Genomic DNA, 72,089 nt, shown 5'->3' on the forward strand with positions numbered 1-72,089 from the left:
ACCTCAGTGAAATGCTGCCCAGGATCCTGCAGCTCTCCCTCAAGGGGTTGAGTCCCACTTACAGCTCCAGAAGCAGACATGAAAAAATTCCATTTCATCTATGTGTCTTAAGGTCTTCAGTATTTCTGACTCCCACATCATGTTAAACATTGTTGTGTGGTTACTATTCCCTCGGAATACTTCCTATTTTACTTCCTATGCAATTTCTAGGTTGTTTACAAATACTAAATCAAGATCAGCATTATTCCTGGGATTTCTGTATCAAGGCATAGTCATACACTAAGTTTATCAACTCTGGTTCTAAACAGTGAGAGTTTTGCAATTGTTAGTTTGTTAATTAAAGACTCCCTTTAAAAAAGCATTGATGTTCTTCTCATGTACTTTTCACAGAGTTCTTTATGTATAATTCCAATGCTGACCTATTGGTCAATAGCTTACAATAGTTGGAAACTAACTATCAAACCATTTTGCAGCACTGTGCCCGCTTTGCTGAAGATTCGGCAGATATTCTGTAATCCAGGTTATTTCAACAGTTTTTCCAGATTTCTTTACCATGACAGAACCCTGACTGTCATTGTAAATTCTGAAGCCAAATGGAATTATAAATATCCAACCCACTACTTAGAAATGTGGGAAAACTGAATGCAAATTCATTGAAAAACATGCGGCTCACAGGATATTGAATCATGTGAGAGAGAAATGAACCCGTGTTTTGGATTGAAAAAAACAAGGGAAGAAACCCACAGGGCCCAGTCATGGGAAACTGCGTGGTGAACTGACAAGATCACTCCAGTCATTATCAGGGAGCTCAGATTGGTCTATCCTGAACATACGTTGAGCTTGATAAGACAAAAATGATGTGATTCTACATGAGAACAATGAATTTGTTCTTAAGCCTGTGTTCATACATCCAAGTTCAGGGGAACTGGCAAAGATCCTATTTCAGAAATGCATTCTCAAGTTGCTTTGCAATCAAAGAACAAATATGGAAGCGTAATCATTGTAGGAAACAGGGTGGTCACTGTGAATCCAGCAGGGTCCGTTAGAAGCAATGAAATAGGCAGTGCAGAAAGAATGTCAATTATCTTTGTGACTTATGTGATAATTAAGGGATAAATATTTGCCGGAATGCCAGGGAAAAGTATTCCTCTTTCAAAGTATCATGGGTCCTTTAAATCCACCTAAAACAATTATCAATTATCACATTTCATTAAAAAGGTGATTCCTCTGGCAGTTTTGGTGGAGTGATATTCACCAAAAGGAAGAGCAGGCTTTCTCAATATACCTTAACAAACTCGTTGCAATAATTTGTGTTTTAGCCTTCACGGTGAGAATCGCATCTGAATTTTGCAACATCTGACTACTTTCTGGAAGAACTTGCCATTCCGTGGAGATCCTCCCCAAGACCAGCATTCCTTGTGGCAGTGTCATCTTCCAAAGACCACTGAAGACCTGCAGGAGCACTGCCATCTGAAAGCTACTCTACACCGACAGAGTAGCTATATTTCTTTGCTTGCTCTAGAGGTTTGCTATGCCTGGTATAAAAAAGCAAGGTCTGCAAGATAAAGCTGCTGTGATCCCATATTACTTCCTTTCACATTCTGGTGGACATGGTGCTGGTATGTATTAAATAATAATTTTGACCACTGCCTGGTTTTCTATTCTGTTAACAGTGAAAAAATCAGAACTATCCACAGATTGGACAATTTTCAGGCATCTTAGACTTGTTGGGCGAAGGGTCTGTTTCCACACTGCAGAGAATCTAATTCTAATTTTACCGCCAGCCAGAAGACTACAAAAGGTCAGGTTTTGCAAAAATCAGCCCTCCTGTATAATGTTTAACTTCTGGTTCTCTGCCATCGGTCAGGGACACAGCTCATGCCTCTGCACCAGCAGCTACACTCCTTTTGGCATTTCTTGAGTTCATTGTAAAACTCTGAAATTTGTGGAGTTGTACTGGGAGTGCATTTGTGACTTGCACACCAACACTGGGTGAGACTGATTACATGTGCAGTTCATCTCAGAAGCATTATGCTGATCTCACCAATGGGGCAAAATGGGCTCTTAGTGAATTGGGTTTTCTGACTTCTTCTATGATTTTCTGTTTAAGTCAATTAATGGTGAAAGTGAGGACTACTGATGCTGAAGATTAGATTCGGGAATGTGGTGCTGGAAAAGCAGAGCAAGTCATAGAGTCATAGATAGAGTCGTAGAGATGTACAGCATGGAAACAGACCCTTTAGACCAACCCATCCATGCCGACCAGATATCCCAACCCAATCTAGTCCCACCTGCCAGCACTTGGCCCATATCCCTCCAAACCCTTCCTATTCATATATCCATCCAAATGCCTCTTAAATGTTGCAAATGTACCAACCTCCACCACTTCCTCTGGCAGCTCATTCCATACATGTACCACCCTCTGCGTGAAAAAGTTGCCCCGTAGATCTCTTTTATATCTTTCCCCTTTCACCCAAACCTATGCCCTCTAGTTCTGGACTCCCCAATCCCAGGGAAAAGACTTTGCCTATTTATCCTATCCATGTCCCCCATAATTTTGTAAACCTCTATAAGGTCACCACTCAGCCTCCAACTTTCCAGGGAAAACAGTCCCAGCCTGTTCAGCCTCTTTCTATAACTCAAATCCTCCAACCCTGGCAATATCCTTGTAAATCTTTTCTGAAGCCTTTCAAGTTTCACAACATCTTTCCGATAGGAAGGAGACCAGAATTGCACGCAATATTCCAACAGTGGCCTAACCAATGTCCTGTACAGCCGCAACATGACCTCCCAACTCCTATACTCAATGCTCTGACCAATAAAGGGAAGCATACCAAAAGCCTTCTTCACTTCCTATCTACCTGCGACTCCACTTTCAATGAGCTATGAACCTGCACTCCAAAGTCTCTTTGTTCAGCAACACTCCCTAGAACCTTACCATAAGTCCTGCTAAGATTTGCTTTCCCAAAATGCAGCACCTCCCGTTTATCTGATTTAAGCTCCATCTGCCACTTCTCAGCCCATTGGCCCATCTGGTCCAGATCCTGTTGTAATCTGAGGTAACCCTCTTCGCTGTCCACTATACCTCCAATTTTGGTGTCATCTGCAAACTTACTAACTGTACCTCTTATGCTCACATCCAAATCATTTATGTAAATGACAAAAAGTAGAGGACCCAGCACCCACCCTTGTGGCACTCCGCTGGTCACAGGCCTCCAGTCTGAAAAACAACCCTTCACCATCACCCACTGTCTTCTACCTTTGAGCCAGTTCTGTATCCAAATGGCTAGTTCTCCCTGCATTCCGTGAGATCAAACATTGCTAATCAGTCTCCCATGGGGAACCTTGTCGAACGCCTTTCTGACAAAAGCCCTTCATCAGCAATACTTTATTCCTGATGAAGGGTTTTTGCCCAAAATGTCAATTTTCCTGCTCCTTGGTTGCTGCCTGACCTGCTGTGCTTTTCCAGCACCACACTCCCGACAATTTATGGTGAAGGTTAATCTCACCCTTCAGCTGTATGGGACTCATCAAAAGGAATATTAACTTAATTGAAGTGTCAACAACTTGAAACATTAATTCTGTTTTTCTCTTTACAGATTTAGCTTAAACTGCTGAGTATTTCCAGCATTTCATTTCAGAATTCCAACCTCGGCAGTATTTTAGAAAATAGGCTGTAGTAGTTTTATTGCATGAAGATAGTTATAAAGCCAAATGTGTAGCATAACAATTTGGTTATACAACAGAATAATAGCAAATTGTATAACACATTTAACATAACAAAGCCCCAATATTGTTACGTATTTGTAATGTACTTCAAAGAAATCCTGTTGAGAAGCAATATCTTCGAGGAGAAAGTGAGGTCTGCAGCTGCTGGAGATCAGAGCTGAAAATGTGTTGCTGGAAAAGCGCAGCAGGTCAGGCAGCATCCAAGGAACAGGAAATTCGACGTTTCTGGCATAAGCCCTTCTTCAGGAATGAATCCTTGTAGGGGGAGGAAGAGAGCTTCTTCAAAGAAGGCATCCTTGCAAGAGGATTCGCAATAGGTTAAAATCTTCGAAGAGAAAGTGAGGTCTGCAGATGCTGGAGATCAGAGCTGAAAATGTGTTGCTGGAAAAGCGCAGCAGGTCAGGCAGCATCCAAGGAACAATCCAAGAAATTCCTGAAGAGAATAAGGAGAATTCCTTATGCCCGAAATGTCGAATTTCCTGTTCCTTGGATGCTGCCTGACCTGCTGCGCTTTTTCAGCAACACATCTTCAGCAGAGAAGCAATATCTCTCAAGGTAAGGTTTGACCAAGAATAGTCAGCACATATTGTTGGAGAGAGTCGCTGTCTCACTAATTTAACTGAGTTTTACAAAAGCATGTTGGCTAAATGGTTAGCACTGCTGCCTCATAGTGCTGGGGACGTGGGTTCAATTCCAGCCTTGTGTAGAGTTTGTACATTCTCCCATGTTTGTGTGAGTTTCCTCTGGGTGCTCTGGTTTTGTCCCTCAGTCTAAAGATGTGCAGGTTAGGTGAATTGGCCATGCTAAATTGCCCATAGTGTTCAAGGATGTATAGGTTAGGTGCATTAGTTAGGGGTAAATGTAGGGGAATGGGTCTGGGTGAGTTGCTCTTTGCAGGGTTAGTGTGGACTTGTTGGGCCAAATGGCCTATTTCCACACTGTCGGGATTCTATTCTATGATATCTCAAGTGTGTTTCATTTGCAACGTGTTCTGGACAGGCATTTTGGCTGAATGCTAATAAAACCATTTTATTTGTTATCCCGTATGACATAATGTCAACTTCTATATCAATTTTTATTGGAAAATATTAAATTCAGATCAAAAATGTGACTGAATGAAATAGTAGATTAAGCGCAATTGATTTTTATAATTACAACAGGAATATCAAAATATTCAATGACAGTTTCAGAGTTCAGTGACACTAATTGTCGGGCAGGCAAGGTAAGGGAAAACAAAAATTGGTTAACATCAGCAAATCTTCTACTTGCTGCCAAAACTGACCATATAAGCCACAGGAAACTACACTTATCAATGATGCATCATAAACTTCCTTATGCTCACTCTAGTCCATCATTCCTAATTTCCCTGGGAACATAGAGCAATACTGACCTTGAGCTAATACCTCCATTTGATGTGGTGGAATCGTCATAGATTTCTTAAGCCCGAGTCCAAATCCAGAGGGCATAGATTTAAGGTGAAAGATTTTCAAAAGTACCTGAGGGGTAACGTTTTCAGGCAGATGGTGGTGTGTATATGAAATGAGCTGCAGAAGAAGTGGGGGAGGCTGGTACAATTGCAACACTTAAGAGGCACCTGGGTGGGTATATGAATAGAAGGGGATTAGAGGGATATGGACCACTCACTGGCAAATGGGACTGAGTGAGGTTGGGATCTGGTCGGTGTGGCTGAGTTGGACTGAAGGGTCTGATTCCGTGCTGCATAACTCAGTGACCACATGGCTCTGTGGCATGATTTGACACAGTGAAAGATGCTACATAAATGCAAGTCTTTCCTCTTAATTAAAAAGAAAACAATTCGAAATAGAATGTCTGTGAACAGTGTCTAGCATTTTTTGGCTGGCCCCCTTCATCGGGGAGATGAATTGGATCTCAGTGAGATCAAGTTGCCTCTGAGTAACCTAGTGGTAATGGAAAATTGGAAGCCAGCCAAACACTCTGCAGCAATCGTGGTAATGTGATATCTGAACCTTGCAATGTTCCGTAGTCCAGGTCATTGTCCATGTTGAACAGCCAGCCTTGCTCAGTTTTCGAAGATGGACTGGCATGAGATTCTCACTCAGTTCCAAATAATCCTCAAGGACATTGTCATTAGAGTTAGATATTTGGCCACATAGCAGGAAATTGGCCTGGACCCTAAGCTGGTAGATTATATACTTCTTGTTCTTAAGCCTTTGTCCTTGCCAAATAGCTACTTAAAGGTTGAGTATGAAGATGGGATGTGCCACTGTGGAGAGAATGCACACTTGATTACTTGGCTGTTATGTAGTTCATTTTCACAAGAATATTTTGAGAAATAATATTGGATCTTAAAGGAGTTATACTGTACATATAATATCAGTGGGACGCGTTTGTGTCTAGTATTATTATACTCTGGAAGTGCTTCAGCATTTTGTCAAAGGCTGCCTCCTGTCATATCTCTCCCTATCTCTACGATGTCCTCCAGTATAAAACCTCTGAAGATCCCGAGTGCTTCTAATTGTGGCCTTTCCTTTATCTCAGATTTCCTTCTGCCCATCTTTGATCCAGCATGCATGCAGCTGTTTAGGTCCAAGGCTTTGAAATTCACTTGTTAAACTTCTTTACCTCTCTTAAGATGCTTCTTTAAATTACCTCTTAGGCCATGTTTTTAATATTTCTTCATTTGGCTTTATGTCAAATTTTGTTTGATAACGCCGGTTCGAACACTTCCGACGTTCCCTGAGATATTTAAAGAAAAAGAGAGCAAAGTGTTACGATATCTGTGTATCAAGGAACCACAGAGCAGTGTGACACTTTAAACTTCTAAACTTGAGTAACTGTTCTTGGATTGAAAAAAATCAGCAATAGCTCTTTGTAAAATAAACTGTTTCCTGAGATAAAAGGACAAGGTCAAACTGCTCTAAAATAATCAAAAGAATTAAGTATCCTTGGGAAAATGGAATCAAAGCAACATTAACAAACTGTTTTAATATTTGCTTGATAACTGGCAGCCTTCTGACAAATGGGCAATTAAGATTTCCTGCAGAAGAATTCAAGGGGTAATGGAAGGGTTGTGTTTCCTACATTCAGCTAATACCAAATGTAAAGGGACAGAGAAGCTACACCTGATAAGAAAGCAAGAAAATGACTTCAGAAGTGTCATAAATAATGACATACCATGAGTTTAACAAGACAGAAAATCCAAAAGAATCCAATTTCAGGATTCTTCAGCAATAGAAATTCAGAGTTCAACACTGTACAATAATCAAATCTTTTGAAGAAGCAACAAAGAGGCTTGATAAGGGCAGAGAGGTAGACATAATCAATATGGACTTCAGTAAGGCATTCAACAAGGTTCCCCATGGGGACTGGTTAGCAAGGTCAGATCTCATGGAATACAGGGAGAACTAGCCATTTGGATACAGAACTGCCTCAAAGCTAGAAGACAGAGAGTAGTGATGGAGGGTTATTTTTCATATAAATGATTTGGATGTGAGCATAAGAGGTATAGTTAGTAAGTTTGAAGATGACACCAAAATTGGAGGTGTAGTGGACAGCAAAGAAGGTTACCTCAGATTATAATGGGATCTTGATCAGAGGGGCCAATGGGCAGAGGAGTGGCAGATGGCGTTTAATTTAGATAAATGCAAGGTGTTGCATTTTAGGAAAGCAAATCTTAGCAGGACTTATACACTTAATAGTAAGATCCTAGGAAGCTTTGCTGAACAAAGCGACCTTGGAGTGCAGGTTCATAGCTCTTTGAAAGTAGAGTCACAGGTTTACAGGTAGAAGAAGGCATTTGGTATGCTTTCCTTTATTGGTCAGAGCATTGAGTATAGGAGTTGGGAGGTCATGTTGCAGCTGTACAGGACATTGGTTCAGCCACTTTTGAAATGTTCTGTGCAATTCTGGTGCATTGAAATAGAGAAATACTTAGATAAGTGGTCAGAAAATGTGGAATTACAGTCAGAAAATCCAGAGCTAAAAGAGACCTTGAAGCCCTGAAGGTTTCCAGTTCAGGAAAGGGCAGGCTTCCAATAGAAAACACGGAATTAAAGGGAAAGGTTAAATCCCTAGAGTTTGCCAGTCAGAAGAAGATAATCTACCTCTCAAATACAATCACAGACTCATAGAGATGTACAGCACAGAAACAGACCCTTTGGTCCAAATCGTCCATGCTGACCAGATATCCCAACCTAATCTAGTCCTATTTGCCAGTGCTAGGCTCATATCCCTCCAAGCCCTTCCTATTCAGATACCCATACATGCAACACCCTCTGTGTGAAACAGCTGCCCCTTAGCTTCCTTTTAAATGTTTCCCCTCTTACACTAAACCTCTGCCCTCTAGTTCTGGACTCCCTCACCTCAGGGAAAAGGCCTTGTCTATTTATCCTATCCATGCCCCTCATGATGTTATAACCTCTAAGAGGTCACCCCTCAGCCTCCAACACTCCAGGGAAATCAGCCCCAGTTTATTCAGTGTCTCCCCATAGCTCAAATCCTCCAGCCCTGGCAACATCCTGGCAAATCTTTTCTGAACCCTTTCAAATTTCACAACATCATTCCAACAGAAGGGAGACCAGAATTGCACACAATATTATAAAAGTGGCCTAACCAAAATCCTGTAGAGCCACATCACGACCTCCCAACTCCTGTACTCAATACTCTGACCAATAAAGGAAAGCATACCAAATGCCTTCTTCACAATCCTATCTACCTGCAACTCTACTTTCAACGAATTATGAACTTGCACTCCAAGGTCTCTTTGTTCAGCAACACTCCCACGACTTTACTATTAAGTATAAGTATAAGTCCTGCCCTGATTTGCCTTTGTAAAATGCAGCACCTCACATTTATCTGAATTAAACTCCATCTGCCACTCCTCAGCCCATTAGTCTATTTGATCAAGATCTCATTGTACTCTGAGGTAACTTTCTTCACTGTCCACTACACCTCCAATTTTGGTGTCATCTGTAAACTTACTAACTATACCTTGTATGCTTACATCCAAATCATTTATATAAATGACGAAAAGTAGAGGACCCAGCACCAATCCTTGTGGTACACCACTGCTCACAGGCCTCCAGTCTGAAAAGCAACCCTCCACCACCACCCTCTACCTTCTACTTTCAAGTCAGTTCTGTATCTAAATGGTTAGTTCTCCCTGTATTCCATGAAATCTAACCTTGCTAATCAGTCTCCCATGAGGAACATTGTCAAACTCCTTACTTGAAGTCAGATAGGTCACGTCCACCACTCTGCCCTCATCAATCCAAGTGACTTGCACAGAACTTCCAATCACACCACCGCTGACATTGAAAGTGCCTGAAAACCCTATCAAGTGTCCTATAGGAAACAAAGGACCCAGAGGAAGGATAGTTATATGAAGCATGTTAAGTACTGTATGAAAAAGACAGCATCGTGGCTCAGTGGCTGGTGCTGCTGCCTCACAGCACCACGGTCCCAGGTTTGATTCTAGCCTCAGGCGACTGTCTGTGTGGAATTTGTACTTTCACCCTGTGTCTGCGTGGGTTTCCTCTGGTTGCTCTGGTTTCCTCCCACAGTCCAAAGATGTGCAGGTCATGTGGATTGGCCATGGAAAATTTCCCAAAGTGTCCAGGGAAGTGCAGGCTGGATGGATTAGCCATGGAAAAAGCAGGGTTACAGGGATAGGGTAGGTGGGTGAGATGCTCTTCAGAGGATCTGTGTGGACTCAATGGGCTGAATGGCCTGCTTCCACACTGTAGGGATTGTCTGAAATATTCCTCATCTTCAACAAAGGGGAGCCCAGCACACCAGTGCAAAAACTAGGACCATTCTACAACTCTATGCAGTGCTGAGTGGATGATATATCTGAGCTTCTTTCTGAGGTCCCCAGCATCATTGATGCTATTCTCCAGCCAATTCAATTCCTTCCACATGAGATTGAGAATCTGGAAGGCACTGGACACTGCAAAGACTTCGGGCACTAACAAAATTCCAGCCATAGTAATTATTCCAGAACCAGCTGGGCCCCTAACCAAGCTATTCTTGTACAACTGCAATGTTGGCTTCTACCAAGTAATGTGGAACATTGCCCAGATATATCCTGTCTACAAAAAGGCTGAACAAATCCACTCCAGCCAGTTGTTATCCTATTAGTCTACTCTTGATTATCTGAAACATGATGGAAGAGGTCATTACCAGCACTATAAAGTGTGTCATGGCCAAGGAATATAACCAAGGATTATTAATGAACACACTTAATTTTAAATCCAGCATACTTTTTAAAGGGGGTACTGATGCCACCAAGAAAAAAAGCTGTGGGTGTAAATCCAGCAGGTGTGTGGAGGAAGAGGCCTTGGAATGTTATCCTGATGAGGAACCAAAGAAGCTTTGAAGGCTTAAAAAGGAAAAATGCAGCACAAACTGAACTGTAATCTCCTGGGAGTCACCTCAGATGATGGTTATGATGGGAGAAGAGACAACAGCCTGGGTGAGAGACTTTATGGCTGCATGGTGGCTCAGTGGTTGGCACTGCTATCTCAGAGCACCAGGGACCCAAGTTCAATTCCCACCCTTGAGTGACTGTGAAGTTTGCACACGCTTGCTCTGTTTGCGTGGGTTTGCTCTGGTTGCCTCCTGTAGTACAAAGATGTGCAGGTTAGGTGGATTGGCCATGCAAAATTATCAACAGTGTCCAGGAATATATAGGTTGGGTGGATTGGCCATGGGAATTGTGGGGTTACAGGGATGGGGTAGGTCTGGGTGGCATGCTCTTCAGAGGGTTGCTGAGGACTCAATGGGTTAAATGGCCTGCTTCAAGGCTGTAGGAATGTTTTGAGTTTCCTTTATCAAAAATACCAAAAATTGGGGGTTAAAAAGCCAAGAGAGGTACTTGTGCGTGTGTGAGATACCCTGGGTGTGAACACAAGTGTCTTGTGAAGGTCATAGTTAAAGTAGAATTCACTTGCCATTCCTGTAATGTAAGAATTCAGTTGCCTTTCCTCCAAGCGCTAGAAAGTAGCAGCACCAGCAAGCTTGTCAAAAGGGCTCAGGACAAAAGGAAGAATCTCTTGCTCTGAGTGCTACCAACAAGCCAACAGCAAAAGGGCAAAAGGGCACAGGACAAAAATTAATCTGCAAAGCCAATCACAAAATGATCTATCCAACAATCAAAACTCCATTATTCACCCCAGCCCGGACGGAATTTCACATTGGCCCCAAGGTCCCGTACTTCCTGCGGGAGCCTGTGCCCCACAACCTGAGCCGCCTCCAAAATTTTAATTTTGTCCCATTTAAGGACGTTAAAAGGCGTGCCCTGTATCGACTGCTGCTGCACACCGTCCACCTCTTCTCCCTCATCCATCGCCCGGACACGCCCTGGCGTGCCCATTTGCCACTGGGCGGTGGGGATCCCCAGTGGAGGGCCCTCTACGCAGGAGTCCTCCCCTTTTCTCTCGGGGATCTGGGGTGGAGGGTGCTGCACGCAGCAGTCCCCTGCAACTGCAGATTGCGGTGGTTCACGGACTCCCAGCCCAACTGCTTGTTCTGTGGCGCTGTGGAGTCTGTGGACCATGTGTATATTGGGTGTGGGCGTTTGCACTCCCTTTTTGATTTCCTCAAAAACCTTCTCCTCTGTTTTTGGTTGCACTTCAGTCCCACGCTCCTGATCTTCAGGCACCCGGTGCGGAGGAGGGAGGGCAGGTCTGAAGACCTCCTCGTGGGTCTGCTCCTGGGCCTGGCCAAACTGGCCATAAACAGGTCCAGGCAGCGGGCCGTGGAGGGGGTCGTTAGGGCCGACTGCCTGCCCCTCTTCCGCGGTTACGTTAGGGCCCGGGTGTCCTTGGAGAAGGAGCACGCGGTGTCCACCAATACCCTGGAGTTGTTCAGGGAGAGGTGGGCGCCGCAGGGAGTGGAGTGCATCATTTCCCCCTCCAACGCTATTTTGATTTAGTCCCTGCCCTCCCCTTCACTGTTTGATCACACAGCATTGCCCTTTGTGAGGGGCACTGCTTGTCACTGGCCACTCGGGTGTTTTCCTATCTTCCTGGTGGTGGAAATTGAATAAAGATTTGTGCACTTTGTGTCTGTCACTGTGTCTCACACCTGCACACACACACTATGGGTGCTGGGAAAAAAAAATAATAAGCACTACTGCAGTTAGGCGGTAGTGTGGGGGAAGAAAAAATCAAAAGAGGAATGCTGCCTGCCCCTCTTCCACGGTTACATCAGAGCCCGGGTGTCTCTGGAGAAGGAGCACGCGGTGTCCACCAAAACCTTGGGGTTGTTTAGGGAGTGGAGGGAGTGGAGTGCATTATTTCCCCCTCCAACTCTATTTTTATTTAATCCCTGCCCTCCCTTCACTGTAAAGAAAAAAAAATCAAAACTCCATTATCTACTCTGCACAAATGACCCATAAAGACTGAATCATATATCTTTCAACTTCTATCCTTTTTTGACTGACTTCTCATTTGTAATCTGTGTGTGTGTGTGTGTGTGTGTGTGTGTGTGGGGGGGGGTGGGGGTGGACATGTGTGTGTGTGTGGCGTGTGTGGGTGTGAGAGTGTGTGTATGTGTGTGTGAGTGTGTGTGTGAGTGTGTGTGTGTGTCTGTGTGTGTGTGGGTGTGCGTGTGCATGTGGGTGTGTGTGTGTGCGTGTGGATGTGGGTGTGTGTGAGTGTTTGTGTGTGTGTGTGTGTGGGTGTGTGTGGCTGTGTGTTTGTGTGTGTGTGTGTGGGTGTGTGTGTGTGTGTGTGTGTGGGTGTGTGTGTGGGGGTGTGCTGATTTTCCTGCTCCTCTGATGCTGCCTGACCTGCTGTGCTTTTCCAGCACCACTCTAATTGTGACTCTAATCTCCAGCATCTGCAGTACCCACTTTCACCAAGGTGAGGAGAGTGACTGCCCTTGACATCAAGGCAGCATTTGATTGAGTTTGGCATCAAGGAGACTCACCAAAGTTAAAGTCAATGAGAACCAAGGGGAAAACTCCACTAGTTGGAGTCAAAGAAGATGGCTGAGGTTGTTGAATGTCAATTATTGTCATCCAATGACCTCCTTGGAGTTCTTCAGGGTAGTGTTTCAAGCCAAACCACCTTCAGATGCATCATCAATGACCTTCCCTCTGTCATTAAGTCTAAGTAAGGATGTTTACTGATGATTGCACAATGTTCAGTACCATTTGTGACACTTAAATACAGAAAAAGTTCACGTCCAAACGCAGGACTCAAATAATCACGCTTTGACGTTCAATGGATGTTCACCCATCACTGATATCCCCACTATCATCACCCTGCGGGCTGTCATTGACCAGAAACTGAGCTGGACCAGCCGTATAAATACAGCGACTGCAACAACAGGTCAGCTACGAAGAATTCTGTGGCAAGTAACTTGCCCCTTGCCTCCTCTAGTGCCTCTCCAGAAATTATGAGGCACAAGTAAAGAGTGTGATGAAATAATCTTGACCTACCTGGATGGGTACAGCTCCATCAATTATCAAAAAGCATGATACTATCCAGATGAAGCAGCCTAGCTAATTGGCATCCCATCCTTCACTGACATACAGCGGCAGCACGGTGTACCATCTACAAAATGTACTGTGGATACTCACCAAAGTTTCACAGACAGTGCTTTCCAAACCCATGACCTCTATCAGTTAGAAGGGCAAAGGCCGCAGATAGATTGGAACACTACCATCTGAAAGCCCCTCCAAGCCACACACATCATCCTGACTTGAAAATATATTGTAGTTTCTTCATTGTAGCTGCATCAAAATCCTCGAAGCCCCCCAGCAACATTGTGGATGTATTCCAATAAATAAATTTGCCACAGATCAAGAAGGTGGTTTTCCACCATCTTCTGAAGTGCAACAATGGTTTCACTAGCATCGCTCACATTGCATGAACAAATTTTTAAAAAGTACTATTTATCTCAGCTGGTCTGTTCCATCCTTGAAACCCATGCATGCACCCTTCAAGCAGGGATTACTGAATAAACATCAAGAGGAGACAAAGCCATTGCCAATACTTTCTTTCACTTTTCAGGACTGGTAAAGTTGGCATCAACTATAGGTCCTGCTGTCACGCTGCACCTTGTAATGGCTCAGTCAATTAGTTTGGTCCTACCATTCGAAGCTATGGGGGAGAAAGCTAAATATAAGGGAGAAAGAAATGGAATGTATATGGATAGAATTAGATAAAGGAGGGTCACAGACATCAGTTCTGAGGAAAGGTCACTGGACCCAAAGCGTTAACTCTGATTTCTCTCCACAGATGTTGAGCTTTTCCAGCAATTTCTGTTTTTGTTTCTCATTTCCAGCAGTTTAGCCACATGGCCGGTTTCAGTCCCTCATTATTTTACAAACAATTACCTCTTCTGTAACAGTCTCTGTTTAAAGTGCTGATGCAATGTTTTGTCATTTTGAACCAGCTGTTTCTCCTGAACATGATAAGAAGAGAAGATTTATATGACTGGCCAACACATCTTGGACACGAAGGAATCGACTCAGCCTGAGAAGTTGCTTAAAAGAATTTGCAGAAAGAAAACAGAGTCTGATTCTTACACAAACCATGTCAAAATGAAAAGCTCCAGCTGACTCACTACAGCACAAAAAGCAATGTCAAAAATCTCCCGTCAGATGGCAACAACAGCTTCCAATATTTCATAGCAAGTCTATCACTACAAAAAACAGGTTATTGAAATCTCAGGATATTCAAAATTGATTCCGTTTAGTGCAGTTTCATCAATGAGGATAAGCTTTATGAAGAACCTCAGCTGCTACATTTCTTCTTCCAGACACAAGCACAGCAATGGAACTCTATACTAGGCTAAATTTTCCCCAAGATGGGTTTACAGTCAGAATTGAAATGTCACTTGCCCCTCCTATCATGTTGTGATCCCACCCATTTCATTTGCTGACTGTATTTAAATAAACAAGGGAGTCGCAGAGGTTTGGAAGTATGGGAAAATCTCTGCCGGATGTGGTTTGGAGATGCAGGAGAATTGCTGCCAGGTGTCTCTATGATTCCCTTGCTAGGTTCAGCAACCCCCCCCCATCAACCCACCCTCCAATCCTAGCACCTTCCCTTGCCACCACAAGAGGTGGAAAACTTTCGCCCACAACTTCCCCCCTCACCTCCATCCAAGGCCCCAACGGATCCTTCCACATCCGGCAGAGACTTTCCTGCATCTCCAAGTTCCTTATCTACTGTGTCCGTTGCTCGCAATGTGGTCTCCTCAACATTGGGGAGACAGGACAGCAACTTGCGGAACATTTTGGAGAACATCTCCAGGACAGGTGCACCAATCAACTCTACCGTCCTGTGGCCGAACACTTCAACTCCCTCCCACTCTGCCAAGGACATGCAAGTACTGGGCCTCCCCCACCAACAAATTCTAGCCACCTAACACCTGAAGGAAGAACACCTCATCTTTCGCCTTGTGACCTTCCAACCACATGGGATCAACATGGGATTTCACTACTTTCCTGATCTCCCCTCTCCCAACTTTATTCCCAGATCCAACCCTCCAACTTGGCACCGCCTTCTTGAACTGTCCTACCTGTCCATCTTCCTTCCCACCTATCCACTCCACCCTCCACTCAGCCCCATCACCATCACCCCCCACCTTCATCTACCTATTGTATTCCCAGCTACCTTTCCCTCAGCCCAACCTCCTCTCATTTATCTCTGAGCCTCCTTGGCCACGCCCCCCCTCCACATTCCTGATAAAGGGCTTACACTCAAAATGTTAACTCTCCTGCCCCTCAGATGCTATCTGACCGGCTGTGCTTTTCCAGCACCACACATTTTGAGTCTGGGTCTACTTCACCCCCTCCAAAATCAGAACATCCAGCCTTCAATGATAGCACATACAGTTCTGATTGAGAAGGTTACGGTTTCATGTCTCCTTCCAAATATATGTTCCATGGTATCACTCCAGTAATGGAGTATTGCACTTTTAGCAATGCTGACTTTTGGATGGCATGCTTACTCAAAGCTTTAGTATCTCCTTTTAAGAGAATGTAAATGATATCATGGTACATAGAACAGAGGGAGAGTTTTCTCTGTGTCTGGGTTTAGATACAACTCAACTAAAATTCAAAAAAAGACATTCACATTGTTGATTGTGGGAGTATAAATACCAAAAATGGCAGCTGTATCTCCTACACTAAAACAGCGAGTGCCCTCTGAACAGGCTTAATTAGTTGTAAATCAATTTTGTGAGGTCATGAAAAACCCTATATAAATGTAAATAAATAATTTCAAGGATTTTCTGCATCATGACTGCAAGGTAATTGATATAAACCCATCAGTTATACCTTCAGTTCTTCAGAATTCTCAGCTGAACCATATGATCTTATTTTTAGCTTTGGAACAGATTATCATCAGTTCCTTATGCCAATTCTGGTGAGTTCCCTGGTTTGGCAGGGTCTGCTATGACTGACAGTAACAGTGTACAGGCCTCTGCAGTTGAAGCATGTGAATCAGAATGTTGAAATAGATAGTTGGAACATTTTACTGAATAGGCAGAAACAGCAGAGATTCTGGAAGGAAGGTGACTGGGAGGAGGGGGCCGACAGCTGACAGACTTGCCCTATAGTTATAAAGAACCGTATCATGGAAACATAGACTCCCTACAGTGTCGGGGGTGAGGGGTGGGGCAATCTATTAGCTTATCGAGTCCACACTGAATCTCCAAAGAGCATCCCACCCAGACCCATTTCACTACCCTATCCATGTAACCCTGCAGTTCCCATGACTAATCCACCTAACCTGCACATCCCTAGATATTATGGAGAATTTAGCATGGCCAATCCATTTAACCTGCACACCTTTGGAGTGTGAAAGGAAACCAGAGCATCAGGAGACAACCCATGCAGTCATGGCGAGAATGTGCAAACTCCACACAGGCAGTTTGCTTGGTGTTGGAATCGAACCCAGTTCCTTGATGCTGTGAGGCAGAAGTGCTAACTAGACAGCCACCATGCCACTCCCTCTTGGTTCAGACCCTCGCCTAACTTGTGTCCACATCTGACCATTTTCCAGAAGGTAGGGTGGGATGGTGGTCACAAAATGGTGACGGAAATCATGTCAGCCAAATGTTAGCCTAAGGATGCTGATTCTATTTGTGGAGAATTTGGTTATGTTTCAGGTAGGCTGGACTGCTTCTGAGTTCGTTCTGGTCAAGTTACTTGTGTTGGTGGCCCTCTTTCATGGATGGATTGAGATATGATGAAAGGCAACATAAGCCACGTGCAGGTGGTATTCCCAAAAAAGTTTATCTTTCCACATGACTTTGTGTCACCACCAGCAAATTGGATGCATTGCGCTAATTCCTCACATCTAAGAAATGAATGAGGATTATAAATAGCTGAAGGCCAATGACAACACATTTAAGGATGAGTTTGCAGAGTGCTCGAAAGTGCACAGCAAATTAATGGTATGTCAGCATGGTTTTGTCAAGGGAAGATCATACAAATCTGTTAGAATTCTTTGAGGAGATAAACATAGTTAGACAAAGGACGGAGAATGGAAGTGATGTATGTGGATTTCCAGAAGGCCATTGAGAAGGTATTGCACAGGGGTCTGCTAACTATGATGAGAATCCATGGTGTTAGGGACAAGATACGGACATGGATAGAGAATTGGCTGACAGGCAGAAGGAAGAGAGAGTGGCAATAAAGGGGTCCTTTTCAGGATGGCAATGGTAACTAGTTGAATTCCAAAGCAGTCAATGTTGAGGCCACAACTGTTCACGTTATATATTAATGATCTGTATGAAGGGACAGGGGTCATTGTGGCTAAGTCTGCAGATGACATGCCAGGTAATGTAGAGGAGGCGGAGAGGCTGCAAAAAGACCTCAACAGGTACTAAACCATGATTAATACTAAATAGGTAGATTCAATTGATGAGCCTTGTGTCCAATTTGGATGGAGGAGGCCAGTTTTCACTACACATCACACCATCAGTTCAATACTCTTTCCACAACTAATGTGCAGTGCTCCTGTTGTGTTAAGGTATGGCTTCTAATGTTTACTAAGATTTCAGAATTATTTGGTCTGATATTATATTATCATTTCCCCTTTAAAACTCACAATTCATACTGGGATGAGCTCAGTGCCCATCAGAAATCTCAGATCTCTGCAGCTATTAATTTGAGTGGTAACCTGGAATGATATATTCTGTTTTGAAACTGGTGTAAACGTGTGATCAAATCTACCCTAGTATTTGAAATGTAACAAAACACAGAGATATTGTAAACATATAGCCAGTCAGATGGAATCTGTGAAGAGGGAAACAGAATTGATATTTCTGGTTGAGAGCAGTTTTTTCCCTGATATCAGACTTATGAGCAGACCTCTCATATATTAGTGATGCTCTTTCTCTGCACCTTCTCTGCAGCTATACTATATTTTGCATTCTGTTCGATTACCCATACATACTCTTACCACACATGATTTGTCTGGTTAGCATGCAAAACAATACTTTTCACTGTATCTTGGTACATGTGACAATAATAAATCAAATCAAATCATAGAATCCCTACAGTGTGGAAATGGGCTATTTAGTCCATTGAGTCCACACCAATCTTCTGAAGAGCATCCTAGCCAGACCCAATCCCTACTCCTATCCTTGTAACTCTGCATTTCCCAGGTCTAATCTACCCAGCCTACAAATTCCCAGACACTATGGAGTAATTTAGCACGGCCAATCAACCTAATCTGCACATCTTTGGATTGTGGGAGGAAATCACAGCAACCGGAGGAAACCCAAGCAGAGACAGGAAGAATGTACAAACTCTACACACACAGTCACCTGAGGCTGGAATTCAAACCTGGTCCCTGGCACTGTGAGACAGCAGTGCTAACCACTGAGCCACCGTGATGCCAAAATCAAATTTCTTCCGAACTCGATAAGGTTCTTTTAAAGATTATTCTTTCACAGGATGTTAGCATCACTCTCACAGCCAGCATTTATTGCAACTCTCCAGTTGCCTTAAAATGTGGCGGTCAGTCACTTGCTTGAACTGCTGTAGCCCATGTGGTATAGGTGCACCTACAGAGACATTAGGAAAGAAATTCTAGGATTTTGATCCAGTGATAGTTACAAATCAGAATGATATGAAGTTTGGAGGGGAACCTACAGATTGCAGTGTTCCCATGCATCTGCTGCCCAAGTCCTTCTCAGTGAATGAGGTTGTGGATCCAAAAGGTTTTACTGGAGTTGCCTTGGTGAATTGCTGCAGTGCCTCTCATATACTGCTGCCTCTGGGCATTGAGGTCAAGTGAGTGAATGGTTAAGGTGGTGGATGGGGTGTGGATCAGGCAAGCTGCAATGTCCTGGATGGTGTCAGGCTTCTTGAATGTTGTTTGAGCTGCATCTATCCAGATGTTACAATCCTGATCGAAACCATTAATGTCTATACAGAAATTCAAACTCCCAATTATTAACTAAAAGAACTGTCTCACAGAGTTTACATTTAAAACAAAAATTATTTTAACAAGAGTAAAAATAAAGCAAACATTACTAAAACTAATACTATATATTCTTGTTACATATGTTTTAAGCCCTACTCTACTATTAATTGCGCGCAAACATTTCCCTACATTTTATAGGATCTTAAGGGTTCAATCACTTCTGGGACCAAATGAAGGTATGCCACAGCTCTCAGGAATTCAATTTTGATTCACCTCAGTGCTGCAGGTATTCTCCAACATACAGAGTGTTTTGGAGTTCCTCCATTAGGAGGTGGGTAAGCAATTCTGCAATTATTCATTAATGTCTCACAATTATGGACTCCCCAGTTCAAGCATTGGCTTAACTCACATTCTTTCTTAATGGCTTTTAAATCAGAAAACTCCTAGTTCCTAATAGACATCTGCTTCTTTTCTTTCCAGCTAGTTTATAGTCAATGTGACTAACTACTCCTGGGTGCCAAATTAAGGGATATTTTGGTATATGAATGGGGCAGGAGGTGGTGATGTTAGTGTTTGTAAGAATATAGGGTGCTGCGATGTTGTTAGAGCTATCAGGAAGGCTGCTGGGAAGAGTAAAAATGTAAATGATCTACTTTGCACATACAAAAATCAAAGCAACAAATTACTAGTCAAAAAACATCAACATTCAGGAACATGTGTCACAGGATTCAAATACAGTTGGATACTATTTGGCAGGGAAGACCTTCCAGGGGTAAGCAATGGGCCTCAGGTCTTTGGCGCAGAGTCTATCCCTGTTGCTCAGAAGGGAAGGGGGAAGAGGAGCAGAGTTTTAGTCATTGAGGACTCCATAGTTAGGGGGACAGATAGGAGGTTTTGTGGGAACGAGAGAGACTCATGATTGGTTTGTTGCCTCCCAAGTGCCAGAGTTTGTGATGTCTCTGTTGTGTTTTTGGGATCCATCATGGGGAGTGGGAACAGTCCCAAGACATGGTCCACATTGGCATCAACGACACAGGTAGGAAGACAGGTGGGAATCTAAGGCAGAAATTCAGAGAGCTGAGTTGGAAGCTTAGATCTAGAACAAACAGACACAAATATGATAAAATGTAGAGGTTTAATGTTTTTACTTTTATATCACTGGTATTTCATTGCTGTGAGACAGCATGCACTGATCCCTTCAATCTTTAGCCCATTTTAAGATCCAGCTGAAAACTGCATTAGTTGAAATATTTAAAAACTGGATATGATAATGACCAAGAATAAGCTTGTGGAGAGTAATTACCCAAGGCTTTCATTGTGAAACTACTGCATTCTAAAGAATGTAAAACTCCCCTGGCAAGTTCTCCATGAATATTTTTCACTGAGTTGATCCAAGAAGTCAAAACAATGTGGCAAATATATTTATTCTCAGAAGTTTAATAACTTCTCAAGCAACTTTAAACATACTTAGCATTAGCTAGTGCCTCAACATAATTTGCCATCAGTGGATTTATTTTGATAGCACACTGAAATACATGCACGAACAGGGTAAGACAGAATTACTCTACATCACACCAATAATTTTTTTTTCTTGAAATGACTCAAAAGGACTTAAGTCCTCCTTTAATGGAGTTTTAGGCAGTCGACAAATACCAGTTGATTACTCTGGTCCACACCTTGCATTGGGCAATCATTTATCTCCTTGTGGCACTCAGGTTAACCACAAAAGAACAAATTATATATCACTATGGAGGTGTTAGGTATTTATGTAGTGGCCTACCAGTACTAATAATGCAAGGAGGCATGACTCAAACACCCTGATATGTCTGAAGAAGAACAGCATAGGGTGTACTGCTTACTTCATCATATTTCCTTAATCTTCACCAACACTACTCCATTCCTCACCCTCCCCCTTCATTCCCATCTCCAAAGCCCACTAATTTCCACTTCTCGGGCTTAATGCCCCAGTCTCTTGTGCATCCTCCCCACCGCAATTCTCATCAACATCCCATTTCCCCAGGATTGACAACCACCAGGAACTCCCTTCCTAAACCCTTCCACATCTCCATTGCCTTCTCCCAGATTAAGACCATAAAATTGCTTCTTTGATCAAATGTTTGGTGACTGCCACCTACCAAATCCTTCTTAAGCTATTTCTTGAAGAGCGCTCTGTGATGTTCTTTCAGGCATATTCTAATATTTGGAGTGGTACATTCATGCCATTCATTCTTGTTGCTACTCTGGCAAGCTACTTGTGAAGTATTGAATATTGTTGTATAAATAAGTTGTAACTCAATCCTATTGTGTATTCCAGTCAGTTGGCAAGTAACATGTAGCACAAGGCAACGCATTCTTTGGAAAGATAGGCAGTGTTGGTGGAATTCTCACAGCCATGGAGACATAAACATGGATGCAGATGGAGGTTCAAATTCCTGAAAAATTCCAGGGTGTCAGAGGTCTGATGTAATCCTGGGGCCAGCATTCAGAATATAGCCAAAAATTTAGCATTCAAATTCTCCCCTGAAATCCCTAAAAGACACAGGAACATTCAGTCACTGAGATATCCGATCTGATCCATAAGTAGGATAGCTAAAATCCCTGAGAAGCTCCTTTCTCCAACCACAGAACCATCTCTTTCATTGACAGAAATGTTAGAGTGAAACAGCCTGTGGTTGGGTAAGCAGCGAGCAGAGTAAGAAAGGAAAGAAAGTGTGTAATATACCAGAGAGGCCTTTTGACAGGAAACCAAGGCCAGAAGAGATGTTGCCAAGATTACTCACAGTGTGGAAACAGGCCCTTCGGCCCAACAAGTCCACACTGACCCGCCGAACCGCAACCCACCCAAACCCATTCCCCTACATTTACCTGACACTATGGGTAATTTAGCATGGCCAATTCACCTAACCTGCACATTTTTGGACTGTGGGAGGAAACCACAGCACCCGGAGGAAACCCACGCAGTCATGAAGAGAACATGCAAACTCCACACAGTCAGTTGCCTGAGGTGGGAATTGAACCCAGGTCTCTGGCACTATGAGGCAGCAGAGCTAACCACTATGTCACCATGCCGCCAAGGCCAGGGGTTTGTCTGCTGGAAGTCTGTCTGCCAATGTTTGGGGGCAGAAAGAGGCTGCAAAGGATAGCAGGAAGGAAAGATGAAATAAACTGCAAAAGACAGAGGATAAGAAGTGGCTGCCTGTGGGAAAGAGGTAGCAAGGAATTGTAGAGTCATAGAGTCATAGTACAGCACAGAAACGCAGCCTTCAGTCCAACTCATCCATGCCGACCAGATATCCTAAATTCATATATTCCCTTTTGCCAGCATTTAGCATACATCTTTCCTCTTCATGTAACCATCCAGAAGCCTTTTAAATGTTGTAATTTTACCAGCTTTCTGGTAAAGGAGATCAGGGAGACAGGGACGGTGCAAGTGAGTCCAAGAAGAGAGGTAGAACATGGAGTAGAGAGGTGGGAAAGCAGAGAGGACAGTTTAAGCCTAACAAGAAAGGAATGCTAAGCTAATTAGGAGCTTTGAAAATTTGAAATCATTGAGGTAATGAATTCCTTGCAAATGAATGAGAAATATAGAGCTTAAAGTTGCATTTGCTATTGGGAGAAATGTAATGAATGTTGTTATAGAATCATAGAGTCATATGGCATGGAAACAGACCCTTCGGTCCAACCAGTCCATGCCAAACATAATCCCAAACTAAACTAGTCCCACCTGCCTGCTCCTAACCGATATCTCTCCCAAACTTTTCCTATTCATGTATCTATCCAAATATCTTTTAAATGTTGCAATTGTACCAGCATCCATCACTTTCTGCGGAGGTTCCTTCCACATGTGAACCACACTCTATGCAAAAATTTAAAATTTCTCTCCTCTCACCTTAAAAATGTGTCCCCTAGTCTTGAAATGCCCCTCACAGGGAAAAGACAACTACTATTCATTGTTACAGTTAAATCTGCAACTGAGATTTGAGATGCACTAAAATAGGTCATAACTACCAGGTCAATATCATTCAGCTCTGTGAATGCAAGATGGAACACATTAGATTAGATTCCCTACAGTATGGAAACAGGCCTTTCAGCCCAACAAGTCCACACCAACCCTCCACCCAGATCCATTCCCCTGCCCTAAATAATGCCCCTAATACTATGGGGCAATTTAGCAAGGCCAATTCACCTGACCTGCACATCTTTGGGCTGTGGGAGGAAACCAGAGCATCCAGAGGAAACCTGCACAGACATGGGGAGAATGTGCAAACTCCACACAGACAGTTGCCTGAGGTGGGAATCGAACCCAGGCCCCTGGCACTGTGAGGCAGCAGTGCTAACTGCTGAGCCACCATGCCACCTTTATGTCATGACCTTGTCAGTCTGTGGAAGGTATGTTTGGGGTGATGGCTTCTTTGTGTGTCCAAGTGAGTCTTTTCTAAAAAGAAATTGAAGAAATGCTTTTGTTGCAAACTTACTCCTATTCACTTATGCCAATTTAAATACTGTGTGGTGTCTAAGAAATTAATACTTTATTTGAGTGTTAAGTATTTAAGTTTTAATGACATGTTGATAATTACTAAGGACATTGATGAATTCTTCTCATTTTGCCTCTGCATTAGAGTCCAAATACTGCACATATGAACATACATACAGAAGTTATTGCTACCATGTGAACGCATCACTAATATAAGTTAGTGACAACAAAGAATTAACCTCTTAAAACTAAAAGGTAGCCTACAAAAGTATTTTTAAAAATGCTTTAGAAAATCCCAGGAACACTAAAACAATAGTTGTGCCATATCAGAGTGTAGGCCAAGCTAGCTGAACTGTTGGGTCAGTGATTTAAATACTTAGGCAAAGAATTTTGGATTTAACCAAGAATTCTGCCCCTAACAGCCAGTGTCTGGGTTTCCCAAGCTCTGTGGAAGTCACCAGGGACCACACAGAAAGACCACACAAGAGAGTCATTATTCAATATTTGTGAACAGTGAAGTGTAATAGTTGCTGACCTGCCTATGGGAAAGGCCTCTGCTCAGAGAGCCTGAATTCACTATTTCATGTGTGACTTTCACTTTTTTCTGCAGTTATTTCACCCAGCATTAACTCACCATGATCTGACCTTTCCTGCTATCAACCTTCACTGCAGCATTTGGAGACTTCTGCAGCTGTAGCATAGACACCTGATAGAGAACAAGGGAAGCAATTGCATCAACACCAGCAGCAGAAGGAGCAGCCAACAAAATGTGCACTTCTAACAGGGCAGAAGGAATGAACACAGATCCCGAGCTTGAAGCAGATGATAACTCCAGTAGAAGGTATACCGGTCATCTGTCTTGACATGACACAGTCACAGAGGGACAGAAGGCTCAGACTTCTGTAGCAGGTTACTGTTGATATTCGCTATCTCCTGGAATAGGCAACTCTCCAAGATGGCTTGGCAACTTTGCATTGCCAGTGCTGTCAAGGTCACTATTCTTTACCTCTGGCTTCTTCCTGGATCCACTGGTGATGAGGGGCATGGATAGGATAAATAGACACAGTCTTTTCCCTGGGCGGGGGAGTCCAGAACTAGAGGGCATAGGTTTAAGATGAGAGGGGAAAGATATAAAAGAGACCTAAGGGGCAACTTTTTCACGCAGAGGGTGGTACGTGTATGGAATGAGCTGCCAGAGGAAGTGGTGGAGGCTGGTACAATTGCAACATTTAAAAGGCATCTGGATGGGTATATGAATAGGAAGGGTTTGGAGGGATATGGGCCGAACGCTGGCAGGTGGGATGAGATTGGGTTGGGATATCTGGTCAGCATAGACGAGTTGGACCGAAGGGTCTGTTTCCGTGTTGTACATCTCTATAACTCTAAGTGTTTCTTCCAGGTCTCTCATGCAATGTTTACCAAAGTCACCTATTGCATCTGATTTCTCTCCCAAGATGCTGCCAGCCGTGTTGAACTTTTCCAGCAATTTCTTATTTTTTTGTTTCTGATTTACTGTATCTGCAGTTTCTTCAGATTTTACTGCATCTACTTTGACACAAAAGTCATGCACAGAGGGCTTTCACATTTACTGTAGGTACAGGTACAGGCAGATGTAGAATTTACACATTAGGCAATCAAATTGCCTCATGTATTTACCAGTTGGAAAGGATTCTGTTCCCTTAATGTCCAGCCCCTATATGATCACCAGAATGTTTTTGTACTTGTCTATGCAAAAATATCATGGAAGCTATTGAGATTTCTTCATTTCATGCCAGTCACATCTCTTAGAGATTCTCACATCTCCAACAGAGTCAACTCCTCAGAGACCAGAGCTATCCTTTAAGAGCATATCTCACAATAAAAGTGAGGAACCTTACCATGGATGCAGAGCAAAGATATGCTCAGAATCACTGAGCAAACCACTGGGTAAAGTGCATGGACAATCAGGGCCCCTTCAGTATGTATTAGTAAGAGTAGAGGTCAGTTCTGCTTTGCAGAACATCATGCTATGGACAGAAGCAGGAAGGTGTAGAAAACTTGGCATATTTCTCTGAAGGAAGGGAGAGAAGAAGAGGAAGAGGAGTGTCTGGAGGAGAAACCAAATGTGACCATCGTGAGTCCAGACTCTCACCTGACCCGTGGAGAGCCTTGCAACTGTCTTGTACAGACACAATACAGTTAATCTCAGTGTGCGAGGCCATAATGCATTGTGCTTTCAACCTTTTTCCAATACAAATCCCACAGAAAAGTCTCATCATGACAGTCAAAGGCTTCTTTTAACTTCCAGCCTGATCATATCATTCACCTCAGGCTGACTGTCAATTTGGAATTTGTGATGCAACAAAGCTGATGGCAGGCGAATGAAAAGTACAAATAAAATGCATAATTCATTTCAATAAGAACACACATAGTGCACAATCATTATTATAGACATCCATATAGGGGGACACTCATTATATAGAAGTGGACATTAGTGCAATTGACTTAGGCATCATGACACTCATACTAGAGATGGACTTCTTCACTCTTTCTTCAATGGTGTGGACTGCGTCTGGAAATCCTGTCTGAGATATACGCATTTTCCATTGCTGCTATAGAGGTGCCTTGTTCATGCATGGCCACTTGGGCTCAACATCTGTATCCAACTGAGCTCTGATTTGAGCACTCTACAACTTATGATAAGGGCCCTCTAATGCCTTTTTTAAATCATTCTTTGATTTGATGGAGATATGGCTGCCTAGTCCAACGTTTGTGGCCCATCCTTAAATGTGCTTGAGACGTCTCTGTTGTACTGCCATCATGAACTGCTGAGGGTGATGTGGTACTGTGAGTCACAATACTGCTTTCAAGAGAGTTCTGAGACTTTGACCCAGCAACTGTGAAGGAACATTCTGGATGTGGCGTGGCTTGGAGGGGAACATGCAGATTGTGATGTTCCCACACATCTGCTGTCCTTGTCCTAGGTGGCAGAGGTCATTGGTTTGGAAGGAGTATTGGAGAGCTGGTTGAGTACATCATGAACATCTTTTAGATTGGTACCCTCTTTCACCATTGTGCTCTGCTGGTGAAGGAGTGAATGTTGAAGGTGGTAGATGGGGTGTTGATCAAGTGGGCTGTTTTGTCCGAAATGGTGTCAAGTTTCTTGAGTGTTTCTGGAGCTACAGTCCTCCAGACAAGTGGAGAATTTTCCATTGCACTCCTGACTTATGTTGGTTAGATGGTGGACAGCCATTGGGGAAACAAGAGGCAGGTTATTTGCCAGAAAATTCTCACCTTTTTATCTAAAGACTGTATTTACACGTACAGTTGAATCCAGTTTCTGATCAATGGTCACCCCAGAAGGTTGATATTTGGGAATTTAGTGATGCTCATATCATTTAATGCCAAGGGAAGGTGACTGGATTCTCTCTTGTTGGAGATGGTTATCACCTGGCACTCGCATGACATATATGTTATTTGCTGTTCTCAGCCCAAACCTGAACATCATCCAGGCTGTGCTGCATGCAGGCAGGCATGGTCAGCTTCAGTATATGAGGAGTTGTGAATGGCACTAACAGTGCGCAGTTATCAACAAGATTCCCAATTTCTGACTTTGTAATGGAGGAAGGTCATTGATGTAACAGCTGAAGGTGATTGGGCTGAACGCAGAGGAGTTCCTGCAGATGCCCTGGGACTGAGTTGATTGAGCTTTAACACCCACAACCACCTTTTGTTTGAGCTAGTCTGACTCTGACCCATTTTCTTCCCGATTACCATTGATTTCAGTCTTGCTCGAGCTTCTTGTGGCCACATTTAGTAAAAAGGCTGCAACAAAAACACAAGTTGCTGGAAAAGCTCAGCAAGTCTGGCAGCTTCAGCGCAGAGAAATGAAAGTTAACATTTCGGCCCCTTCCTCAGAACGCATGTAAGAGGCTGCCTTCAGTTTAACCTTTTACCCATATTTGGACTATGACTCTAAGGAGATCAAAAACTAAGTGGTACTGATAAAACTGACCAAGCATCTGGGGAATGATGAGTGACTGTCATGTAACAGCACTGTCAACAATGACTTGCAACACTTTGTGAATGATCAAGATAGATGCTGTTCTTCTCTCTTTTCAACTTAGATCTTTCGTTCAACCTTTCAATGTTAATTTGCAGTACGAATACTCTTCCTCTCTCACACGGCTGTCGAAGTTGGACTGGACCCTCTCATAAAGATAAAAGAATGTCAAAACAAACTAATCTTTTTGTTAGCACAACAGTCATGAAACTTAATATGAAATGAAGAAGCTAAAATGATGGCGATCTGAAACAAACAGAACAAAAATTGCTTAGAGACTCAGTAAGTCTGGCAGCATCTGTAGAGAGTCAACAAAGTTAACTTCTGAGTCCAGTAAACCTTCGAGTCAATCCTGCTTTCTCACCACAAATGCTGCCAGACCTGCTGAATTTCTTCAGCAAGCTTGGTTTTTGTTTTATTTTATTCATGAAATTGACGTTGGTTCAATTTAAAGCTGTGTTAGATTAGATTAAATACCCCACAGTACGGAAACAGGCACTTTAGCCCATTGAGTCCACACCGACCCTCGAAAGAGCAACCACCCAGGTCCATTCCCCCACCCCTGACAAATGCACCTAACACTATGGGCAATTTAGCATGGCCAATCCAGCTGGCCTGCACACCTTTGGATTGTGTGAGGAAACTCACTCAGACACTGGGATAATGTACAAACTGGACACAGACAGTCGCCCGAGGGGGGGAATCGACCCTTGGTCCTTGGTGCTGTGAGGCAGCAGTGCTAACCACTGGATCACCCTATCTTATTAGACAGTCACAAAATGTATCCTAGATTAAATTAATCTCATTAAACAGATGCTTCCACGAGTTTATAAGATGTCTAGCTTTGAACATGCAAGACATTACAACTCGTTAATGAAATTGGATTGCAACCTTAAAGTTGAAGCCAACCCTCTTAGGAATCCAGCCATATTTTCAATATATTCCTCCTTTCTTGAAAATCAATCATTTCATTCCAGTAATCCAACTAATTTGGAACATTTTAGTCGTTGTTGGTGATCCCCGGCAGTGCCCTCCATCTGTACAAACCCCCACCTTGTTAAGGGACCCTCTCATTATGGAAAATGCGCTGTGTTACTCTGACCACTGTCACTGTCAAATAAACTGGTTGTGAGAAATGCGACTGAAATTGACTTCATTTTGCATTCACGAAGGGGCAGAACCAATACAGTCCTCCGGACACATTCGCGAAGATTTCTCAACAGTATCGAAAGAAACGCATTTTCTCTCCTCTCCCATTTGTCATCGCCCTGAGATCGTTTGCCAGTCGGAAAGCTACCTCAAGTTACCCACCCTGCCACCCAACCTATTAAACTGTCCAGTTTTGGGACTGGAAATGAGCTGTCGCCATCTCCGGGTTTAACACATTCGGTGCTGGCAAGGGCTGGTCAGAAAATGTTTCAGTTCTTGTGGAGAGGGACGGCAAGGTCTCTCTTACTGTCTGCTTAAGAGGTTGGGGGCAGACAGCAGTCTCTCAGAGAAATCTCAGTGGGGCGGACATTGAGTGGAAAAATGTTTATGTCTAATCGAGGGAGAGCCCTGATACATGAACCTCATCCCGAAACGGAAAGCGAAAAATCAACTCCAAATGACATTCAACGAAATTCAAACAGGCAACACAAAGCAGAACCAATGTGCTCGAAACAGACAAATTTTAATGATCTGAAAGAGTTAACAGCCTTTATCTTTTTAATATTTTTTTGGAAAAAAAAGATTTTCCTTTGGGACTGAGGTTCAAAGATCCTCCCATTTTACGTCAGAAAGTTAGAGTTTGGATTCGGGAACAGGGGTGAAAATCGGCTGAATCTGTGCCCTCGTAGTTACTCAGGGTTCGTAGCGACAGACAGGACAGTGTGTCCCAGGCCGGTGCAGTCTAACACATACACACACACAAACACACAGAGGCAGGAGACAGACCTCTGCCCGGGACTGGCGGTGTGGATGTGCGAGGTTCCCTTCAGTGATGCTCCACTTTCTCAGCCTGTCTCTCCTGCGGGTCTGCCCAGCTCTGGGATAGCAGCGACAGGGAGCGTTAGCTGGTCCCACGGCTGTGCCAGGCTGCCCCCACACCAGCGTACCACCGCGAAAGGACCAAGGGACAGGGGAGCCATGTTACACTTCGCCTTGGACATCAAGAAAGAAGGCAGACCCTCCTGCCCGGGTGTATAGCAAAAGGACACGCGGCTTTGAATACCGGGCACCGCTACATCAATATCGGAGTGTTTCTCTCTCTGTCTCATTCCCAGACACCAATTCAAGTGCCCAGCTCTGCTTCTATACCGAGGATCAGCAGTGCCACACTCTCTCCCAGACACCGCTACAACTGGTCTGCTCAGCAAAGTGGGTTCAGGAGTGTCACACTCTCTCTCCGTCTGAGTCTCCGACAAGGTCAGACTGTCTACAAAGGACCAGGAGTGAGTTCCTCTCTCTCTCTCTCAGACACCAACACTGAGTGGTCTACTTCACAACCGGGGGAACTGAAGTGCCAGTCTCTCTCGCCCTGACACCACTAAAGTGCCTGCCACACTCTCTCACAGACATCAGGGCAAACTCTACCCGTCTGCACAGGACCAGGAGTGAGCTGCTCTCTCCTAGACACCAAGACTGAGTGTTCTGCTTAGTAACTGGAGGACAGAAGTGCCCATCCCTGTCTCTCTCTCTCTCTCTCGCCCAGATCCCACGACAAAAGGCCAAACCCAAGTCAGACTCAGGAGCGCCAGTGTCTGCGGTCTGCCCTCGCCCCCAGCCCAGCCCAGCCCAGCGCAGGGTGCCTGGTGGGTAAGGCCAGGACTATGCGGCCACAATGTTGGCCAGGAAGAGCATCATCCCGGAGGAGTACGTGCTGGCCCGGATCGCCGCCGAGAACGTGCGGCGTCAGCCCCGGTACACGGCGCGGCCCCGCCAGGCTCGCTTCATCGCCAAGAACGGCTCGTGTAACGCGGCGCACAAGAACATCCGAGAGCAGGGCCGCTTCCTGCAGGATGTCTTCACCACCCTGGTGGACCTCAAGTGGCGCTACACCCTGTTCATCTTCACCATGTCGTTCCTGTGCAGCTGGCTCCTCTTCGCCATGATGTGGTGGCTGCTGGCGTTCGCTCACGGAGACCTGGACCCCCGGCGGCCGGGCACCGCCTTGGAGCCGTGTGTCACCAAAGTGCGATCCTTCAGCTCCGCCTTCCTGTTCTCCATCGAGGTGCAGGTCACCATCGGCTTCGGCGGCCGCATGATCACCGAGGAGTGTGCGAGTGCCATCGCCGGCCTGATCGTGCAGAACATCTCGGGGCTGATCATCAACGCGGTCATGTTGGGCTGTATCTTCATGAAGACGGCGCAAGCTCACCGCCGGGCGGAGACCCTCATCTTCAGCCGGCACGCCGTCATCTGCCTGAGGAACGGCCGCCTGTGCTTCATGTTCAGGGTGGGCGACCTCCGCAAGAGCATGATCATCAGCGCCTCGGTCAGGATGCAAGTGGTCCGCAGGAGTACCACCGCCGAGGGCGAGCTGCTGCCGCTGCACCAGATCGATATCCCGGTGGACAACCCCCTGGGCAGCGGCAGCATCTTCCTGGTGGCTCCGCTCACCATCAGCCACGTGGTGGACCGCCGCAGCCCGCTCTACCAGATCTCGGCCAGTGACCTGCAGAGCCAGAACCTGGAGGTCATCGTCATCCTCGAGGGGGTGGTGGAGACCACCGGCATCACCACCCAGGCCCGCACCTCCTACATCTCCGAGGAGATCCTCTGGGGTTACCGCTTCGTGCCGGTGGTCACCGAGGAGGACGGCACCTACTCGGTGGACTACTCCAAGTTCGGCAACCGCGTCAAGGTGGCGACCCCGCGCTGCTCCGCCCGGGAGCTGGACGAGAAGCCCTCCATCCTGATCCAGACCCTGCAGAGGAGCGAGCTCTCGCACCAGAATTCGCTGAGGAAGCGCAGCTCCATGAGGAGGAACAACTCCATGAGGAGGAGCACCTCCTCTCTGGTCATCCCCAAGGTCCAGTTCTTCACCCCCACCGACTCCGGGCCCGAAGCGAGCGAGAACTGAGCTCCCGGTTGGTGGCTCTCACTGCCCCTCCCACCCCCCCTCAAAGAGGGACTGTCCAGATACTGAACGTGCAGACCATTTTTGTGCCTTTACTTCACACGGTGTAATTTAACCCCTCGCCACTCTTTGAGCAACCGGCCTGATCTGGAACAAAACAGAAAATGCCGGAGAAACTCAGTAGGTCTGTACAGAGAGAGAGCAAAAGAGTTAACATCTCAAGTCCACTATTCTTTCTCCAGGAACCGTTCTCAAGAAGAGTCATACTGGACTCCAGATGTTAACTCTTCCTCTTTTCACACCATGATGCCAGGCATGCCAGTTTCTCCAGCATTTTCGGCTATAGTTCACATTTCCAGCATCCATATTATTTTACACTCACCTTATATCTGTATGCTTGTGAGTCTCCAAATTGGCATTGACCCATTAGTTAAGTGGCCTATTTTAAAAATGTAAAATGTGATACTCATGGTATATTAACAAATGTATGCTACATACCAAGGCAGCGATGACTTAGTCACTGTCTTAGTGCCATAGCATGCAAGTGCTGGGAAATGGGATTAAAGTAGATAGGCACTAAACAAGAAAACCAAAGAACTGCGGATGCTGGAAACTGGAAACACAAATGTTAATATTGCTTTCGCTTCACAGATGCTGCCAGATCTGCTGAGTTTTCCCAGCAATTTCTGTTCGTGTTGGAGGAGATAGGTGTTTGATAGCTGGTGCGGACACGATGGACTGAAGGGTCACTTTCGGTGCTGTAAAATTCTATGAATTCTATTGGCTAGAATAAAATTGTACATATAGAATTTGTAGAATTGTTTGTAGCATAAAATTGCAATTAGACTAGTGCACTTGATTTCTTGTAACTGCTATATCTCCAATAACATAGGCACCTACTGTAATCGAGTTTGGAAGTTCATGCAAAGTTGTGTTTGAAAATGTTCATGGTCCTTTTAATTAATATGTGTCATGTTTTTGTATTAGAGGCTGGATGGGCAGTGAGATTTACATTGAATTTAATATAATTCATACCTTGAAAGTGAATTTCTATAGCATTGGATTTTATTATGTGGTCTCCCTGAAGTTACAATCAGAATGTTGGTTGCAGTTTGAGTTCTAACTCTGCCCCACACTGGAACCACAATGGAACTATATTTTGATACTCAAGTGAGCATTCCAGGATGTGAGGTGATTTATTCACTGAATTCGTCTTTCAAAAGCTACCAAGTTTAAATATTAAAGTGCAGACTTTGTTATCTATGCACATTAAATAATTTCAGCTCAGCTTTAATGTGACAAGGAATTCGAGTATGAATTTTTACTGCATTTCTCCTGTGAACCAGAAATGATGATATGTTAAGGTCACTCCCTGTCAGAGAAGTTCTAGTCCATGATCCTAATATTTTAACTGCCGACTGTTGGAAATCTAGTGGTTGTCTAGAAGAAGTTTTTTCTATAGAAGATGACAATTAATGTTACATATGGGTGATCCAATCTGCTGGACTGGTTCAGACAACCTGTGGAGGGGAGAGGAGGGTTTGTGTTGTCTAGAAACTCTGCCATAATTTTTTCCCTTTACTAATTCTACAATCTCCATGCAATTACATGGCTATGTGTGTGTTTGGGGAGATGATGTTTTTGTTTCTATGTATCTCTCAGTATGTGTACATCTGTGAGTGTGTGTGTAGTTGGGATTCAGTTTGAATTTGTACATGTGATAGGTGTGTGTGTGGAGTGTGTGGATCGTGTTTGTATGGGTATGTTGGGATTGAGTTTGGATGTGGGTGAATCTATGGATTATATATGGTGTATGCTGTGTGTATGTGAGTGTGGTTATGTGGGCAGTATCTGTGGGTGGAGTTATGTGCAGTGAGAGTTCTGAATATTGGTGTGTGGGGGAGAGTGGGGAGTGTACGTGAGTAGGAATGTAAGAGTGAGAATGCATGAGTGAGAAAGTGAAGATGTGTGGGTGTGGGTGAATGGAGAATGTGTATGTATGGTTGTGTATAGGTGAGTAGGGAATGCATAATGTGTGCATATATAGGTGTGTGTTGGTAAGTGGGAAGCATGTGTGTGAGTATGTGTGGCTGGATGTGAATGAATTAGGTATGTCTGGGGTGTGTATGAATCGATAATTGGATAAATAGGGTGTGTGTGTGGTTTGGGTGTGTGTATGATTCTGTGTTGAGTGTGTATGTATCTATGTGTGTGGATGAGTGGAGTACATGAGTGTGTGTTATATGCATAGGTTGGGTATGTGCGCGCGTCTCTGTGTGGAATAGTGTGGGTGAGTGCATATGTGTGGGCAGGTTGGGTGTGGGTGATTGTGTATAGTGCGGGGAGAAGGCATTCAGCAAGTGACCATTTATTAGTTCCCCAGTTACCCTGAATATGGGATGGCTTGATAGACCTGCTTTCCTTTCCTGCATTCCAATTTCCTTTGTTCTTCCTGTTAACATCTTCATTAACAAGAGAAGTGATGTAACCCTATTGTCTGAGTAAGCAGGCTTGTGCATTTAAGCACATTCTTTTTTTAAAAGTATTAATTATTGTCTTCAGCCCCCAGTACAAACTCTGTTCTGCAGTTTGCTGGCTCCATCCTTCCCCTGGTAACTGTATGAGGCTGAGCAAAACTGTTCACCATGTTCTGTTCCATTTGAACAGCTTTGAAGTACATACCTGTGCCGTCACTAAGACAACTTGCTATCGCTTTTGTAACTTTGATTAACCCCTCCCCTGCTACACATTTGACTGAACAGCCTTGTTAAGCTTCCCATGTAATAATCTTTGTAAACTCAAGATCATCCAAATTTTCCTGTTCATGACCGAACTTGCACTAAATCCTGTCCATTTTGTGCTCACCAATGACATTGGCTCCTGGTTAAGCAATGTTATGATTTTCAAATTCTATCCTTAAATTCTTTCACTTCCTCAGTCCTCCCCATCTCTGTAACCTGCTGCAACCCTCCAAGATATCTATGCTCCTCTAACCCCAGCTTCTTGGGGGATCCCTGATTTTAATTATTTCATCATCGGTGGCTATTTTATGTTTTTATATATCCTTGCATCCAATCTGCAAGGATATATACTTTAAATCTTGAGCTAGCACTGATTCAAAAGGCTGAACGAGAATCAATGATAGTTTGTCATGAAGTCTGAGGGGTCAACTGTAGCCCACATAACGGGATGATGTGGTTGGGCAAGAATGAGGGTAAGATGGTAGAAAGGAATTTTATGCTATGGTCTAACCTCCATCATCTTTATGTAGCTTAATCGAAACACAGGAAGATTAGCTGTCTCCAGCAAGTGGGACTCCACTTTACTTCAGTCACATTCAAGCTACATAAGCAATGCCTTGCCAGCATTTTAAACCCTGGTCCGTATGGAACCAGTCTGTGTATAGGGAACCCAGTAGAAGTCTGAAGAATGTCGAGAAGAGGTGAGGGATAATTTTTGAAAACTGATTTTCTGCAGAATTCCATAGCATTGGGAGGAGGAGCTATGCCTCTTCCCTCCTGGCTCCTCAGGGATGCCTCACCCTCCTGCATTCGGCTCCCAAAGCCACTGTCTGCAATCTGGAATTTTATTCTAATTCCCTTGGTTCCCAGTGTCCTCAAGCTCCTGACAAGTTTTATGCTCCAACCCAACAACCTTGCTTGTTTTAAACCTCTGCCAGATGGAAGACTGTCCTGGGTTATTGAAGATTTAGGTCCAGGAGTTAAAATGACAGCGGCTTCACCCTGCGCTCTCACTATGTTGTGGATTTCCCTCTCAGCTGCACCTTCACAAACATCTTACCAGTTAAAATCACTCCTATGTTTAGATAGAAGGTGGGCTCCATATTTAAAGCTCTTGTGTGCCCTGAATTGTAAGCAATGATTTAACATCATTCTGAAAATATGGCTCTGTTGAATGCATTTTATGTAAATAAATTTTTACTGGTTCAAACTCTGTGTCCTGTCTTGGTAAAGTACTTCACTCACTTTTTACAATGTCAGAAGAATTCATGCTGTGATATGTGTTATATTTCCAGAGACTGATGTAAACAGCATTCCCTTTTATGATTTCTAAAGTATGTTCTGATTAACTAAATATTGGGCAGAAAAAACTGTACTCCAGATGATAAAGACCATGATGCCTGTTTATCAGCATGGCTTGATGGCCCTAAACCCCAAGGAAGTATCAAATACACAATCCTGACAATTCTGAGCAGAAAGTAATATCATTTATACTACACAGAGATAGACTGGTGTAGAGTCAACTTCTTAACTTTCAACATTGACGTTTGTCAGATTAAACAAAAATCTTAATGTATCATCAATTGCTTCGTAACATTGGGAATATCATTGAAGTTAAATGCTAGTGATCAGAAGTATGCGATTATGCTCAAGAAGGCACAGATGGAGCTCTGTTTCATTTAAAAATTGCTTCACACTATCGTGAACAATGCTGAAAACTTGCATCAGATCCTTGGTCTAATGCCTGCAATAGATCTTCAGGAAACAAGTATAAGGGCATTTGATTTTTAAAAAAAGATTTCACTAATTGTAAACAAAAGCAGAAAATGTTACAGAAACTCAGCAGACCTTACAACAACTGTGGAGAGAAACAGTTGCTGTTTCGAGTCCTATGTGACTCTTGAAGAAAGTCTCTCCAACATTTTCTTCATGTTTCAGATTTCCAGCATCCGCAGCATTTTGCTTTCGTTTTTTGTAACAGTTTTATTTGATGAAAGTTTCCACTCATGAGTGGCCCAAAGGAAAGTAAAGCATCAACTTCCTCCAGAATCACTGCCCCTTAGAACCTTAATCTTCGGCTTCTTGACATTCTCATACTCCCTTCCTTGCACTATTGATGACTATGTTTCAGTTGCCTTGGCTCCACACTCTGGAATTCTTAATACCCTCTTCTTTGATGCAAGCATTAAAACACACAATGTTTGAGATCTTCCTACAATATTGTTTTTTTATCCTCAGCTGCCATTTTGTGGTTAGATCTCTATGAAGTAACTAAAGAAAAGCATAAATTGTCTTGATTTTGTTTCTGATGTGGAGTGGAGGAGGAATTAGATGTGAACCACCGAATCACAAAGTGAGCTTGGAGAGAACTAACAGTTGATTTTTCACTGTATCGCACTTTATTTAATATTGGCTTAGAAAAAAAAACGATTTTAAATTTCAAAACTCGTAAAAGTGCCTGTGTGAATAGCAAACAAGCCTCTTAAAAAAGATTGTTTACTGAACTTGAGTGGAAATAAGATTGGTTACAGTGAAAAATGGTTGCTGATTTACTAAGAGATTGATTTGTGGCTATGTGACTAGAATAGATCAATTTAAAACCCTCCTCCATAAGTATTTCTGCAGTTATGTTATAGGAAGCATGGAAGAAAAACTTGCATTTATGTAGCACCTGTCACAGCCTCAATACATCCTAAAGTATTATCAAGTATTATAAGTTCTTTTGAAGTATGGTCACAATTATAAGAAGAGAAACATGCTGGAAAATTTATAAGAATTAGGAGCTGGAGTAGGTGTCTACTCACAAAAGTGTAGAAAGATGAAAGGGGATCTGATTGAAATGTAGAAAATTCTAACCAGGCTGGACAGGCTAGATGCAGGGAGAATGCTTTCTGTGGTTAGGGAGTCTGGAACCAGGGGTCACAGTCTCAGGATAAGGGGTGGGCCTTGTAGGAGTGACGAGGAAAAACTTCTTCTCAAATGGAAGTGAACTTATGGAATTCCTCATCACAGAAGGCCGAGAGACCAAGTTACTGAAAATATTGAAGAAAGAGACAGATTATTTTTGGATATTAAAAGCATCTAGCAGTATGGGGAGAAAGTGAGAATATGACATTAAGATGGAGAAACTCGGTGAACATAGTGAATGGTGGAACAGACTCAAAGGGCTAAATGACCTACTCCTGCTCCCTGTTTCCGTGTTTCTCTTATGCCCATTGAGCCATGACTGATACTCAATGAAATTGTCCAATTGTGGCTTTGACTTCACCTTCAGAAGTGCTTACAACACTCCAGGTATGATAGTACTCAGTGGTAGCACTCCTGTTTCTGAGTTAGACAGTTAAGAGTTTGAGTCCCGCTCCAGATGTTTGACTCCTTTCTGCCTGCCCCCATATAACCCCTGATTCCCCTGTGGATTTAAAATCTGTCTAATTCAGCCTCAAATGTATTCAGCCTTCAAACTCTCCACTGCTCTCTGAGAAAAAAAGCATTCCAAAGATTTGATTTTTGTAAAGAAAATCCAAAAGCCTATGAGAGAAGATTCATGAACCTCATGCTCCTCCAGCAATGGGAAGATGGCCAAATTATTTGTGGCATTGATGTGGGTTGAGGGATAAATATTGCCTCAGCAATGACAGAAAACTTTCCTGGTCTTCTTGAAATAATGCCATTTTGTCTCTTACAACTGCCTCTCAGGACAAATAGGGCCTTTGTTTAACATCTCACCTGACCTGAAAGAAAGCACTTCCAACAGTGCAACACTTCCTCAGTGCAACACTGACCTGTCAGTCTGGATTATGGAGTCCAACATCTGGACTCAAACTCTTAACTGTCTGACTCAGAAACAGGAGTGCTACCTCTGAGTACTATCATACCTGGAGTGTTGTAAGCACTTCTGAAAACAACACCTTAGGAAATATATACTGGACTTTGGAGAGATAGTGTAGTGTGTCAAAGTTCGCAGATGACACTAAGATGAGTAGGAGAACAAAGTGTGCAGAGGACACTGAAAGTCTGCAGAGGGATATAGGTAGGTTAAGTGAGTGGGCAAGAGTTGAACAGATGGAGTACAATGTTGGTAAAAATGAGATCGTCCATTTTGGTAGGAATATCAGCATAATGGACTATTATTTAACTGGCAAAAAATTGCAGCATGCCACTGTGCAGAGAGACTTAGGTGTCCTTGTACACGAATCACAAAAAAATGGGTTTGCAGATGCAGCAGGTTATTAAGAATGGAATGATTAGTTTCTCTACAGTATGGAAACAGGCCCCTTGGCCCTCTGAAGAATAACTCACCCAGACCCATTCCCCTTCACTATATTTACCCCTGACTAATGCACCTAACACTATGGGCAATTTAGCATGGCCAATTCACCTGACCTGCACATCTTTGGATTGTGGGAGGAAATGGAGCACTCAGAGGAAACCCACACTGACACAGAGAGAATGTGTAAAGTCCACACAGGCAGTCGCCTAAGGCTGGAATCAAACCCGAGTGCCTGGCACTGTGAGGCAGCAGTGCTAACCACTGAGTCACCGTGCCACCCAAATATTGTCCTTCATTGCTGGAGAGATGGAGTTTAAAAAAGGGAGGTTATGCTACAGCTGCGTAGAGTGCTGGTGAGGCTATACCTGGAGTACTGAGTACAGTTTTGGTCTCCTTACCTGAGGAAGAATGGAAGGGTTGCAGAGGAGGTTCACTAGGTTGATTCTGGAGATGAGGGGGTTGGCATATGAGGAGATTGGACTATATTGGAATTTAGAAGAATTAGGGGCATCTTATAGTAATATATAAAATTATGAAGAGACTAGATAAGGTATAAGCAAACAGCTTGTTTCCACTGATGGGTGAAACTAGAACTGGGGGTCATAGCCTCAAAACAAGGGGGAGCAAATTTAGGGTTGAGTTGAAGAGGAAATTCTTCACCAAAAAGGTTGTGAATAGAGTAAATATCATCACCCAAATGGTTGTGAATCTGTAGAATTCCCTGTCTAATGAAGCAGTTGAAGCTACCTGGTTGAATGTTTTTTAAGGCAAAGATAGATTTTCGAGCAGTAAAGGAATTAAGGGTTGTGATGAGCAGGTGGAGAGGTGGACCTGAGTCCATGAAAAGATCATCTATAATCTTAATGAATGACAGAGCAGGCTCGAGGGGCCAGATGGCCTACTGCTGCTCCTAGTTCTTATGTTCTTAGGAATGTAGCAAGAGGTTTACTTGGATGACAGCTGGACTCTAAAGATTGAGCTATGAGGAGAGAATTAATAAACTAAAGTTGCACTTTTAGAATTTAAAGATGAAAAGGGTCATTTGATTACAAGTTTCAGAACAAATAGAGTAGTGGGAGAAATATTACCATGAGTTGCGGTATCTAGGAATAGAGAGAATAGTCTAAAGATTTGAGCCAATCCATTCAGGATTGCAATTAGAAAACAGTTCTTGCAAAGAATAGGTTGAAATTTGCAACTCTCACTATGGAAATTAATGTTCAATCAATTGTCAATTTTAAATCTGAGATTGATTGATCGATTTTGATAGTCAAAAGCATTAAGAAATGTGGAGCAAAGATAGACATGGAGAATTAATGTTATCAGCGTTGATCTCATCTCATTGAATAAAGCAAATAGCTTGAAGGTTGAAATGGACTTGTCCTTTTTTTTGTTTCTATGAGCCAAGAACCAAGAACCTGCTCAATAGAAACAAGATTCATGCAGCAACTGCAAATAAAGGATAAAGGAAATCAAGTGAAACAGATGTTACAAGAGTTGAAACATCCAAATATTGGTTGCCACCAGTATCTAACATAAACAAAGAATTAATAGTTGCTTGAAATTTTTATTAGTAGAAATTAAGTATCATTTAGGATCACACTTTCTGTTTTGCCATTTTACTGTTTGTTACATTTGCTTCAGTTTAACTGAAAATTAATCTAGTAATTGTTTTGGACTGCACATCATATGTCATTTTTATTTCTTTGTTATTTGTAGGACTGACATCTTGAAGAGTACCACAGAGGTTTGCCTTTTTAGGGTTTGTTGTGCTAGTTTGATTTACAGTTGAGTTTTAGTGTCCCTGTATAAATGCAACATACAATAGAAAGCAATGGGATTTTATGCTCATTTATTCGTGATAAATGAACAGTTCAAAATGAGTCCAGTTCAATCCTAAGGAAAATTGTTGACATTGCTTTGAAATAAAATGGATCATAACTTTAGTATAATACAACATGTCAAGATGCCTTTTAGAACCAGTCACCTATTATGGAAGCTACCAGACAAGCATTTCCATTGGCCAGCCCATGACTCCAGGATTGACAGCAACATGGCTGGCTGTTAACTGTCCTCTGAAATGGCTTAGCAAGACACTCAGTGCAAGGAAAATCAGAGATGGCCGACAAACATTAGCTTTACCAGTGATATCCGACTCCCATTGCAAATGGAATTGAGGTCACAATGAGATCAGCCATGATCTTATTGAATGGCAGAGCATGCTTGAGAGACTGGAAGTTCTACATGGACCAGTCAGCCTAAATTCTAATTTGCATGTTCTATGAAGAAGAAAGATTGCTTGCGTAATATATTAACCAGCTTATCATTAACTAAAAATAAACAAAAACAGGAAGTGCTGAAGAAGCTCAGCAGATCCGGCAACATCTGTAAAGAGAGAAACAGTGTTAACATTTCACTGACATAGGTGAGTTGTACAATTCACATGGATATAACTTTAACTGTTATTATGAAACTGTTACTTGGATATTAATTTATCCAAGCTGTAACAATGGCTACGAGGAGAACACTGGTTATGTTTAACTAAGCCACCAGTACTATTTTAACTCAATTTACTTCCTTACTTCAAAATAAGTATTCAGACATCATATTCTCAAACTTAAATAATGAACAATGGGACGATATAATAAGAGTACTTATGGAATTTAAGGAAACCTATCGAGATTAACCAAGATATACAGCCTTAGTCATGCATCGTGGGAAAATAAGGAAATCAGTGCCATCACACTCCTGACTTGTGCCTTGTAGATGATGGACAGTCATTGGCAGAGTCAGGAGGTGAATTACATGTTGCAGTGTTCTGAACCTCTGACTTGCTTTTGTAGCCATTGTATTTATATGGCTAGTCTGGTTCAGCTTCTCTTCAATGGTAACCCCCAGTATGTTGATAGTGGAGGATTCAGTGATAGTAATGTCACTGAATGTCAATGAACCATGGTTATATTCTCTCTTTTGGAAATGGTCATTGCCTGGCATTTGTATGATGTGAATGTTACTTGCCAGTTTTCAGCCAAAACCTGGATATTCTCTAGGTCTCACTGCATTTGGACATGGATTGCTTTAGTACTTGAGGAGTCATGATGGTGCTTAATAGTGTGCAGTCATCAGTGAACTTTGACCTTCTCTCAGAGGACTGTGAGTCTTTCAAATTCTCTCCTTCAATACACAATGGATGCAGAACCTTTAAATATTTTTAAGGTAGGAACAGACAGATTCTCGGTTACCAAAGGGTTGAAAGATCATTGATGGAATGGATGTTCAGAAATGTAGAGTTCACGTTAAAATCACATCAACTGTGATCTTATTGGACAGCAGAGCTGGCTCAAAAGTTTGGGTAGACTACTTTTTTTTTCTTGTTTATATGTTCATATGCTATGATGGAGGAAGGGTCATTGATGAAGCAGTTGAACATGGTTGGGCCTAGGACAGTTGCCTGAGGAACTTCTCTGGAGATGACCTGAAGCTGAGGTGACTGATCTCCAATAATTGCAACCATCTTCCTATGTGCTTGGATGACTCCAGCCATCAGTAAGGTTTCCTTATGATTCTCATTAACTTTGGTTTAGGTTTTTTGATGCTCCACTCAGCCTGGATATCAAGGTATCATTTTCAACTCACCTCTAAAATTCAACTCTTTTACCAAGATGACCCAAGGTTGTAATGAGGTCAGGAGCTGAGTGGCCCTGACAGAACCCAAATTGAATATCAGTGAACAGGTTAATGCTAAGCAAGTGCTGCTTGTTGCATTGTTGATGAAATCTTCCATTACAGCAGAGATGTCATGGAACTGAGATGACTGACCTCCAGTAGCCACAGCCATCTCTCTTTGTACACATCCCATGAATGAATTAATAAAAGCCCAGAGTCATAGTTATAGAATCATAGAGACATACAGCACAGAAACAGACCCTTTGGTCCAACTTATCCATGCGATCCAGATATCCTAAATTAACCTAGTCCCATTTGCCAGCACTTGGCCCATATCCCTCTAAACTGTTCCTATTCATATACCATCCAGATGCCTTTTAAATATTGTAATTGTACCAGCCTCCACCACTTCCTCTGCCAGCTCATTCCATTCAGACATCACCATCTGCTTGAAAAAATTGCCCCTTAGGTCCCTTTTAAATCTTTCCCCTCTCACCCTAAACCTATGCCCTCTAGTTCTGGACTTCCCCACCCCAGGGGAAAGACCTTGTCTATCCATGCCCCTCACGATTTTATAAACCTCTATAAGGTCACCCTCTATGACTCCAGTTAAATTTTATGGCTACGAAAGGCTGGACAAACAGACTTGGAAAAGCTGTAGGATCCATGCTTTATGTTGCATAGCATAGCCTCTGCCCTGAATTTGCTGTGTTTTTTCAGATTGAGATGTGGGCAGTTGAAGAAGCAGCAGAGAAAAGCAGACCTCTGTTCTGTCTCATTGCTATTTGCCTTCTTTATTCTAAATGCAGGTTCTGTACAGTTGGGCACACCCAAATTACCAGTCATGACATTGATATACAATAATACAATACAGAACAGGAACAGGCCCTTTGTCACACCAAACCTGTGCTTATTCCTAATTCCTGATTCCTAGTCCTTACTTAGGCCTGCTACTCACTGCCCATACGCGGTTTCTATCCTTCTGTTCATCTGCCATGTTGAACCCACACTCATCCTGCAATGAGAAATCATGGCCCTGTTGCTGCCTCACTAATAACCAGGAGTGCCTGCTGGCTGCTGCTGTTGCCACCTCCAACCACCAGGAGGAGCCACATCCACCGACTCCAACCACTGGGAAGCTGCCACCACACCCGCTCTTGCTGCTGCTAACTTGCCAACAAAAAGAAAACGAATGAAAAACATGGAAGAAAAGGAGCAGAAGCTAAATGAAAGATGTGAAATAAAGTAGATGAGCCCCAGATAAGAGCCTGCATTTAGTCCTGCTACTCTGGCGCTACAAATGTTGCTCTGCTAGGCCCGGTTGATGGTCAAGTGCAAACAATGGAAGTGCCATGCAAAAGCTAAGCTTCCCACCTGCCTCCTTAAATAACATGTCTCACTTGCAGCAGGGTATACTAGACCTTAATGAACCAGACAAGCTTTTCCCAAAAATTATTTCAACTTAATTCCAGATTTTAAAATTGAACTGAAACTATACCATCTACCTAGATCCCCAGAATATTATCAGTGTGCCTGATTAACAGGCCAGCGATAAAACCACCAAACCATTTACCTCTCCAGTGATTTCATTTTGTTCAAAGAAGAGTGATTTGAATTGCTGAGAGGGAGAGTTACTTATCCAAATATGGAGTTATCTCAGCGAGTTTTGTAGCTAAGGTTGCGGTTTTGGATGTAGGTTTGCTCGCTGATATGGGGTTATCTCCTCGCCAGAACCACAACAGGGGGTGGTGTAGGAAAACTGACATTGGCATCAGTCCAAGGCTGAGTGTTGCAATGAAATACAACAGAAAACCAGCAGCTTCATCCCAAAAGAAAAATTGTAAACATGCATATTTGTTCACAGACTTTGATAATGAGACTATAAAGAGCTCAACATCCTCGATTAGATCAAAAGGTCACCATGACACTGCTGTCAACAAAGAAGCTTGGTCTCAGTGAGGTGAGATTGGGAACTCAATATTCCAGCTTATAAAACCTTTAGGAGAGTGAAGGATAATACCAAAATATACAATGAAACTTATTAAACAGAAAGGGCTTGTTAACAGTGGTGTATGCTTGGATTGCAGATTTTTAAAGAAAAGGAGCATTGACAATGTTAGGAGTGTACGATGAGCCCTAACACATTTGGAATTCTTTGAGGATGAAATTTGTTTGCAGTTTTAAGAGATCGTAGAACTAAAGTTGTCATAAGACGAATCTTAACTTAAAGCAGACTTTTGGAATCGGAGTAGAAAAGGGCTTGTAAAATACGTTCCACGGGGTGTTTCGTTAACCAGTACCTTGCACATCCACCAAGAAAAGATTTAACATTAGATTTGGGTCCAAGCATAATGGAGTAGGTCAAATAAACAATCTAAAGACAGAACAATCCTTGGAAGACAATGATTATTGCACAGTGTGAAAGTAAACAGGGAGTGTTAAAACATTGGATTGAAATGCTAGCATCACTTCATTGCCAATAGCACCACTAAAAGTGGAGGCTATTGATGGTACTGTACTTGGGGCTTGAGTTTCTTTTAGCACTGGATGTGCTAAATGCTTTGCAGGGACATATTTGCAAGGTTGGGTGGGTCAATTTGCATACACAGTTGTAGTTTTATATATCTTGTGAGGATACCTTGGGAGGTTCCTGTCCAATGGGCCCAGCGATTCTGTGAAGAAGGAACCTTCCTCTCCCAACTCTCACACCCATGTAAATACATACACACACACACACACACACACACACACACACACACCCCCTAACACAAACCCTGGCCTCTCCTGTCATTCATTAGACCAGACTTAAGGGTATCAAATGTCTATTTGAAGGTGATGGCCTAGCACCAGTAACAGGGGAAGGCAGATAACTTGTACATATGTCACACAGTGGACTAAACATCCTTGTATTCAAGTCCATGGGTGGTGTGTAGAAAATCCAGCTCTTTGCATTCTCCCCACAACTTGCTTTCTACCTATCTTAGTATTCTGAGCAAAAATTGCTAAAACACACTCTCTTTCACACAGCCCTTTCATCCAAGAATATCAATTGTGAATAGTTGAGACCCCAGCAGTGATTCCTGTGACGCCCCACAAATTATCAATCTGCAATGATCTACTTATCCCAATGGTCTGATCATATCCTTCTGTCAATCCTCTCTCTGTGCCAATATTATTAACCTAAACACCATGAGGTCATGTGACACATTTCATGTAACACTTAAAGGAACTTGAAATCTTAATAGGCTACATCTCGTGGCCCAACTTTATTTACTTTGCTTGTTACATCCTCAGGAACTCAAATAAGTTTGTCAAAAATGATTTCTCTTTCACAAAACCAATGTTTTGTGGCGGCACGGTGGCACAGTGGTTAGCACTGCTGCCTCACAGCGCCTGAGACCCGGGTTCAATTCCCGACTCAGGTGACTGACTGTGTGGAGTTTGCACGTTCTCCCCGTGTCTGCGTGGGTTTCCTCCGGGTGCTCCGGTTTCCTCCCACAGTCCAAAGATGTGCGGGTCAGGTGAATTGGACATGCTAAATTGCCCGTAGTGTTAGGTAAGGGGTAAATGTAGGGGTATGGGTGGGTTTCGCTTCGGCGGGTTGGTGTGGACTTGTTGGGCCGAAGGGCCTGTTTCCACACTGTAAGTCTAATCTAATCTAATGTTTCGTTATTAATGTTGCCAATAATATTGCATTCCAGTTTCTGGACTGCAACATCTATATTATAATGAACTTCCAATGTGTTTTTATGCTTATTCACTTACTCCTTTTGTAAATAGAGCTGTTAGTTTTCTGTTTTTTTCTAATCGGAGTGAGTTTTCCAAAATCTAGGGAATTTTGGAAGTTTACAACTAATGCAAACATTATCTCTGCAGCCACTTCTTTTCAGACCCTAAGATACAGACAATGAAAGAAAGACTTAAATGGAATTTTTGTCAAAAATCACTTTGCAACTAATAAAGTATTTTCAGTCACTTGCAAGTAGGTCTAAATCTCAGAGTAATGGGCCAAAGTCATAGCTATGCTTTAAAAGGTAATGGTAATTTCACTTCGACATTAATCCAGTTTGTAGTTGTCACAAGATAACTTGCTTTTAAATGCCTATTTTCAATGGGAAAAGTCTTGAGTCATTAATACTTTCACATATTCCAGTATTACAAAGATGATTTATATTTAAATTTACCTGAAAGGTTCAATTTTGAAAGATTATTAAAATTGATTTATTTATTTTATCTAAAAACTTGAAGTGGTTTATTTCATAGGTAATTAAAAAGTTCATTCTGGGCATTGAGACCATGATCAAGTCTTTTGTGAACCAAACAGCCAGTTGTAATTGCTTTCTTTGCAGTAGACCCCTGTAAGGTCTGTTTTGAACAGTGACTAGAGGCAGAGGGTTTTATTGGTTCACTTGGAGGAAATACTGTTTCGAACAAACTTCCCAGCTGATCTTTCCCATTTCTGAAAATAAAACTCCTTGTTTGTTAATGGTGAAACTTTTTTTATCTTTTAAAAGAGTGATTGAAAGGGAATCTCAAGATGTACTTCCTCAGTAAGCTATGTCTGCAAGACGTCAAAGCTAACTGTGTGTGGTGTGTGATACGACCACATGACAACATAGCAGCAGACTTTGGAACTTCCTAGTTTTATCCATTTGCCTTTATGAATAAGCTGTTGGCCAAAGTGTTGTTTCTCAGAAAACTAATATGTTTCTCTATTTTGCTGAATATCTTGCATGTTTTGGGAATATTTAGAAGGATACACACATAAACTTCCACATTACTGTCTGTATATCTTAACGAATTGTTACATATTTATTGAAAAAGCTTTTCTTTGATAATAAACCAATAATTTTGTTTAGTAAAAAATCTGACGAGTAGTTTGTATTGTTTAAAATCTGATATAGATAAGGCAGTTAATTGTTCATCTTGATAACTGAGAAAAAGATTTTTTAAATTTATGCTGTAACTTAAAAATAATGGGTCAGAACAACAGTGCACTTCTCCAGACTTGATCATGATATTGAAAAGTTTACACTGCAATGATATACTGGCTACAGTTAGTTAATTTGTCCTGTGTAAACATAATCACTTACTGGTGCAAAGTTTGCATCTCATTGGATGAATCGAAGAATTAAGACTTTGTTTAGTAAAACTTTATATATTTTATTGCTAGCATAAGGATTTTGAGCAAGGAAATTCATTGATGTTTTATAGCATACAAAACGCAAGCTCCACATCACAACACATATTAGTCTTGCTTATGGATGGAACCAGTGACACCAGACCTGAGAAAATATCTTGCAGAAAACTTCAACAGAACTTGAGGTTATGCCAAGCATCTTTGATTAGATTTCTTACAGTGTGGAAACAGGCCCTTCGGCCCAACAAGTCCACACTGATCCTACAAAGAGTCACCCACCCAGAATTATTTCCCTCCATTTACCTGTAATACGATGGGCAATTTAGCATGGCCACTTCATCTCACCCGCACATCATTTGGAATGTAGGAGGAAACCTACAGGGAGAATGTGCAAACTCCACATGACAGTCACCTGAGGAGAGAATCAAACCTGGGTACCTGGCCCTGTAGGCAGCAGTGTTAACCATTGAACTACCGTACCACCCAAAGCTGTTTCAGGTTAAATTAGATTCCCTACAGTATGGAAACAGGCCCTTTGGCCCATCAAGTCCACACCAACCCTCTAAAGAGCAACCACCCAGACCCATTTCCCCACCTCTGACTAATGCACCTGACACAATAGGTATTTTAGCAATTCACCTGGCCTGCACATCTTTGGATTGTGGGAGGAAATCCACGCAGACAAGGGGAGAATGTGCAAACACCACACAGACAGTCGCCCAAGGCAGGGATCGAACTCCATCCCTGATGCTGTGAGGCAGCAGTGCTAATCACTGAGCCACTGTTCTGCCCCTGTGAGCTTTGAGGTTGTTTTGGAGCACTGATGATGTCAGAGGCCCAAATTCAAGGTTTGTTGATGTTGACTCAAAAGTAACCAAGCAGCTTGCGAAATTTAACTTAAATTAATTGATCATTGCAAAGGTGGAGTTGAGACCAAAATTGGATCAGCCATGATCTTATTGATGAGCAGAATGCACTTGAGGGATCGAATCGGCTACTCCAAATTCATATGATCTTTGAAGATGGAAGATTGCTTTCATAATTGCCTCTTTCTACCTGGATGATAGCCAGAAATACACATACAATATAAATACCGATGTTTAAGTTTATTTTGCTTTCAGGTATGACCACAAAGTTCAGTAAACACTTGATAAGAACATTTGACAGGTGAGTAATATAATTAACATGGATTTAATTTAAATGTTGCTGTGATACTGCTATTTGATTAGATTCCCTACAGCGTGGAAACAGGCCCTTCGGTCTAACAAGTCCACACCGACCCTCCGAAAAGTAATCCATCCAGATCCATTTCCCTCTGACTAATGCACCTAACACTACGGGACAATTTAGCACGGCCAATTCACCTGACCTGCACATCTTTGGATTGTGGGAGGAAACCGGAGCACCCGGAGGAAACCCACGCAGACACGGGGAGAATGTACAAACTCCATTGGCCCTCAATTTATCCAGAAATATGCCAATAGTAATATGTACCTGCTGCAAATTAATTATCTTTCAAAATATTCAATCACTCTCCAATTTAAAATGATCCATCAATTTGCAGAAAATAAGATGGGGAAGATGGTGGTGTAAAGTGTCACAGAATTATTAATCCAGAGGCAAAGACTAATATTCTGGAACATGGACTCAAATCCCACCATAGAAGCTGGTTGAAGTTTAATTCATTAAATTATAAATCTGACATTAAAAGCTAGTAAAGCTATTATTGATTGATGTAGAGAACCATTTAGTTCACGAAGGCCTGTGAGGAAAGGAAATCTGCTATTTTGATCTGGCCTGGTCTATTTGTGACTCCAGACCCACAAAGTATTTTGTTGACTCTTAACAGTTTTCTGAAATAGTTAAGCAAACTACACAGTTTATCATTGTTTCATGATGAGGCAACAGATCCTGGCCTTGAAATGTCAATGTGTCATAAAAGAATACATACAAAGATGAGGCAAATTTGTCCAAATAAACAGTTCTCATGTTTAATATTAACATTTGTCTGCTGGAATGATCAATTTTGTTAGGAATTTAGTAAATTGTGACGATCAATTTTCAAAACAAATGAAATTATTTGTTGTACAAGTCTAGCATTTACATGATGGGTTTTCCCACTGTCGTCAAAATTGACGAAGTTAAAAATCACACAACACCAGGTTATAGTCCAACAGGTTTAATTGGAAGCACACTAGCTTTCGGAGCATCGCTCCTTCATCAGGTGATTGTGTACCTGATGAAGGAGCAGCCCTCCAAAGGCTAGTGTGCTTCCAATTAAACCTGTAGGACTATAACCTGGTGTTGTGTGATTTTTAACTTTGTACACCCCAGTCCAACACCGGCATCTCCAACTCACATCAAAATTGACACAACTGAAAAGGACTATTTTAAAAATGCTGTTTTAATAGCTGCATGTGTATATCAGCTTTGTTCATGGCCTGGACACAACATCATTTTTTACATTTCAGATGATGTTATACATGAATATATGACATCCCAAAACCCATGAATTATTTCAGATGTGAAGTTACTGCCACATGTTTGGTAATTAATTAAATCAATGAAACAGAGCAGCAGAAGCAAATTTTGGGACCCATTAGAGACAATATGAAACATAATGTACATAAATGGAAAGCATGAGCTAAATGCTAAACCATTACAAATTGCTGTAATTAGCTCCCTCCCTCCCTACTTGATCTGTGTGGGTGGTTAAAACTGGCTAGGGTTTCCCATACCAAGAACATTTCTCTAGAGTTCAGGATTCCATGCAGCTGGTCTTTCATAACACCAATTTTTCGGAAAAATAACCAATCTAAGAGTGGCACGTCTATAGCACTCCACAACCTCATGACATTGCAGAATGTTTTATAGCATTGAAGTAGTTGAAACGTTGGGAGTCAGTTCAATCGAACGGGTAGCCAGTTTATTAGAGTGATGCCAATAGCATTGGTTCAGTTCTGACACCAGTTGAGGTTACCGTGGAAGACACTCCTTCTCAATCCCTCACCTAATCTGAGGTGTGGTGACCCTTGGCTTAAGCAACACTAGTCTCTCTCAAATGAGGCAGCACTTCCATGGTAACTTTACCTTTCACATTTACGGTGCAGGCACTACTACAATGTAAGCAACAATCCAATCGAATTGTGCATAGTTTGGTCTTGATGAGTGTGTTAGTAATGCGGATCCAAAGTTAAATATTGGCTGAGATGGCAAGATGAACTCCCCAGCCTTTTTTAAAAATAACGCTATAATTCTTTTTCACATTCACTTGAGAAGCAGGCATAAAATATTGATGTAACATCTCAGACAGCACCCTGACAGTGTAGCATTCCCTAACTACTATTCACAAGTATCAACCCAACTGTATACTAAATTAAGATCTGAAAATAGAATATCTGAACTCGGAATCAAAAGGGCTACTACTGCTTTATAGCTAATGAAAATTTCCTTCAGCCTGGTAGAGAAATATGGTGGCAATTGAGCTGAATATATAATTTTAATTAAACCTTGCAGTGTACATCATTACTAAAATATTAATAAGCTCATATTCTTAAATAGGTACATAAATAATAAATAGCTGTTTCCAGATCAGTACGATAACAGTCGACATTGTAAAAGTATATTAAACAGTTAATAAAATGCTTGAACTTTTTTGATTACATTGTGACCCCATAGAAAATATCTAACTTCCTGGTCCAGGTGTTATCAGCAATGATGAAAAGAATAAAAGGCGAACCATCTCACTGAATTATACCTAGTTCATGTTTTAAATACTTTACAGCTGGTAGGAATGACCAAAGAAATTAAAGACCTCTGCTGTTTTGGGCCCCTTCCGTTAGGATACTGTCATAATTTGAGCCCAATAAGGAACTGGAGAGGAGATATATGGAGAGAATGGCATATCCGAGTTTAGAAGGAAGTTATAATATCGATAAGTTAAAGAAAAAGAAGTTTTGTAATTGAAAGAAAGTTTGGAAGTCAGAAGTGAGATGGAAGTTTTATCCATAATATGAAACAGAAGTCTCAGTCTTTAATGGAATTCATGGGGATATAGAACTCCTCAAGACATGGTTTGGTTAAAAGAAGAAAATCATACTACTTTAAGTAAATTATAAATAGGGAGTATAAAAGGAATTCCATTTCAACTCAAAGGGAAAAACATGAAACCTAAAGTGGTTATAGCTGAAGATACAATAAGGCTAAAGACACCAAAGTGAGCTGTTGGCCTGACAAGTCAACTACATGAAGAAACCGCATCCTGAGGAAGTAAGAGAATGAAGCACTTCACTCCTGGTTGGAAGTAAGAGATGAAAAGACAGTGGTGATTTTGAGGCATTACCCTCTGTTACATTGGGCAAATAAACTGCTGAGTTTTTGTTGTGAGGTACAGAGGTGCGCTATTGTTCCCCACAAAAATAACTTCAAATTTGCTTTGATTGTGTATCTTTGGCACCATCACCTATTGAACAGGGTTTGACCATGGCTGCTACAGACCCTGACTTGTTCCAACCTTAAAGCAGCAATTGGTGTATTTCCACTTTTAGATTTGTCAGTGTAAACTAAGTGGTAAAGTTACCCTTATTTAATGACTGGTGTGAAAAGTGATAATCAAGTGATTCAACCATTGCAGTAAGATTACTGAAAGGAGGCAGTGGAGTATTAAGAAATTATTTGGTCAAACAGTACATTGGGTTGTATAATAAAACATCTGCATGAAAATTCACAGTGTTGTTATTCAAAGCGACAAAAGTATGGAAAAAAAATCATTCCTTACATTTTTGAAACCTTAAAGCGACCAGGATTTTACACATTTACCAGTCAGTTGGTCTCTAGATGACCTTCCAATGTCTCCATATATAGCTGTCTTAGAATTTCACATCAGCAACATTATAGAACATTCAGTGTTGCATGGTATATCATTTCTATTTAGAGTTCATCAGATCCTCCAGAATACCGTAAATGGCTGTGGAAGAAAAGTGCTTTCAGGTTTTGTGTTAAAGTAGTTATACATAAACTCTGGAAAAAGACAATTGAATAAAATTGTACTTGGAATGCAATCTCCATTGCAGTTTAAAGTAGTAAAAAAAACATGTTCAGCATGACAATTACAGTTTAACATTCTAGTACATCTCAAATCTGGAAAATCAATGTAAATTGTTACATAGCAGTAGCGTGGCTGGTAAAGTGGTATCATAATGTATTTTTATATATTATCATATGCCAGATATTATAAAAACTGTTGCCCAATGATTTTTCAAATTCCACCTCAATTATAGTCTGTTCAGTAAATCATGGGATCCTTTGAAATCTTTACAGTTGTTCAAACATGAATGCCTCTACTCCTTTTATATTTGAATGTTACAGAGGAGCATTATTTACACTCCACGTGCTATAAGCTTTGACTTAATTCAATATTTAACATATTAATCAATGTTTTAGAGATTTTTTTCCACTCTACCAGCACTTGGAATGGATTATAACTTGGTTTTATTCCACCCAAAAATAACCATTCTACATAATCACAGCCCACTTAAGGACCTTCCTTCAATGATATCTATCACTGTCCTTCTATTTACTAGTATTCTTCTCCCTTTCAAAATGTTTTTTTATGCCTCACCATTCTGTCATCTTTCGTGTAATTCTGTCTCCCTTGTTTCTACCAGGAAAATGTCACTCTGTTTCTTGGAGTCATGTCCTGTGCTTCCAGCTCTTACAGTACATAGGCAAAAGCATGTACAAAGAATACCTGTGGTTTGTTTAGCCTGTTTGTTTCAACAGAATTCATCAAATAAAGATAAATGAATCCAAATTTAATTGATTTCCACAGTTCTGCAAACTGTGAAACTGGGTGCATGAGCTCAGGGACCATTAACAAGTGGTGTGAAACTGGGATAAGGCACAATGGTGAAAAGATGATAAACTTGAGGAGAGGTACCCTGATGAATACAAACTCTGCACTTGAGTACAGGTGAAAATAAACCTAATTCTAATTATAGATATAAAATTATGCTCATGAATGAATGCTTTTTGTTCATCTGCATAACAATATAAACATATACAATACAACCTGCAAATTGGCTTGTTTTTTATATTCTATTAATACAGTATATACATAATATATGTTACATTATATAATACATATGATATATTATATATTTATATTATATATTATGCATATAAAATAGTAATAGAATATTTTAAAACTCCAGGCTGCAGGTTATATTGAAGTACTGTATATAGATTGTGCAAATGAATGGAAAAAATTGCTGGGAATATATTCAGTTAATATATACATAAGGTTATGTATCATACAATACATACAAAATTACATTATATGTTAGAACACACCTTATGTGTCTAATACGTTGTGTCGAGTATATTCTCACTTTTTTTTTAACTTTTGCACAACCTCTTTACAGGTACTTTGATATAATCTGCAGCTTGACCTGTTTCTATATTCTATTACGACAATGTATGCATAATACATAATATAAATGTACAATATTATACTACTGCCTCACAGCACTAGGGACAAGAGTTTGAGTTCATTTTCGGGCGATTGTGTGGAGTTTGCACATTTTCCCCGTGTCTGCGTGGGTTTCCTCTGGGTGCTCTCGTTTCCTCCCACAGTCCAAAAATGTGCAGGTTAGGTGGATTGGACATGCTGAATTGCTGGTAGTGTTCAGGGATATGCAGGTTAGGTGCATAAGTCAGGGGAAATATAGGATAATAGGATAAGGTAATGGGTCTGGGTGGGTTACTCGTCCACATTGTAGGAATTCTATGATATAATATATACATTGCATAGCATAATTATAAATATGTATACGTTATATAATGCTGAACGTTCTGTTGTGATCTCAGAATAACGACCTTGTCAGACAGTGTGAACTGGTCTCAAGTGTGTAGATATCAAACGCGCCCCAACGCTGAGAAATGATTTGAGCTCAGTGCTCGGCGGGGTCGCTGGGGGTGAAGAACTGCACTTTGTTGAGGAGGGACGGGGTGCTCCTCCTCATGGAGTTGTTCCTCCTCATGGAGCTGCGCTTCCTCAGCGAGTTCTGGTGCGAGAGCTCGCTCCTCTGCAGGGTCTGGATCAGGATGGAGGGCTTCTCGTCCAGCTCCCGGGCGGAGCAGCGCGGGGTCGCCACCTTGACGCGGTTGCCGAACTTGGAGTAGTCCACCGAGTAGGTGCCGTCCTCCTCGGTGACCACCGGCACGAAGCGGTAACCCCAGAGGATCTCCTCGGAGATGTAGGAGGTGCGGGCCTGGGTGGTGATGCCGGTGGTCTCCACCACCCCCTCGAGGATGACGATGACCTCCAGGTTCTGGCTCTGCAGGTCACTGGCCGAGATCTGGTAGAGCGGGCTGCGGCGGTCCACCACGTGGCTGATGGTGAGCGGAGCCACCAGGAAGATGCTGCCGCTGCCCAGGGGGTTGTCCACCGGGATATCGATCTGGTGCAGCGGCAGCAGCTCGCCCTCGGCGGTGGTACTCCTGCGGACCACTTGCATCCTGACCGAGGCGCTGATGATCATGCTCTTGCGGAGGTCGCCCACCCTGAACATGAAGCACAGGCGGCCGTTCCTCAGGCAGATGACGGCGTGCCGGCTGAAGATGAGGGTCTCCGCCCGGCGGTGAGCTTGCGCCGTCTTCATGAAGATACAGCCCAACATGACCGCGTTGATGATCAGCCCCGAGATGTTCTGCACGATCAGGCCGGCGATGGCACTCGCACACTCCTCGGTGATCATGCGGCCGCCGAAGCCGATGGTGACCTGCACCTCGATGGAGAACAGGAAGGCGGAGCTGAAGGATCGCACTTTGGTGACACACGGCTCCAAGGCGGTGCCCGGCCGCCGGGGGTCCAGGTCTCCGTGAGCGAACGCCAGCAGCCACCACATCATGGCGAAGAGGAGCCAGCTGCACAGGAACGACATGGTGAAGATGAACAGGGTGTAGCGCCATTTGAGGTCCACCAGGGTGGTGAAGACATCCTGCAGGAAGCGGCCCTGCTCTCGGATGTTCTTGTGCGCCGCGTTACACGAGCCGTTCTTGGCGATGAAGCGAGCCTGGCGGGGCCGCGCCGTGTACCGGGGCTGACGCCGCACGTTCTCGGCGGCGATCCGGGCCAGCACGTACTCCTCCGGGATGATGCTCTTCCTGGCCAACATTGTGGCCGCATAGTCCTGGCCTTACCCACCAGGCACCCTGCGCTGGGCTGGGCTGGGCTGGGGGCGAGGGCAGACCGCAGACACTGGCGCTCCTGAGTCTGACTTGGGTTTGGCCTTTTGTCGTGGGATCTGGGCGAGAGAGAGAGAGAGAGACAGGGATGGGCACTTCTGTCCTCCAGTTACTAAGCAGAACACTCAGTCTTGGTGTCTAGGAGAGAGCAGCTCACTCCTGGTCCTGTGCAGACGGGTAGAGTTTGCCCTGATGTCTGTGAGAGAGTGTGGCAGGCACTTTAGTGGTGTCAGGGCGAGAGAGATTGGCACTTCAGTTCCCCCGGTTGTGAAGTAGACCACTCAGTGTTGGTGTCTGAGAGAGAGAGAGAGGAACTCACTCCTGGTCCTTTGTAGACAGTCTGACCTTGTCGGAGACTCAGACGGAGAGAGAGTGTGACACTCCTGAACCCACTTTGCTGAGCAGACCAGTTGTAGCGGTGTCTGGGAGAGTGTGGCACTGCTGATCCTCGGTATAGAAGCAGAGCTGGGCACTTGAATTGGTTTCTAGGCGAGAGAGAGATTGGCACTTCTGTCTTCGAGCTGCTAAGTAGAACACATTTTCCTAGCTAAGGGTCACTCGACGCTGATTCATCTCCGCAGATGCTGCCCGATTAGCTGAGCTTTTCCAGCAGTTTTTTTTATTTCTGAAGCGGAGCATTTATTGTGTCTGAGAGAAGGCGAGAGACACACCTTCGTGATCCTGTGTAGGTAGGCAGAGCTCGGTGTTCGGGCGAGAGAAGGAGGCTGGCACTCCTGAGTGCACTCTGGTAAGCAGACCAGTTGGAGTGGCTGTAGTCTGCATTCCTGATCCTGCGCTGGTTAAGTAGAGCATTTGTACTGATGTGTTAGAGAGAGGAGAGAGAGAGAGTCTGCCTCAGCACGTGGACTGTCCCTCCCATTCTAGCGCCTTATTTAGCTTCTCCAGAGTCTGTCTGATTCATGCGATGCCTGTTCCCCTCGTGTACACAATGTTGACAATTCTCTAGCCGGGCTTAATTGGAAATAGCTAGTGATGAAGTGTCAGGCTCGTCATGAACAGTGTTACATCGTTGCTCTCCCTGTGGGTTCTGAAGCTGGTTATTATCATTCTAAGTGTAAAAACTCTGTCAGGCTGAGAGCTGCCCGATTGTTGTGTCTTTTTGAGGTTTTACAGATTACACCAATACAAATCAGCACATTCTTCACTCCAGTCTCCTTCGCCCCAGACTTTTTGATGACGGTGGGGGGGGGGGGGGGGGGGGAGGGGTGGATTTTTGGACTTGGCTTGCAACAATCTCAATGTTTCTGTTCTTGCCAGACTTTGAGGCTGTCGGAATTAACACTCCAGCGTTGGGACGGCGCACGTTTAACATTTAATCGCAATTAGCAGCATCAATTCTCCTTCCCTTCTTAGGGAAAGCATTCACAGGGAAACCTTTGTCAAGTTTAACAGTTAATAGCCACGGGACCAGTAGCCCTTCAGTTCAAACTAAAAAAAAATGAAGTGCTGGAAAAACTCAATAGGTCTGGCAGCGTCTGTGCAGAGAGAAAACAGTTAACGTTTCGAGTTCAGTATGAGTCACTTCGGAACACGTTCAATTGAGATGGCTTTGAAATATTCTCAGACTCTCATCGCTCTATAGTTTGCACGTCACATACTACACTCAGCCACCCCTGGAACTCTTTGCATATATGAGTGGACAGATTTGTTGCTGTTAGCACAGTTAGGCAAGAGCACATTGTGCTAAATTTCAGACTTGTGAACTCGAGTCCATGTGCTAACTTTTTAAGTGATTTTTCCCCCATTTTTTTCATGGTTAGGTCAGCATTTCTTCCCCATTTCAGAGACAGATAGCAGTAGAGGGATATACTATAACCGGTTTGGACAAAACCGAGATTGGGAGGAAGTTTGTGAGCGGGATAAACACCAGCACAGATTTGCTAGAGACAGACTGGTTTGTTTCTGTGCTGTATATACACAACACATTTTTCATAAAATTGTGTCAGTGGAATGACAAACCCAACTCATAAATTGAGTAATTTACCTCAAGGAGAGATTACACCTTTCCACCGTAATTAAAGACTACATAATTAGGAAATGCATACATAGGGTTGACAGCCAAAACCTTTTTCCCAGAGTTGAAATATCTGATGTTAGGGGACATGCATTTAATATGAGAGCAGGAAAGATCAAAGGAGAGGCATTTTTTAGCCACAGAGAATGGTAGGAGTCTGGAACACATTACTGGGGTGGTGGTGGAGGCAGATACAATAGGGGCGTTAAGGGACTCCTACATAAGCACATGAATATGCAAGGAATGGAGAGATATGGACCAAGGATAGGCCAAAGGGATGAGCTTAACTTGGTGTCATGTTAAGGACCCCGTTTCTGTGCTGTACTGTTCTTTGTTCTGTGGCCTGAAACAACTTCCTTTTTGATAATGGATGAAAAGTTTACACAAGCCAGAACTGACATTAGAGTAACATGACATGGAAGCAGGTATGCCAGTGTCTCCAGACAGCGCTGGCATGAACTAAGTCAAAAAGAGTTCCCTCATCCTTGCGACCTGCTCTGTTTTTTGCAGGTGTGGTCCCCTCTGCACTGTCATTGCCGAGATGGCTTCAGATGGCCCTGCTCTCTACATAAACAGGTTTCAGCCTCTGAATGATGGAACTCCAATATTTTAATGTGTATACAAAAGGTGAGAGATTGAAATAAAACAATATTGTACAGAATTTTCCAGGCCTTGAGCAACACGAGCAATGGAGAGAAAGTTGGAAAATACTGAAATAATGAAAACTAAGCAATCTAATAGAACAGAATAAAAGTTCCAGTCTCCACCTCAAAATTTCAACAACAAGCTTTGGATTTCAGTAATTAATGACTTTATTTCCATGCACTTGTATCTCAACATTAGCTAATCTCACCTCATCACCACTACTCAAATGCCATCATCAATAACAGACAATCTAAGAGTCGACGTCTTCCTGAAGAAGGGCTTATGCCCGAAACGGCGACTCTCCTGCTCCTTGGATGCTGCCCGACCTGCTGCGCTTTTCCAGCGACACATTTTCAACTCAGTGATGAGTCCTTAAGGATATAGATGTCTATTCTGAAAATGAGGTGCTGTTCCTTCAGTTTTCTTTTTGAATATTGCAGTTTGCACAGATAAAAATGAGAGCCAAGATACTTATTTAAATGGCAAGCAACTGAGAAGTCAGGATAATTCCTGTGGGCAGAGTGGTGGTGCTTTGCAAAGTAGTCACCTCATCTACATTTAGTCTTGCCAATGTAAACGAGATTGCATTGTGAGGAATGAATGCAGTGGTCTAGATTGAATGAAGCACAAGTGAAACTCAGCTTCACATGGAAGGTGCATTTGAGGCTTTGGATGGTGAGGGAGGAGGAGGTGTTACACCTCCTGTGGTGGCATGGAAAGGTGCCATTATTCACTGACTTCCCTGGAGCTGCCTCCAAAGTTAAAAGGCTATTGTACATTGTCAGGCTGGAGCTGCCCTGCAGAGTATGTGACATTTGCCCTGTACATTCCAGACCAGGGAAAAATCATCACTCTGCTTTGAGGCATACTCCTGATGTTCCTGACAGATGGGACTCCCTCTTACCCAGGACCAGTGATGGAGGCCAAAACACCAGACCATGTCAGCCTGCTCCGAGGTTGCCATCTGCATTATGGAAGTCTCAGCTGTTTGGGGGAATGTCCAGTACTGCAGGAAGAGGGAGTGTCCTTCTCCATTCCACAAGCATTACTGCCACCATTTCTTGTGCAAAATGCCACATAAAGACTAGGTTGTTAAAGGATGGCATAGTTTATTCCCTAATGGACATTAAGGAATCAGTTGGACTTTTATGACAATCCAACAGTATCATAGTCATTTTAAATTTTCAGATTTTAAAAAGCTGAAAGCAACTTTTCAAACTATTGGTGGAATTCTCTGGAGCTCTGGTCCAGTAACACAACAACTGCATCACTCTGCCTCAAAAACTTCAAAATGAGAATAGGCAGACTGCTACCTTTAACTCGTTTTCTTTATCACATATTCTGTGGAATTGCTGAGGATAGTTAGCTCTTTTTTCCTATTAATTCTTCTTTTCCCATTTGGCATCAATAGTAGACAGTCATTATTATTACCTGCTGCTTAGTGCAGACACCCAGGAGATAAGGAACACCATGTTCCATAAGGCATTTGATATCTCATCTGATGCTCATCCTGCAACATCATGTATTGCTATCAATTAGATGATTATCTAGGTTAATGTTTAACAAAGCTGCTAGCATCATTTAAGCAGGAAAGGTTTACATTCTTATACTGAATAAATCAGACAAACATTTTAAGGAGATGTTACCATGATGATTATTAGCAGCCCCCTGATAAAAAAACTATAAAAGTGTTGTGAGGTACATTACATTATCACACAGTTTTGTAATAATTTTGTCTCATCTCTCTGCACACAAGATGGCAGGAGGCGATGACCTAGTGGTATTATTGCTGGACTATTCACCCAGAGACTCAGCTAACATCCTAAGGACCTGGGTTTGAATCCTGCCACAGCAGATGGTGGAGTTTGAATTCAATTTTTTAAAAAATCTGGAATCAAGAATCTACTGACGATCATGAACCACTGTCAACTGTCAGGAAAACCCATCTGGTTCACTAATATCCTACGGGGAAGGAAATTGCCATCCTTACCTGGTCTGGCCTACACTTGACTCAGACTCACAGCAACGCGGTTGACTCTTAGTTGCACTCTGAAATGGTCAGGAAACTGTTCAGTTGGACCAATCTCTACAAAGTAACAAAGAAATTAAACTGGACTGTACACCCGGCACCGAACTAGACACTGAGAAAGACAACAGCACAGACAGCCGCGTTGACCATGCAAAATCCTCCTTAGTAGCAACGAGTGCCAAAATTGGGAGAGCTGTCTCACAGACTAGTTAAGCAGCAGCCTGACATAATCATATCCAATGTTCCAGACAGTGCCAACACTATCCCTGGATAGGTCCTGTTCCATTGGCAGGGCAGAGGGGGAGGAAGTTGCTGTAGGAATCCTCAACATTGACTCTAGACTCCACGATGTTTTGTGACTTCAGGTTAAACATGGACAAGGAAACCTCCTGCTGATTAACACGTACCATCCTCCCTCGGCTGATGAATCAGTACTACTCCACGTTGAACAACACTTGGAGGAAACACTGAGTGGCAAGGGTGGGGATTTCAACATCCACCATTGAGAGTGGCTCTGTGGCAGTCCTACAGGTTAAGCTGGTCGGGTCCTAAAGGACATGGCTGTGAGACTGGGTGGTAAGGGAACCAAGAAGAGGGAAAAACATACTTGTCCTGATCCTGACCAATGTGTCAGCTGCAGATGCATTTGTCCATGACAGTATTGGTAACAGCGACCACTGCACAGATCTTCTTATCGCCTTCACATTGAGCATCACCTCCATGTTGTGTGGCACCATCAACATACTAAATGGAATAGACTTCAAACAGTGCTAGCAGTTCAAAACTGGGCATCCATGCAGCGCTGTGGGCCCTCGACAGCAGTAGAACTGTACTCTAGCACTATCTGCAACCTTCTGGCCTAGTATATCCCTCACTCAACCATTATCAGCAAGCTAAGGGATCAACTCTGGTTCAATGGAGACTATAGGAGGTCATGCCAGAAGCAGCACCAGGCATACCCGAAGATGAGATGTCAACTTGTTAAAGCCACGAAACAGGACTACTTGCATATCAAACAGTACAAGTAGCAAATGATAGAGCTAAGCATTTCCACAACCAATGGATCAGATCTAAGCTCTGCAGTCCTGCCACATCCAGTCATGAGTGGTAGTGGAAGATTAAACAATTCGCTGGAGCAGGAGGCTCCACAAATATCCTCATCCTCAATGATGGAAGAGCCCAGTACATCAGGTCAAAAGATAAGGCTGAAGCTTTCACAAGAGTCTTCAGTGGATAATCCATTTTGGCCTCCTGCTGTGGTCCCCAGCATTACAGATACCACTTGTCAGCAATTTGATTCACTCCACGTGATATCAAGAAATGATTGGAGACACTGGATACTGCAAAGACTACGGGCCCTGACAATATCTCAACAATAGTACTGAAGTCTTGTGCTCTAGAACTTGCTGCTCCCCAACATAAACTGTTCCTGTACAGTTCCAGTACACTGGCATCCACCCGACAACATGGAAAATTGCCCAGGCATGTTCTGTACATAAAATGCAGAACAAATCCAACCTGCCCAATTACTGCCCTATCAGTCTACACTCGATCATCAGTAAACTGATGGAAGGTGTCATTATCAGTGCTATAAAGCAGCCCTGCTCAGCAATAACCTGCTCAGTGATGCCCAGTTTGGGTTCAGCCAGGGCCACTCAGCTCCTGACTCCATTCTAGCCTTAGTTCAAACATAGACAACAGAGCTGAATTGCAGAGGTGAGGTGAGAGTGACAGCCCTTGACATTAAGGCTGCATTCAATCGAGTGTGGTTTCAAGGAGCAAAACTGGAATCACTGGGTATCAGGGAAATTCACAGCTATTGGAGTCATACCTGGCACATGGGAAGATGGTTGTGGTTGTTGGAGGTCAGCCATCTCAGCTCCAGGACATCTCTGCAGGAGCTCCTCAGGGCAGTGTCTGAAGCACAACTATCTTCAGCTGCTTCATCAATGACCTTCCTTCCATCATAAGGTCAGAAGTGGGGACGTTGGCTGATAATTGCACAACATTCAGCACCATTTGTGACTTCTCAGATACTTAAGCAGTCCATGTTCAAATGCAATAAGATCTGGATAATATCCAGAATTGGGCTTACAACTGGCAATTATCATTAGCATCACACAAATGTCAGATAATAACCATCTCCAATAAGTGACAACCTAATCACCATCCCTTGACATTCAATGGTGTTACTGTCACTGAATCCCCCATTATTAACCCCCTACAGGTTATCATTGACCAGAAACACGACTGGACTCACCATATAAACACAGTGGCTATAAGCGCAGGTCAGAGGCTGGGAATACCCCAGCGAGTAACTAACCTCCTGACTCCCCAGACCATGTCCATATCTACAAGGCACAAGTCAGGAGTGTGGTGGAATACTCCCCACTTGCCTGGATGGGGGCAGCTCCAACAACACCCAAGAAGCTTGACACCATCCAGGACAAACCAGCCCACTTGATTAACACTACATTCACAAGTATCCACTCTCTCCACCACCGAAACTCAGTAGCAGCAGTGTGTATTATCTACAAGATGCACTGCAGAAATTTTGCAAAGAGCCTCAGGCAGGACCTTCCAAAGCCATGACCATTTCCATCAGGAAGGACAAGGGCAGCAGACACATGGGAATGCCATCACCTTCAAGTTCCTCTCCAAGCCACTCATCATTCTGACTTGGAAATATATCTCCATTCCTTCACTGTTGCTGGGTCAATATCATGGAATTCCCTCCTTAATGGCATTGTGGATCAAGCCACAGCAGTTGGACTGCAGTAGTTCAAGAAGGCAGCTCACCCCCACCTTCTCAAGGGCAACTAGGGACAGGCAATAAATGCTAGCCAGTCATTGATTGCCACATTGTGCAAATGAATACATTTTTTAACAAGTGTCTTTAATGTCCATAGGATATGCCACATTTCTTAAAGTGTAGTCACTGATACAGTGTAAGAATAAATGCTATAAAAATACTCACTTTTATTGCTGTTGAGTACTGCAGAAATGTAAGAAGCAAACTCACATTTTACCATTCAAATGAAACATACAATCAAATGAAACCTCAAACTGAAAATATGCTCAATTTCATCGTGAAATTATTGCTTCTGAACTATCATCTATAAAAATATTGTTATGAAATCTTTGTAAGTTTTGAGACCTTGAATTTTGAAGGATAATTGAGAAATTGATTTTAATAAGGCATTAATTGAAAACCATATTGTTTTATCAAGTTGCTAGACTTGCTTACTGGAAGTCACCTGCCTGGCTTTTCTAATTACAAGAGAGTTAGTCTCTGTTTTAATAACGTATTGCATGCAGCTGGAGATTATTTGGTTCATTTGGGGAAAGAGTTGCTCAGCTCATTCCCTTTTTTAAAACCCTTCTTGTGAGTCCTATGTGAAAACTGATTATCCTTCAGAAAACCATTTGGAAGACTTTTAGATATCATGTTTCCTGAGCATGTTGCATCTGCCAAGACCCCAGAGGCATGTCTATTTTTCTGTCGTCGGGTTGGACCGGAGGGTCAGTTTCTTGCTGTACTATGACTCTGTAGTGCCAGAATGCTGGATTGACAGCCATCTGAATATTCCATACCTATTCTACTTTTCTTCAAGACTTACCCATCATTGTCCAAAAATGTGTTTTTAAGTAAATCTCTGCAGAGAGAAATCCATGCTTTTTCTTTACCTGGTGTGTGTTTATGTGAACCACCTTTGTATCTCCAATCAACTTTGTTTCGCAATTAATCAATAATTTTTATTGATTTATTGAGTATATCAAAGAAACATGTTTGATGGATCCTTTTATCCTAAGTCGTGGAGAAAGCATATGACTGACCATATCAGGAACTGGGTAAAACAACTAAATTTATGCTGTGATTATTGGAGTAGTGGTGCTCGAGATACTGAACTCCTTCCATCTCAGCCATAATAATATGTACAATACATTCCATTAAATTTTATGTTAAAGGTCAATGAGGTTTTAAGCACTGTGATTCTATTTCAGAGAGGCAGATGGTGAAGAATGGAACTAGGCCCGAATCGTTACACACTTCAAAATTTTTAGTAACAGTGAGACACATTGCAAAGATACACAGATTAACCAGAGAAGCACAGTTTCAATCTGCATTTTTATATATTTTTTCACAGAATATGGGTAGGCACTTGCTATCCCTATTTTTGGGGGCAGCACAGTGGTTAGCACTGCTGCCTCACAGCACCAGGGATCCAGGTTCAATTCCAGCCTCGGACTATGTCTGTGTGGAGTTTGCACATTCTTCCTGTGTCTGCATGGGTTTCCTGCCACAATCCAAAAATGTGCAGGTCAGGTGAATTGGCCATGCTAAATTTCCCATAGGGTTAGGTGCATTAGTCAGAGGTAAATAGAGGGAACGGGTCTGGGTGGGTTACTCTTTGGAGGGTTGGTGTGGACTTGTTGGGCTGAATGGCCTATTTCCACACTTTTGGGAATCTAATCTAACTTTTCCCTTGAGAATGTGGTGTGGAACTGTCTTCCTGAACTGCTGCAGTCCTTGTGCTGTCGGCAGACCCACAATGTCATTGGGAAGGGTGTTCCAGGATTTTGACTCTATCACAGGAATAATAATATAGTTCCAGGCTTGTGTGGTGTGTTATATTTAGGAATTCAAGGTTAGTGCCTGGGATTAAGGAGCTCAACATAATCAAATACACCATTGCTATATAATTAATAATTGGTGATGGGGACATGATGTGAACTGAGCATAGTGCATTTTAATCTTTTACTGTACAAACAGGCAATCTGGATAATTTCATTACCATCCCCTTTTCCATGACAGGATCATCATTTTAACTTTGTGGACAGCTGCACTTTTGTAGCCCTTCTGTCCTTATTCTTTCCCTTCTCTCTTTTATATCATTCTGTTCACGCTTAATATTTGTTCATTCCTAACATTGTGTGGATCTGAAGAAGAATCATACCACCATCCAAAGTAGGAGCAGAAGTAGACTGCTTGGCCTTTCAAACTGCTCCACCACCTTCCTATCTACATCAAATAACTCTTGATTCCCTTGTCTATTGAGAATCTGTCCACCTTGCTCTTAAAAATATTCAATGACCATGCTTCCACTGCCATCTGAGGCAGAGAGATCCATTGTTGCACAACTCTCCGAGAGAAAAAAAATCTCCTTGTCCCTGTCGTGGACGGGTGACCCCTAGCTTTGGATAAATCAACAAGTGGAAACATTTTTTCCACCTTTGCCTTGTCAAGTCAGTCCACACTCTTCTAAATTCCAGTGGAAACAAGACCAGGGTAAGTCTGTAAGTTAGCTCACTGAGCTGGAAGATTTGGTTTCAAATGTTTCATCACCATACTAGGTAACATCATCAGTGAGAGTCTCTGGTGAAGCGCTGGTGGTATGTCCCACCTCTCTTTTTATGGGCCTTGGTTTCTTAAGGTGGGAGATGTCATTTCTGTTTTTTTTAAGGGAAGGTAGATAGGATTTAAGTCGATGTGTTTATTGATAGAGTTCTGGTTAGAATGTCATGCCTCGAAGAATTCTCATGCGTGTCTTTGTTTCACCTGTCCTGGCATGTGTGTATTGTCCCAGCCAAAGTGATGTTCTTCTTTGCCTGTATGTACGGAAACTAGTGGTAGTGGGTTGTGTCTTTTGATGGCTAGTTGGTGTTTGTGTCTCCTGGTGGCAAGTTTCCTGGTTGTTTGACCGATGTAGTGTGTTTTACAGTTCTTGGATGGTATCTTGTAAGTGATGTTAGTTTTGTTAGTAGTATCTAATGGATCCTTGAGGTTCATTAGTTGCTGTTTTAGTGTGTTGGTAGGTTTGTGGGCTATGATGATGCCAAGGGGTCTGAGTCGTCTTGAAGTCAGTTGTGATATGTCTTTGATGTGAGGTAATGTGGCTATAATTTTTGGTCGCATTGTGTCTGCTTGTTGGGTTTGTTCTGGAGAAATTGGCAGATTGTGTTTATTGGGTATCTGAGTTTCTTGAAAATGTTGTGTAGATATTTTTCTTCTGCTTTTTGTAGTTCTTGGGTGCTGCAATGTGATGTAACTCCTTGAAATATCTACCTTACTGCAAGGTGAACAATTTCACATTTTCCCACATCATATTCCACTTGCTAGAATTTTGCCTACTCAGTCAATCCAGTATATTCATCCACAACATTCTTATGTCATCTTCACAATCTACTTGCTGACCTACCTTATTGTCATATGATACCATGCCTTTGCTCCACTCATCTAAGTCATTGATATAAATGTTGAGGCCCCAGCACAGATCCTTGCTGGATTGTTTGGTTGCATCCTGTAAATCAGACAAGTACCTCGTTATGCAGAATCTCAGTTTGCTGTCAGCCAGCTAATCTTCTTTCCATGCCAACATGTTAACCCAACACCATAAACTTTTATTTTCCATGATAATGTTGTTTGGGCACTTAATCAAATGGCTTCTGGATATCTAAGTAAAGTCTATTTACATATAGTTTATTAACAGCTTGTGTTACTCCTTCGACCTGTTAACTCTGTTTCTGTTTTCATGCATGCTGCCTCACCTGCAGAGTAATACCAGGGTTTCTACTTGTATTTCAGATTTGCAGTATAATGCTTTGTGTTCTTCTAAATCTCCAGCTCAAATAAGTTCAATAGGATAAATCTATGTCTGATAAACATAGGAAACCGTAAACTTGCAATCTAGTTTAAAATTTGACTTTATACCCAAGCTAGTTGACATTTCAAATGAAAATCTAAATTTCAAATTGAAATTAAAGACACCATATTAAGGAGTATGGGGATGGTACGGGAAAATGGTGTTATGGTAGAAAATCAGCTGTGATCTAGTTGTACAGCTATGTTGGGCCAAATGACCTAGTCTGGCTCTTATTTTCTATGTTCCCTGTGAAATGTAAAAGAGACCCAATTTGGATAGCCTGTTAAAAAAAAGGCTATGTAGCAGTAATGTTTAGCCAGCAGATGCCACTATCACATTCAGTTAGTCCTGTATTAAATCATATTTAACAGTTATGCTTATAAATAGGAATATTGTACTAAACATAATTTTCTTCATTTTGATTCCAAAAATATATCAATTATTGCATTATTGTATTATTGTTTGAATTATTGCACATTCCATTATCTTAAATATTTTTACAACCCAATATCCAGTGGGTTAAATAATGAAATAAACTTTAGGTAATAACTACTGTAAAGCAATTAATATTTATCTTAAAAAGTGGGAGTTACTAACTCCTGGCCTTTATTTATTCGATGCACGAGTTATGTTTTCTATCTTTAATCCATTAAGATGTGTTTCAGCTGCACTGTCTCAACTGAATGCTATTCTACTTTTCAATTGACATGTTTCCACGCTTTAACCTATTCATTTCTCTTTTTTTTGTTTCATCTATATCATTCATTGTCTTTCTCCATTTTGATTTGGAACTCACTCAAATAGATGGCATGTGTGGGTAAATGTCACAGAGAAATAAAGAGTTTACCTCCCCACACTGCAAGCACAATAGACATTCCACATATAATTCCACAGCATAATTTATTTACTTTGGCTTCATTTTTTTCTTGTCTAAATTCCGATTACTTTTATTGGTCCATCAAAGATGCTTACATGAAACAGAGCTTTACAGATTGTTTGAAATATTCTCACTCTGGAGCTCTTTTCCAGCTTTTGAAATGAAAAAAATTATCAAAAAAACAAATCATTAGTTTGTGATCACTTTGACACACTGTGAGAAGGATTTTGACTGGGGCTTCTATGGGATTCTAAGCTTTTGCCAGCATCAATGAGTGGGAGTGAATTACTTAAGATAAGAGCATGTGACCAAAAAGCTAGTGAAAGCACCACCAAATGTGAAGTCCATTGCATTGCTGATACAGAATTGAAGTACCAGCTGAGGAAGTCTCACTAACAGAATCAAGATCCCGACTTAGTTTATCTGGGAGCTGCTGTTCAACCTGTGGTCTCTCATTCTCCTCTCAAACTGGTCTCATCAATCATTGGAGACTGACTGTAGAAAATGATCTTGATATTCCAGCTGTCTTCAGTGTTGAAGGGACAAGCAATTTCAGGACATCCAGACCCCATGTCAGTACCTCAGGATAAGTTTACAACACCAGTCTGAAGCATGCTAAACTTTGTGCTCACAGGAAGACAATCCTATGTACACACACAATATGCTACCTTGAATTTTATGATAGGCAGAATCTTGTCATCAGCAGGGGACACTCAGTTGCAACTCTTAAAGGCAGTAGGCACTGAATGAAGGTGCATGCATTGTTGATTTGATTAAAATTCACTCTATGAATTGTTTTTGGGATGAACACTTGGTTAGTTGACTAATTTGTGGATGCTTCGATATGGAATGGAAGAAAAGATGCTCTGTTTAGGATTCCCAAGTTCCCTTCCCACACTCTCAGTGCACTCATCAGCACAGATGACCAGTGTACATTCTGCATATCTGTAAGGCAAGTATTATGCTAGACAGCCAAAGGATGGCTCAAACAGTTAATAGCTGCTGCTTAGCTCAGTTGGCTAGGCAGTGAGCTTGTGGTTCAGAATAACACCGACAGTGTGGGACTCTGTCCTGCTCTAGGAGATGGTCCTAGGACCTGTCTCCTCACCCTGCCTTATAGTATAATCACAGGTATGACAAACCTCAAATAACAAGAATGTCACCCAGAGAAGCAGAATTAGCCTTAGACTGGCTATTCGTTCATCATATTGAAGTGGTTGAGTGATGTTTCTTCACCACAAAGTATTTTCTCTCATAACTACCAGCTAAGCACTCACTAAACAGTTCTTTATAATCTCTGCATGCATGCCAATATAACAGCTGATAAAACCTTATTATAACCTGCTTTCGCAAATTGCCTTTAAAAATGTCAAACATCCCACAGTGCTTTGCAGAAGTGTATTCAAATAACCAAAGAATAATGCCAAGTCAAAGACAGAAACAGCAAGCCTGTGACCAATAATTTGGTGAAAGTAGTAGCTTTTAAACATTTAAAGAAGCAAATGACTGGAGATCTGAACTGGATAGATAGAATTACAAACTAACCATAGGCCATAATCACACAGTTTACTTGCCGGTTTCATGCTCCTTTATGAGCTGAGATGCAAGGTAGACATTTGAATTTTGAGTTGCACATTTTTTGGACTCTCAATACCTAAACTATAATCTTCAGCATGAAAGGCTGGATAGTATGAGAAATAGCAGCAAATCCAAATAACAAAACATGCAGCAGACACTGGGCATGACTAGCCCACCACCGCGGTTCTGTTGGTCACCGCAGTTCTGTTGGTCACCAGTTGCCAAGCAATCTATGTTCACACACTGGACTGCCAGTGGACAGCCCTATTGCTTACTCCTGCTGTAGAATCAATTACAACACAAACTTTAATTTATTGCTTCTAACATACAATTCTCTAAGACATTTTACTGAAGTGCCCAACAGAATTTGACACTCAATAGAATTTGACACAGATAGTTATTACTGCAGGTGACCAAAAACTTGCTGAAAGTGCCAGATATTAACCAATATCTTAAAGAAAGATAGACAATGGAATGTTGAGTTTCAACAATTTCAATCCAAAACTGAAAATTTTCACCTAGAAATTGAGCATTCACAGGAGGCCAGAGTTAAAGGATTACATTTACCTCAGAGAGTAATAAAAATGGAGTACTGAGGATGTTGGAAATCTGCTGAGAGAAAAACAGAGTTTTGATGAATGGTCACTGAACTTGAAGTATTATCTCTGTTGCTCTCTCCACAGACTCTGCCAGACCTGCTGAGTTTCTTCAGCAATTTCTTAGAAGGCTGTGGAGCTGGAGCAGAGAAAGAGAGAGTGAAAGTAAAAAGGAAGGATAACTCAGGAGATATTATTAGAGATGTTGGAAATCATGAGGGTATGAAAACTCGCATAAGGACCTTCACCTGAATGCTCGTAGCATTTGTAATGAAGTTGATGAGTTAACGACACAAATCATCACGAATGAATATGATTTAATAGCCATACGGAGACATGGTTACAGGATGGTCATGACTGGTAGTTAAATATCCAGGAGTATCTGACTTTTCAGAAGGACAGACAGGAAGGTAAGGGAGGTGGTGTAGCTCTGATATTCAAGGATAACATTAGGATGGTGCTGAGAGATGATATAGGTTCGATGGAGAATAAGGTTGAATCCATGTGGGAGGAAATTAGAAATTCTAAGAAGAAAAAGTCACGCATAGTTGTAGTGTATAGGTCACCAAATAATAACATCACATTGGGGCAGGCAATAAATAAAGAAATAATTAATGGATGTAAAAATGGTATGGCAATTATCATGGGTAATTTTAATCTACATATCAATTGGTTGAACCAGCTCGGTCAGGGTAGCCTTGAGGAGGAGTTCATTGAGTGTATCCGCGATAGTTTTCTTGAACAGTATGTAATGGAACCGACAAGGGAAGAAACTATCCTAGATCTGGTCCTGTGTAATGAGACAGGAGTAAATAATGATGTCATAGTTAGGGATTTTCTTGGAAGGAGCGATCACAGTATGGTTGAATTTAGAATACAGATGGAGAGTGTGAAGATAAAAGAAGATTAAAGAAGGGAGACTACAATAGGATGAGGGAGGACTTGGCTAAAGTAGACTGGAAACAAAGACTTTATGATGGGACGGTTGAAGAACAGTGGAGGACTTTCAAAGCAATTTTTCAAAGTGCTCAGTAAAAGTATGTTCCAGTGAAAAGGAAGAACCGTAAGAAAAGAGGTAATCTTCCAAATGAGGAAATAAGGGAGACTATATAACTGAAAGAGAAGGCATTCAAAGTGGCCAAAATCAGGGTGAAACTAGAAGATTGGGAAAGCCACAAAAATAGCTATAAACAAAAGCAAGAGATAACATGAGAAAAGACTAGCACAGAATGTAAAGACACAAAGCAAAAGTTTCTGTAAATATAGAAAATGAAGAAGAGTGGGTCAAGTAAACAATGGTTCTTTCGAGGGTGAGAAGGGGCATTTTGTATTGCGATATGAGGAAATGGCCAAAGCATTGAACAGGTATTTTGTGTCAGTCTTCACATTGGAGGACACGGATAACATGCCAGTGATTGAGAAAGAGATAAAGGCAGATTACAACCTAGAAACAATCATTATTACAGAAGAGGTAGTGTTGGGCAAACTAATGGAGATAAGGATAGATAGTCTCCTGGCCCTGATGGAATGCATCCCAGGGTGCTAAAACAGAAGGCGGGAGAAATAGCAAGTGCACTTGTGGTAATTTTCCAAAATTCGCTGGACTCTGGGGCAGTTCCAGCAGATTGGAAGACAGCAAATGTGACACCACTGTTTAAAAAAAGGAGGTAGGCAAAAGATGGGGAATTATAGACCTGTTAGCTTAACATCTGTCATGGGGAAGATGCTTGAGTCTATTATCAAGGAAGAAATAACAAGGCATCTCGATTGAAATTGTCCCATTAGGCAGACACAGTATGGGTTCATGAAGAGCAGGTCATGCTTAACTACTCTTTTGGAATTCTGTGATGACATTACAAGGAAGGCGTACTACGGGTAAGTGGAGCTTAGGCCATGAAAAGATCAGCCATGATCCTATTGAATGGCAGAGCAGGCTCAA

The 72,089-nt window shown here is 42.4% G+C and overlaps 2 protein-coding genes across 2 annotated transcripts; one reads left to right on the forward strand and one right to left on the reverse strand.

Annotated features, from left to right (window-relative positions):
- The first annotated feature begins 29,432 nt into the window (after window positions 1-29,432).
- Window positions 29,433-35,617, forward strand: LOC132826784 (ATP-sensitive inward rectifier potassium channel 8-like). Its single transcript, XM_060842984.1, has one exon. It carries the CDS (start codon window positions 30,444-30,446, stop codon window positions 31,683-31,685), a length of 1,242 nt encoding a protein of 413 aa, XP_060698967.1. The 5' UTR covers window positions 29,433-30,443; the 3' UTR covers window positions 31,686-35,617.
- Window positions 35,618-54,029: 18,412 nt separating this feature from the next.
- On the reverse strand, window positions 54,030-56,342 carry LOC132826785 (ATP-sensitive inward rectifier potassium channel 8-like). Its single transcript, XM_060842985.1, has one exon. It carries the CDS (start codon window positions 55,674-55,676, stop codon window positions 54,450-54,452), a length of 1,227 nt encoding a protein of 408 aa, XP_060698968.1. The 5' UTR covers window positions 55,677-56,342; the 3' UTR covers window positions 54,030-54,449.
- Between the last annotated feature and the right edge of the window lie 15,747 nt (window positions 56,343-72,089).

The sequence above is a fragment of the Hemiscyllium ocellatum genome, chromosome 23 (genome assembly GCF_020745735.1).
Source record: "Hemiscyllium ocellatum isolate sHemOce1 chromosome 23, sHemOce1.pat.X.cur, whole genome shotgun sequence".
In the NCBI taxonomy this organism is placed as follows: domain Eukaryota; kingdom Metazoa; phylum Chordata; class Chondrichthyes; order Orectolobiformes; family Hemiscylliidae; genus Hemiscyllium; species Hemiscyllium ocellatum.

Bases quoted from the DNA above. Each gene is read 5' to 3' on its own strand.
- LOC132826785 (XM_060842985.1), bottom strand. From the start codon at position 55,676: ATGTTGGCCAGGAAGAGCATCATCCCGGAGGAGTACGTGCTGGCCCGG.
- LOC132826784 (XM_060842984.1), top strand. From the start codon at position 30,444: ATGTTGGCCAGGAAGAGCATCATCCCGGAGGAGTACGTGCTGGCCCGG.